Below are 72,089 nucleotides of genomic sequence, written 5' to 3' on the forward strand. Positions count from 1 at the left end.
ACTGTGAATGAAAGGATTCTACACCAAGCACCAATGTAATGAGAGGATTTACACTGACCACCAATGTAACTGAAACATTTAGCCTGTGTTCACATTTGTGTGTGTTGGGAACGCATGCAGAATTGCTTTCCTGACACCACAGAATCGCGCTGCCCTTTAGCAGATACACAGCAGTGCCATCAATTGTTAATTACACCCTCCCGCATCTGCTGACATGTGTCTTGGCAACATGTTATTTTGAAAAAGGGTTTGGGACTTTCTTCCACATTTGTAGTACATAGAGCAGCCCATTGAAATTAATGGGCTGCCCTATACGTGACCTACATCTTTATCCACCCTGTTAGTACACCTTTGCATCCTAAAACCCCTGTTAACCTCTGCACCCCAAAACTCTCCAATCCCCCTCCCCTTTAACTCTACCTGCCTCCTCTGCTCATCTTTGCACCCACCTTCCTTACCTCCATACATCCCCTCTTTGCTCACCTGTGCACACCAAATGTAATTCCTTCTCTGCCTACCTCTGCAAACCCCACACTTCCCCCCTACACTAATATGCTTACCTTTGCAGAACAGGCTGATGGTAGGCTTGATGACCACAGTTGTAGGCAGGACTTTCAAGCATCCCCTTTACCTCCCCAGTGGGCATTCAGTATAGGTGATGTGGATATGACCTTGGGGGGGGGGGCATGATATACATATGAATACTGCCTCTATTTACATATGAATGCAGCCACTATTTACATATGAATTCCGGTATTTACATGTAAACACAGGGTCTGCAGGTGAGTCATCTGTACACAACAATAAGGCAGAGCTGGGCAGCATTAGTAACAGAACTTCACACTGAGATATCAGTACACAGCACGGGACTAAAACCTCAAGGGATGAAGGAATTTAAACTGGGATAGTTGGCACGTATGAGGCAGCTGCTTTTCACCCCATAACAATGACAGAGCCAAGGGCAGCTGTCCCTTTTGCCTTGCCTTAACCACTTCAGCATTTGGCTGCCTAAAGACCAGAGGACTTTTTCCAATTTGGCACTGCGTCGCTTTAACTGCTAATTGCGCGGTCATGCAATGCTGTACCCAAACGAAATTTGCGTCCTTTTCTTCCTACAAATAGAGCTTTCTTTTGATGGTATTTGATCACCTCTGTCGTTTTTATTTTTTGTGCTATAAACGGAAAAAGACCGAAAATTTTGAAAAAAAATGATATTTTCTAATTTTTGTTATAAAAAAAATCCAATAAACTCAATTTTAGTCCTACATTTAGGCCAAAATGTATTCGGCCATATGTCTTTGGTAAAAATAATGTCAATAAGCTTATATTTATTGGTTTGCGCAAAAGTTATAGCGTCTACAAACTAGGGTACATTTTCTGGAATTTACACAGCTTATTTTATGACTGCCTATGTAATTTCTTGAGGTGCTAAAAAGGCAGGGCAGTACAACCCCCCCAAATGACCCCATTTTGGAAAGTAGACACCCCAATAAAATTGCTGAGAGGTATGTTGAGCTCATTTAAATTTTTTTTTTTGTCCCAAGTGATTGAATAATGACAAAAAAAAAAAAATTACAAAAAGTTGTCACTAAATGATATATTGTACTCAGGAGAAGCAACAGAATTTATGTTGGGGTGCAATTTCACATATTCCCATGGCATGTTTGAGCAATATATCATTTAGTGACAACTTTGTGCAAAAAAAAAAAAAATTGTCTTTTTCCCGCAACTTGTGTCACAATATAAAATATTCCATGGACACGACATGCCTCCCAGCAAATAGCTTGGGGTGTCTACTTTCCAAAATGGGGTGATTTGGGGTATTTTGAACTGTTCTGGCATTTTATGCAGAACATTTAGAAGCTTATGTCACACATCACCCACTCTTCTAACCACTTGAAGACAAAGCCCTTTCTGACACTTTTTGTTTGCATGAAAAAAATATTTTTTTTTTGCAAGAAAATTACTTTGAACCCCCAAACATTATATATTTTTTTTAAAGCAAATGCCCTACAGATTAAAATGGTGGGTGTTTCATTTTTTTTTCACACAGTATTTGCGCAGCGATTTTTCAAACGCATTTTTTGGGGAAAAAACACACTTTTTTAATTTTTAATGCACTAAAACACACTATATTGCCCAAATGTTTGATGAAATAAAAAAGATGATCTTAGGCCGAGTACATGGATACCAAACATAACATGCTTTAAAATTGCGCACAAACGTGCAGTGGAAACAAAATATATATTTGTAAAAGCCTTTAAAAGCCTTTACAGGTTACCACTTTAGATTTACAGAGGAGGTCTACTGCTAAAATTACTGCCCTCGATCTGACCTTCGCGGTGATACCTCACATGCATGGTGCAATTGCTGTTTACATTTGACGCCAAACCAATGCTCGCGTTCGCCTTAGCGCGAGAGCAGGGGGGGACAGGGGTGCTTTTCTTTTTTTTCTTTTTTTTTTTCTTTATTATTTTTTTGCTTTTTTATCTTAATTTTAAACTGTTCCTTTCATTTATTTTTTTTTTTAATCATTTTTATTGTTATCTCAGGGAATGTAAATATCCCCTATGATAGCAATAGGTAGTGACAGGTACTCTTTTTTGAAAAAATTGGGGTCTATTAGACCCTAGATCTCTCCTCTGCCCTCAAAGCATCTGACCACACCAAGATCGTTGTGATAAAATGCTTTCCCAATTTCCCAATGGCGCTGTTTACATCCGGCAAAATCTAAGTCATGAAATGCTCGTAGCTTCCGGTTTCATAGGCCATAGAGATGTTTGGAGCCATTCCGGTCTCTGATCAGCTCTATGGTCAGCTGGCTGAATCACCGGATGCATTTTCAGGTTCCCTGTTGGGACAGGAGAACCAGAGAAAAACATGGAAGACTGTGGGGGGGGGATTTCCTCCCACTGCTTGTAAAAGCAGTCTAGAGGCTAATTAGCACTAGGATTGCTTTTACATGAAAGCCGACCGCTGGCTGAAAAGAATGATACCAAGATGATACCTAAACCTGCAGGCATCATTCTGGTATAACCACTCAAAGTCCAGCAACATACCAGTACCTTGCTGGTCCTTGTTGGGCATATATTGTAAACTTTTTTTTTCATGCAGCCTGTGGGCTGAACGAAAAAAAAGATATTGATCGGTGGGTATGCCCACCATTAGAATACCTCCCCTCATCCACCCACTACTAATGATGGGCATACATGCACCGTATATATATGCCGAAGCATGGGGGCATCCTCCCGCAAAAGACAGGAGCAAATCGCTCCCTCACCCACTGCTGCCCCCACGCTTCGGCATATATGCTGAAGTATGTAACTGTGGTAGTGAAATCACCTCCAACAGCGCTGGAGTCACGGCTTTATGTATCGTGGGAGCAAACGCTGTTGCTGTCAAGATAAATAAATCCGCGCTGCAACTGAATGGCGTACCTGCTAAGCAAATGATGGTTAACAAAAAAACAAAGTAACATTACAGTATAATACTTACCATACCTGCAAAGCAAATGCAAAAAAAAACATAGTAAAAAATAAAACATTTAACGCAACCTGTGCCTACCTAAAATATATATATATACCGAAGCATGGGGGCATCCACCCACTGCTGCCCCCACGCTTCGGCATATATGCTGAAGTATGTAACTGTGGTGGTGAAATCACCTCCGACAGCGCTGGAGTCACGGCTTTATGTATCGCGGGAGCAAACGATGTTGCCGTCAAGATAAATAAATCTGCTCTGCAGCTGAATGGCGTACCTGAAAACAAAAAAGTGGTTAACAATAAAAAAACAAAGTATAAAAAAATTGCATACCTATTAGGAAACATGATAAAAACATAACAATAAAACATTGCAGTATAGAATACAATAAAAAAAGAGCAGAACAATAGAGAGAGAATAGAGAGAGAACAATAAAACAACAACTATTTTTTTTTTATTTTATATATTTTTTGTGTTTTTTTCGGGTCTCTCAAAATGCGATGGCATCTTGGGAGACCCTGTTAAAGTGTGTCCTAGTCTGTGCAGTGCTGTACTCTACGCTAATACTCAACTAGTGTATGGTAGCGTTCAAAACATTCACCAATGCAAAGACCAGGATTGTCAGGACAGAAGGGACAATAATACTGGGTGTCACGCCTAAATCCGTGCTTGCTGCAGACACAACATCTTTTTTGGGGGGCTCGTTGGGTAGGGGTACTCGGGAGGACATATTGAAAATGCCTCTCACGCAGCCGGCTTACTGCATTTGGTTGGGGATGGTGAGGTGGAGCACCGTCTGGATACAGAAGGGCTCTGACAATCTCTTCCTGGAATTTAAGGAAGGATCCAGTCTGTCCTGAAGCTCTGTATAGCACATAAGCATTCAGCAAAGCCAATTGAAATAAATAAACAGACACCTTTTTATACCAGCGTCTGGCCTTACGGGCAACTAGGTACGGCGCCAACAACTGGTCGTTGAGGTCCACCCCTCCCATATTTTGGTTATATTCGTGGACACAGAGGGGTTTCTCCACAACACCAGTCGCCGTAGTAATTTGGACCCTCATGTCTGCATGAAGGGAGGTAAGAACGAAAACATTATTATTGTCCCTCCACTTCATAGCGAGCAAATTATTACACTGCAAGCAGGCTCTCTCCCCCAGCCTAAAACGGGAATCTACAAGCCGCTGGGGAAAGCCCCGGCAATTAGGTCGCACGGTGCCACATGCTCCAATCTGATGATCAAAAAGGTGGCTAAAAAGTGGCACGCTCGTGTAATAATTGTCCACGTACAAGTGGTACCCCTTTCCGAATAAGGGTGACACCAAGTCCCACACTATCTTGCCAGCGCTTCCTATGTAGTCGGGGCAGTTTGTCGGCTCTACGTGACTATCTTTGCCCTCGTAAACCATAAAACTGCATGTATAGCCTGTGGCCCTGTCACAGAGCTTATACATCTTGACCCCGTATCTGGCACGCTTGCTGGGAAGGTACTGTTTGAATGACAAGCGGCCAGAAAATTTAATCAGGGACTCATCAACGCAGACAACTTGATGGGAAATAAACAAGTCTGCAAAACGTTGGTTGAAGTGGTTTACGAGGGGCCGAATTTTGTAGAGCCGATCGTATCCAGGGTCTCGACGACGACGATAGAGTTCATTGTTGTTGAAGTGCATGAACCGCAAAATCTGCTCGTATCGTGCCCTGGTCATGGAGGCCGAGAACACGGGCATATGGTAAATTGGGTCAGTGGTCCAATATGACCGCAACTTACTCTTTTTATTTATGCCCATGTTGAGGGAAAGGCCCAGAAAGAGCTTAAATTCGGAAACCGTAATTGGTCTCCAATCTCTGGCAAGGGAGGACTGGGGAATAGTGGCGATGTGTTGACCAGCGTACAAATTGCTTTGGTCCACAATAGATCTATAGAGATCTTCAGTGAAAAACTGCAAATAAAAATCCAGTGGCGTAAAATCAATTGTTTCCACCTGAATTCCGGGTTGGCCAGTGAATGGGGGAAGTATGGGTGCTGCAGAAGTGGTGGGTTCCCAATTCGGATTGGCGAATGCAGCTGGAAGGGCACTATGGGCACGACGGGCCTGTGTTCGTCTTCTTGGTGGCAGCGGGACACTACTTGTGCTTGCCACCTCGCCAGCTTGAACTGCACTTATGGGACTCGCCATGTCACCACGTGATACTGCAGTGCTGGATATACGACCAGGGTGTACTAGGCCGTTGGTGCTTGCCAGTTCACCAGAAGGAACAGCGGCACTAGTACTTCTCTGCTCCATACGAGAGCCCTGCAGTTCTTGCACTTCAAGGACAGAAGAAGATTGGGGTCTGGTACGCCTGACATTAGCAGGGACCACAACTCCATCGTCAGAGCTATCTGTCATGGAGCCGATGTCCTCTACAGGATCGTATTCTGAGCCTGAATCTAATAGATGAGTGACTTCCTCTTCACTATCTGTCATGATCAGAAACGTGTAGGCCTCTTCACTAGTGTACCTTCGATTTGCCATTTTGGGCTCTAAATTTAGGGGTACACTAGTGAGACTCACAGGCAAAAAAGCTCCTGACTGTTAGCGACTGTATCAAAACGCTACCAAAAAACTGTTAGCGATCACAGGGATCAGGCCTGACTCTGCGAACGCTGCAGTTATGTGTGCTTAGTGTTTTGTAAGTGACAGTTATCGATCGATACTGCACTTGGGTGGGCTGGGCTGGGCTGGGCCGAGGGGCAAAACGCAGGTGCTAGCAGGTATCTGGGCTGATCCTGCTAACACTGCGTTTTTGGGGACCCTAAACTGCTGGGGATGCTACTATAGATCTGATCGGATCAGATATCGATCCGTTCAGAAACTATAGCACTAAGGGAGGTGTATGCTGCGTGCGTGGGTGTGCGCTAACCTGATGCTGCCTGGGGCGATGCAGACCTTATCTGATCCTAAAAACGTAACTTATATCACCGCCGGGAAATTAGGGGGTTAAACCTTTATAAGGTAATAAACGACGGGTGCCCTAAAAACTATAATAAACTATAAAAAACAAACTAACTAACCAGCGTCACCCATAACACTTATACGGTGATCGCTGGTGAAAGGGTTAACTAGGGGGCAATCAGGGGGTTAAAACCTTTAGTAGGTAGTATATGGGGGTCCCTGTCGCTATAAAACACTGACAGCGAACCTATATACTTACCTCCCTAACTAGCGTCACCTGTGTCACTAATACAGCGATCAGAAAAAGGATCGCTTAGCGACATGGGGGGGTGATCAAGGAGTTAACCTTTATTAGGGGGGTTAGGGGGGTACCCTGGACCTAAAGGGGGGTACCCTAGACCTAAAGGGGGCTAACCCTAACTGCCCTAACACTTATAACTGTCACAAACTGACACCAATGCAAAAAAAAACTGTCATTGGTGTCACTGTGACAGGGGGTACAGGGGGGTGATCGGGGGGTGACTGGGGGGTGACTGGGGGGTGAAAAGTGTGCCTGCATGTTCTACTGAAAGTGTAGTGTTGGTGCACTTACTTGATGTCTTCTCTCCTCGGCGTCGGAACGAAAAGACCTGCTCGAGGAGGGATGACATCACTTCCTCTCCCTTTGTTTACATTACAGAGGGAGAGGAAGGATTTTCATTCGCCGGGAGCGATCGGGAGGGGGTGACCACGGATGGATGGCCTTGCCCTCACCTCTCATCGCCCGCGAACTAAAGCCGACCGCCTCTGGCACCGGGGGGGGGTCCAACCGGACCACCCGCCCGCGGGAAGGCAATCACGTACCAGGTACGTGATTTTGCCTGCCCGTGCCATTCTGCTGATGTATATCAGCGTGAGGCGGTTGTCAAGTGGTTAAAGACGACCCTGCTCCTGCAGCAGGGCAGCTGCTCAGCACAGGACCCAGAATCTAATGGAGATCACTGGAGTGGAGGTGTCTAGACAGTATGCAGAACAAAAATGTTTTTTGTTTTGTTTTGGTTCGTTATTTACAAAAACGTCTTTAGTTAAATGTGTTAGACTTTTCTGAATTTGATGGAATTGAACTCAATTTGACCAAATTTGGAAAATTCAAATTGATTAAAAATCCATTCAAATTGCATTCAAGTTCGAATCTTATTCCATTCAAATTCCATTGGAAATCAAATTTATTCTATTTGAAATTAGATTTTTGGAATATGGTTACTGTATATCCTTTCTATTCCATTATATTCTAATGTTGTTTTCTATTCTATTCTTTTTTTTTCCATTCTATTCTTTACTTCTTATTTGAATTCAAATTTATTCTATTTGAAATTCAAAATTTGGAAAATGGTTATGTTGTTATATTTATTCTATTCTATTTTATTCCTTTTTAGTCTATTCTCCACTTTTTTATTCTATTATTTTTTTTCCTATCTACTCTTTTCTATTTTATACTATTCTATTCTTTTCTATTCAAATTCAAATTTATTCTATTTGAAATTCGACATTTCAAAAAATGGTTCATATTATCGGAAATGGTTCTATTCTATTCTATTCTATTGTTTTTTTAATTTTATTCAATTCTTTTATTTTTTATTCTATTATTTTCTATTCTATTCTTTTCTATTCTATTCAAATTTGAATTCACTCTATTCAAAATTAGTTTTTTTGAAGAGACTATTCTATTATTTTCTATTCTATTATTTTCTAATCTATTCAAACTTGAATTTATTCTATTCAAAGATCGTTTTTCGGAGGAACGTTATATTGTTTCTATTTTATTCTGTTCTATTCTTTTTTTCTATTCTAATCTATTTTTTTGTCTTCTATTCTTTATTCTCAAATGTATTCTATTTGAAATTCAAATTTCAGAAGATGGTTATCTTCTTTCTATTTTATTATTTTTATTTTATTTATTTTTTATTCTATTCTATTCCATTGTATTATTTTATTTTCTCTTCTATCCCTTTCTTTTCTTTATTTCTTTTGTTTAATTGAATTCAAATCAATTTGAATTTTCCAAATTTGATGAAATTGAACTCAATTGCATTCAAGTTCAAATCAAATTCCATTAAAATTCCATTGGAAATCAAATTTATTTTATTTGAAATTCGATGTTTGGAAGATGGTTACTGTGTATAATTTCTATTCCATTAAATTCTATTGTTTTTTTCTATTCTATTCCTTTATTTTCTATTCTATTCTTTTCTTCTTATTCAAATTCACATTTATTCTATTCAAAATTCAAAATTTGGAAACCTGTTATATTGTTATATTTATTCTATTCTATTTTATTCCTTTTTATTCTATTCTACTCTTTTATATCCTATTATTTTATTTTCCTATCTATTATTTTCTATTTTATTCTATTCTTTTCTATTCTATTCAAATTCAAATTTATTCTATTTAAAAATTTAATTTTGGAAAATGGTTCAAATTTTGGGAAATGGTTCTATTCTATTCAATTCTATTCTATTGTTTTTTTTTTTTTAATTCTATTCAATTCCTTTATTTTACATAGTTACATAGTTCTATTATTTCCTATTCTATTATTTTCTATTCTATTCAAATTTTAATTCATTCTATTCATTTTTTGGAGGATTGTTATTGTTTCCATTTTTTCTATTCTTTTTTTTTCTATTCTAATCTATTTTTTTTCTATTCTATTCTTTTCTCTCAAATGTCTTCTATTTGAAATTCAAATTTCAGAAGATGCTTATATTTCTTCTATTTGATTATTTTTTTTATTTAATTTTTTACTGTATTCTATTCCTTTCTATTTTATTATATTCTGTTATTTTATATTATATCCCTTTCTTTTCTTTTATTTTCGATTCTGTTCTTTTTTATATTCTATTCTTTCACTTTTTATTATTTTTTTCTATTCTATCATATTAGTTTCTTTTCTATTCCTTTATTTGGTATGCTATTTTATTCTCTTTGGTAATTTGAATTTGAATTTGATTCTAAAACTATTCAAATTCAATTAAAAAACAATTCAAATTCAAATTTGGTCCGAAATCTTGTTTCATTATTTGGGATTCATTTAAATTCACTTCTATTTTAATTCAGAAATTCGGATACATCCAAAATCCAAATAACAAAAAATATGTCCGAAATTTAAATTTGGAACAAAACAAACCACACATGTCTAGAGGTGACTACTACCATGATTTCCAGCTTCCAATGGGATCCCACAGGTATGGTCTATGCATAGTTATGTAGAAGACCCCTTGTCTTAAACAGGGACTACCAGCAAATTTAGCTGCACTAGGTTGTAGTTAACCTGCCTGATTTGTAGTCTTTGTGATCCTTTGGGTTTTTTTCTTAAGTCTGGTGTTGCTGTGGTTCCTCCCTTTTGTCAGTAAGTGGCAATGTTACCTTTAGCATTAGTATGATGAACTACAGTAAATCTAGGTTATGAATATGCATATTAAAAATAAAAAAGTGTGGCGCTAGTGAGTGGTGGGACTCCTGTTGCTAAACAGGTGGAAATAGTTGTTGGAGAGGAGTGAAAACACTTTCAGTGTCAGTTAGTGAAGTGAAAGCTAGTTATTATGTAAAGCATCAAAAGGAAATAAAATGAAAATGAAAACTTGTATAAGTATAGTAGTGGGATACTCAGTGATAACCTGTAGGTTAAATAGGAGAAAATCAAGCACTTGACACCTTATTCCAGAGGAAAAAAAACAAAGCAAATATAAATCAATGCAAGATATCTCAATAAGTGGTTTAACACAACTAATATTCAATGGAAATGGGGGCCAAGATGGAGGACATCGAAATCCCTAAGAGAGGACAGACATAGGTGGAAACTCAAAAGTCTCTCAAATGACAAGATGGGACAATCCCATTCAGTCCCACAAACAACAGGGTGTCAACCGTCTTCTCCAGAGGTAATTAAAGGTTATTTAAGAGGGGTCCTGATAAATACGCTGAATCTTGACTCATGTGGATGATTCCCACCAGGAGAAAGGAAAAGCAAAAGGATGCCCTTACCAGATCAGGTGGACTCACAGGCCGTGGCGGTGAGTCAAACGAGCATATACCGTCAGACGGTGTAAGGTGAAGGCTTGTGGGAAGACTCGTGGAACATCTTGTCAGCAGTCCTCAACTGAAGAACCAACTTGGAGATCGAGGTCCCCAAGGTGCGGTTTCGGTCGCCAGATGACCGTTTGCTCAGAGGTCCATCATATGTGCAAATAAGCAAGAAAGAGAGAGAAACCTCCACATAGTGTAAATCCTTAATTTGCAAAAAAAGCATAAGAGCACTTTATTTGAGAAGTGTACTCCAAAAAGAATTTTTACAAACGGGGGGCAGTAAAAACTCGGCTCAATATAAAAAAACGGCATAAAAGAAGGTATAAAAACAGCGCAGTGGATAGTGGTGGGGTATAATCATAAGGACCCGACGCGTTTCGCCTCCAAAGGCTTCTGCTGGGGTATGAGTAAGCCCCCCACACAACTGCGCTTTATATAGTAAAACATAAATGGAATGTAACAGCTGATCGGCGCTGTTACACGGGACGACTTCCGGGTTCGGCAGCGTCATCCATGACACAGTGGTCACATGATGTTTTGTGGCCAATCATATCCACGGGGAGATGGTAATGAACCAAGCCTCACTCCTGATCCCCAATAGGCAGAGCGTCAGTCCCATTCGTTCTAATAGTCATGTGATGATCACATGATGTGGCAGTGACGATGGGACGCTCTGAATCTGTGTGTCAGAGGGAACAGGAAACAGAGGCCAAACAAATTAGGGCGTGGAACGCAAACACAGCGGCGATCCACGCTGCAGATGTCTAATTCTAATGTAATAGTGCGGTCCCGGTCCCGGAAGTCCTCCCAACACAACACCATATACAAATATAGACATATGTGAATGGTACACATTATATGTATATTCACTAAACATTCTTGATGTATAGACCCGCAAAATGCACGGGCGATATGTGAAAAATTATGAAAAGCCTAAAAAATTGGAACCTATAAAGATGAAAGAAAGCAAACAACAGAGATTCATAAAAGGATCTATGAAAGGAGTGACATATATATTTAGTACTAAAAGCACGTGTGGTGTGGTTAGATTAGAGTATTACTAAATGTAATTCAATAGAATTGAGGTATTATTAAATGGAGTCAAGAGTTAGAAAGTTACAGAAACGCAATGTTCTGTATATGAATGATAACTATTAGGAATGTCCATTCAGCTCTGCAAAAGTGGGTGCTCATTAGGAACCCTGCAGGAAATTGAGGTACATAGCATGAGAAAAAAAATATATTGCTCAAAATAAGGTAACGAAAGTCCAGCGACATAAATGGATCTAAATGGTCTAGGGAGGTGTTATGTAGACCCTAGGTATATAATGTCAGAGGAGAGGTGGGGTATCAACGCCTAGGACTGGTTTATGAAGGCGTTGATATCCCACTCCACATTTAGTCCGTGTGGCACATAACATTTCATGAGGTGTATCCAAAAAGTCTCAAGTTTGGAGACACCCCTTGTATTTGGTTCCCCCCTCCAATGTGGAACGAATCTATCAATAATTTGGAACTTCGTTCCAGATGGATTTTGGTTGTGATGGTACAGATAGTGTTTGGGAACACTATGATTGGTGCGTCCTTTTAGTATGGCTGTGATATGTTCATTCACTCGTATAGAGAAATTGCGTATAGTTCTTCCTATGTATTGCTTACCACAAGGGCAGGTGATAAGGTAAACTATAAACTTTGTGGTGCATGTCGCAAATTGTTTCATTCTGAATTCCCTCCCAGTGGTGGATGACATGAAAGTTTCAATTTTACGGGATTTGCATACATTGAGCTTGCATACTGTACATTTCCTACAAGGGTAAAAACCCTTTAGGTCATGGAAAAAGGATGGCTTTACATAATATGATGCTTTACATAATAACTAGCTTTCACTTCACTAACTGACACTGAAAGTGTTTTCACTCCTCTCCAACAACTATTTCCACCTGTTTAGCAACAGGAGTCCCACCACTCACTAGCGCCACACTTTTTTATTTTTAATTTTCATGTGCAACGGTCATATTGCTGTGTCGGCTGCTTTATTCACATCTAGGAGTTGGCGCAATTTCTACACCTTTCTTTTATACGTTTTTTTTGACAGTATTTTTTGCAGCCTCTCCACACACTTTTTATAACCCATCCATTATGGATGTGTTTGACTATCGGACTAGTCGCACCTTTAACACTGAAGGAGTTTTCACAGCTCTTAACACTGACACAGAGATAGGCGGCCTGTTTCTCAGGCTTAAAAACCTGATGGTCTCCGAACTACATTTAGAATGGGACATTGCCTTCCTTGAGCAGTATACCAAGGAACGCATGGTCCCAAGAGGCCTAAGGTGGACAATCCACCCACAACAAGGGGACCTCGATATTGAATCTTGGTACCACTATTTTAATGAAGCAGGAATATCCCTATTGGGGTTCCTTATAGACAGAAAACGTACGAGAAGAACCTTCATAGATAAAGAAATTAAAGAAATTAGAGATAAACTCCTCCCACACAAATCCACTATAGAGTATACCAGCCTCTCTACTAATCTTAAAAATCACCTAGAAAAGGAAGAACGTGAACAAAAAACTAAAAAACAGAAGAAATATAACAGAGACCTTAGTGACTACAAAAATAGCAATGTCTTTAGCTGGCAATCTATTAGCCAAGCCAAGGACTTATCTACCAGCACAAGCCACCCCATGGAGACGGAAAAACTGGATGATTCTAGGGTTGTACACACCCCCCCAGTACTTCCCCCTCCCTCCACTGGCAACAATAGACGTCCCCTCCATCCCCCCCTGCCCCTGCGACCCTCTACAATGGTCCCCCTTCCAACTCTGGGAATAGAGGACGTACCAACAGGGGAAAGGGTAGGGGTAACAGAGACCGGTCTGTCCACTATGAGGACTATAGACAGGACTACTCCCCCCGAAGACGCGATACGAGTCGGAATGAATATCAATACTACCAACCATACCCGCAAAGAACCCCGATAAATACAAGGAATAGATTTTCACCACTTAGAGATGAACGACCTAACGATTATCAAAACTCCCAGTATCGTTATGATCACGGAGACAGAGATTACCCTGACAGGTCTCCTTTCAACTATAACCAAGCCAAACCACAACCTTTATACCCGGGGGGTTTTCACAGAGAACAGGAATACCCCACACGAAACCCAGAACAAAACGCGGCACCCGAGGGGGGAGGCGTACCAATAAAGAGAAAAAGGGTTTAAAAGACTACGGCATTTTCAATCTCAGCAAAGCTGACTTCTCTCCAGCGGAGCTTAACGTTTTAAACAAAGGATTGAAATTTGCCCCCCCTAAAACACTAAGTAAATTCTCTACATTCATAGATGTGCACAAGTTTGTGCGCAAACTCAATGTGCAAAGATATATTGCGTCCAATCCAAGTAGGCCTTCACACCTCCTCACTAATTCTCAGTCAGTTCACTCAGGGTTAGCTAACCCATCTCTTTTTAACCCCCCAGCACCCATAGCTCCATCCATCAAGGTATTCCGTGATCTAGTATTGGAGGACCTAGAGGGACTCCCAAAGAAAAAATACTATTTTGATCCCAATATCAAATTAGGTCTAAGGTCTCTTTGCGAACGCAAAGACCTTGTCATCCGCCCGGCGGATAAGGGCGGAGGTATTGTCGTCCTTGACAGTAAAGATTACCAAGCAGAGATGACAAGAATTCTAAGTGATACAGAAACCTATTTGCCCCTCGGATCCAACCCCACTACAAGCTTTAAAAGAAGACTAGTAGACCTGATCGATACTGGCTTCCAGCTTGGCATACTAGACAAAAAAGAAAAAAATTTCCTGGTCCCGGTAGCTCCACGCATCCCTATAATGTACTACCTGCCTAAGGTACACAAAAATGTCACTCAATCTCCTGGCCGTCCAATTATCAGCGGAATTAACTCCGTTACCTCCCGTATAGGAAAGTACATTGACCACTACTTGCAATCCATAGTAAAAACAATACCATCTTTTCTGAAGGATACTCGAGATACCATCAACAAATTGCAACAGGTTACTTACACCAATGACCTTATATTAGTAACTGCAGACGTTACTTCCCTATACACTATCATTCCCCACGAACTAGGTATAGGAGCGGTTGAACTCTTTCTATCGAGAGAAAAAAACATCCCCATGACCCAAAAGAGGTTTATTGTGGATTTACTTCATTTTGCTACCAAGTCAAATTACTTTTGGTATGACAACCACTATTACCTACAGACGAAGGGGGTAGCCATGGGGGCCAAATTTGCCCCCAGTCTGGCTAACATCTTTATGGCCAAGTGGGAGGAGGATGTCGTCGGAGTTCTGAAACCTTCCCAGCTGGCCTTTTGGGCCAGATACATCGACGACATCCTCCTCCTATGGAGAGGTTCCATGGACTCCCTCAACCATTTTATGACAACCTTAAATGAGAATGAGGTGGGCATCCACTTGTCATATGAAGCCAGCTCGTCTGTTATACATTTCCTCGATTTGGAAATCACAGCTGCCAATGGTCAATTGGAGACGAAAACCTTTTTTAAGGCCACTAACCGCAACGGGTACATCCCAACCGACAGCTGTCACCATACAGCATGGCTGAAATCAGTACCTCGAAGCCAACTGATGAGAATCAGACGCAATTGTTCCCTCTTGCCGGACTTCTATAGACAAGCGGAAACCATTAAATCTAGATTCCAAGAAAAGGGTTATGATGGGGGACTAATCGACCAGGAAATACAGAAAATAGCACACATTGATCGCTCATTACTTCTAGTGGAACAACCAAAAAAGCCCTTGGATGCTAAACACAGATGGGCCTTTCTTACCAACTACTCTATCCAACATAAGCAGATAAAGAGTATCATCTCCAGACATTGGAAAATTTTGAAAAATTACCGAATACTAGGCCCATTACTTCCTGATCAGGCTGGAGTAATCTATAAAGGGGCACCATCAGTAGGTAGTAGAATTGCACCAGGGGTGGTTAATCCTCCGAAGACGCCATCCTTTTTCCATGACCTAAAGGGTTTTTACCCTTGTAGGAAATGTACAGTATGCAAGCTCAATGTATGCAAATCCCGTAAAATTGAAACTTTCATGTCATCCACCACTGGGAGGGAATTCAGAATGAAACAATTTGCGACATGCACCACAAAGTTTATAGTTTACCTTATCACCTGCCCTTGTGGTAAGCAATACATAGGAAGAACTATACGCAATTTCTCTATACGAGTGAATGAACATATCACAGCCATACTAAAAGGACGCACCAATCATAGTGTTCCCAAACACTATCTGTACCATCACAACCAAAATCCATCTGGAACGAAGTTCCAAATTATTGATAGATTCGTTCCACATTGGAGGGGGGAACCAAATACAAGGGGTGTCTCCAAACTTGAGACTTTTTGGATACACCTCATGAAATGTTATGTGCCACACGGACTAAATGTGGAGTGGGATATCAACGCCTTCATAAACCAGTCCTAGGCGTTGATACCCCACCCCTCCTCTGACATTATATACCTAGGGTCTACATAACACCTCCCTAGACCATTTAGATCCATTTATGTCGCTGGACTTTCGTTACCTTATTTTGAGCAATATATTTTTTTTCTCATGCTATGTACCTCAATTTCCTGCAGGGTTCCTAATGAGCACCCACTTTTGCAGAGCTGAATGGACATTCCTAATAGTTATCATTCATATACAGAACATTGCGTTTCTGTAACTTTCTAACTCTTGACTCCATTTAATAATACCTCAATTCTATTGAATTACATTTAGTAATACTCTAATCTAACCACACCACACGTGCTTTTAGTACTAAATATATATGTCACTCCTTTCATAGATCCTTTTATGAATCTCTGTTGTTTGCTTTCTTTCATCTTTATAGGTTCCAATTTTTTAGGCTTTTCATAATTTTTCACATATCGCCCGTGCATTTTGCGGGTCTATACATCAAGAATGTTTAGTGAATATACATATAATGTGTACCATTCACATATGTCTATATTTGTATATGGTGTTGTGTTGGGAGGACTTCCGGGACCGGGACCGCACTATTACATTAGAATTAGACATCTGCAGCGTGGATCGCCGCTGTGTTTGCGTTCCACGCCCTAATTTGTTTGGCCTCTGTTTCCTGTTCCCTCTGACACACAGATTCAGAGCGTCCCATCGTCACTGCCACATCATGTGATCATCACATGACTATTAGAACGAATGGGACTGACGCTCTGCCTATTGGGGATCAGGAGTGAGGCTTGGTTCATTACCATCTCCCCGTGGATATGATTGGCCACAAAACATCATGTGACCGCTGTGTCATGGATGACGCTGCCGAACCCGGAAGTCGTCCCGTGTAACAGCGCCGATCAGCTGTTACATTCCATTTATGTTTTACTATATAAAGCGCAGTTGTGTGGGGGGCTTACTCATACCCCAGCAGAAGCCTTTGGAGGCGAAACGCGTCGGGTCCTTATGATTATACCCCACCACTATCCACTGCGCTGTTTTTATACCTTCTTTTATGCCGTTTTTTTTATATTGAGCCGAGTTTTTACTGCCCCCCGTTTGTAAAAATTCTTTTTGGAGTACACTTCTCAAATAAAGTGCTCTTATGCTTTTTTTGCAAATTAAGGATTTACACTATGTGGAGGTTTCTCTCTCTTTCTTGCTTATTTGCACATATGATGGACCTCTGAGCAAACGGTCATCTGGCGACCGAAACCGCACCTTGGGGACCTCGATCTCCAAGTTGGTTCTTCAGTTGAGGACTGCTGACAAGATGTTCCACGAGTCTTCCCACAAGCCTTCACCTTACACCGTCTGACGGTATATGCTCGTTTGACTCACCGCCACGGCCTGTGAGTCCACCTGATCTGGTAAGGGCATCCTTTTGCTTTTCCTTTCTCCTGGTGGGAATCATCCACATGAGTCAAGATTCAGCGTATTTATCAGGACCCCTCTTAAATAACCTTTAATTACCTCTGGAGAAGACGGTTGACACCCTGTTGTTTGTGGGACTGAATGGGATTGTCCCATCTTGTCATTTGAGAGACTTTTGAGTTTCCACCTATGTCTGTCCTCTCTTAGGGATTTCGATGTCCTCCATCTTGGCCCCCATTTCCATTGAATATTAGTTGTGTTAAACCACTTATTGAGATATCTTGCATTGATTTATATTTGCTTTGTTTTTTTTCCTCTGGAATAAGGTGTCAAGTGCTTGATTTTCTCCTATTTAACCTACAGGTTATCACTGAGTATCCCACTACTATACTTATACAAGTTTTCATTTTCATTTTATTTCCTTTTGATGCTTTACATAATAACTAGCTTTCACTTCACTAACTGACACTGAAAGTGTTTTCACTCCTCTCCAACAACTATTTCCACCTGTTTAGCAACAGGAGTCCCACCACTCACTAGCGCCACACTTTTTTATTTTTAATTTTCATGTGCAACGGTCATATTGCTTTGTCGGCTGCTTTATTCACATCTAGGAGTTGGCGCAATTTCTACACCTTTCTTTTATATGAATATGCATACTTCTCTCTACCAATCAGTAGGAGTTTCATGGTCAGTGACGCATGCTGGGAAAGTGTATATATATACAGTATATGGAGGTCAAGTGATCAGGGTCCTCCCATCCAGACCTTGGTCTGGTGTGGATGTGTGAGAAACAGTTGCATTGGGTAGGCCTAAAGCCTAAGGCCTGGCCATCTGCTCTAGGCTCTGCAAGAGAGAGCCTGTTTGTTGACTGGAGGCATGAGGAAAGGGATGGAGTTCTGAGATGTAGTACCAAAGGTTACTTTTCCATGAGCTGGGGGCTGTGTAGAGCCTGGAAAAGTGTCAAGACAGACTCATCTAAAGAATCTATACATGGTGCTGTGGTTTTTTTGGTTGCTATAGGAGACAGCTGTTGCTATGTAGGTACAGAACATTGAATGCACCCCCAAGGCCCTTGTTCTGTATTGCTGTCTACCTGTCTGTATCTGTCTTTGGAGTCTTCTGGTCTGTTTGCCTATTGTCCTAGGGTGTCCTGTGCCCTAATACTCTCTCCTTACGTGTTGCCATAGTGAGCAAAAAACTCACTTTTGTTCAGTCTAAAAGTGACCGGCACCTATTTTCTGCAACCGTCCATGCACGCAATGCCTAAGAACCAGCACCCTGAGATGAAATGTCAGCTAGAGTTGTGGGGAGAGTGCCCCACAATGCACTGCATGCTGCATAGTGCATTCTAATCTCTGATGCCCAATCGGGGCACAGTGAATAGCTAGTTGTTAGGAGTGGGCTGCCGAATCCTTAACAACGGATAAGTCATCAGCTGTCAACGGGCCTCCTCGCTGACAGCTGAATGGAACAAAAAAACATTGCCGGCAATTGAAAAAAGTGAAAAACTGTGTGGGTGTCCCTCCCAATCCATATCAGGCCCTTCGGGTCTGGTATGGATTTTAAGGGGAACCCCACGCCAAAATTAAAAAAAAAGGCATGGGGTCTCCCGAAAATCTATACCAGACCCTTAGCATGCAGCCTGGCAGTCCAGGAAAGGGGGGATGAGCAAAACCTCCACCTCCTGAACCATACCAGACCACATGTCCTCAACATGAGGGGGTGCTTTGGGGCAGGGGGGCTCTACCCCCAAAGCACCTTGCCCCCATATTGATGGGGACAAGGGCCTCTTCCCCAAAATCCTTGCCAGTGGTTGTGGGAGTGTGCGGGCAAGGGTCTTATCGGAATCTGGAGGCCCCTTTAATGATGGTGGCCCCAGATCCTGGCCCCCCACCAGGGGGAATGAGTATGGGGGTAAAAAAATGAAAAAAAAAATAATAAAAAAACAACATTCCCTGATCTAGATCCATCGCCACCGCATTGCCGGACCCAAAAAAGTTAAAAAAAAGTTCCGACCATGAGGATGGCTAACCCCGAATGCCTGCTCCACCATTTGACAGTTCCTAAATAAGTAAGGGGCGGGGCCACCTGGTGATTTAACAGGATGACCCCGCCCCTTGTGACTTCACTGCCCTTGCATGGCCCCACCCCTTTAAACCTATTTAAGAACTGTCAAGCGGTGGAGCAGGTATCCAGCGGTCAGCTGTCCTTGCGGTGGAACTTTTTTATTTCCTTGTTCACACATTAAATACATATATTAAATAAAATCCCAGTCTTTATCATTTTCTGCCCACGTTTCATACCAAACTTCCTGTGCATTTTTTCCCATTTTTATTTTCCACATATCTATAGAGCATCAACATCCTTTTTAGTATTTTACCACTTGTCATGAGCGGTCACTACATGTAGGAGTCTAACTATATACAGAAGAAAATGCTTTTGGCATCTTGCTATCTAATGCCGCGTACACACGACCGGTCTTTCCATCTGACCGAAGTCTGGCGGTTTTCCGGCAGAGTTCAGACGGACTTCTGCTGAAATGGACTTGCCTACACACGATCACACCAAAGCCCGTTTGTTTAGAACGTGATGACGTACAAAGGGACTAGAAAGAGGAAGTTCAATAGCCAGTAGCCAATAGCTGCCCTTGCGTCGTTCTTGGTTCGTCGGACTAGCATACAGACAGGCGGTTTTCCCGATAGGAACTGAGTCCGTCGGAAAGATTTGAAACTTGTTCTATTTCTAGGTCCGTCGCAATTTTCGAAAAAAAAGGTCCGATGAAGCCCACACACGATCGGAATGTCTGACGAAATGGTTCCGTCCGACCTTTTCTGCCGGAAAGTCCACTCGTGTGTACACAGCATAACTGATCAGCAGACTTGCAAGGAAAGCAGTGCATACAGACAAGTCAAACAGTCCTATTTTTATGCTACTTTGTAGCTATAGAACAAAGAAACAAGTAAAAACTCAAAACGTATGCAATCTATCCAGTCATGTACTGGCCATCGGGACTACCGAGAATTTCCCGGTGGGCCAATGGCTCAGTAGACCGATTTCAGTGACAGCCTGTCAAAGTAATGGCTGTGCGGCTTTCGCAGCCATTAATTTGAGCACCGCTGTACTGCCTATAAGACAGACATCACTAAATGGTGGACCGTGGTCTGGCCCCAGTAGGCATTCTGCCCGAACCACATCCCTCGCCAAGTAGTTTCCTGTGTGTCCTCTCCCCATCGCCGACTCGCTCGCCTGCCTGCCTCTGCCGATGCCACTATGGCAGGTTTGTCTCTTCTGTAATATTGCTGCACTGACCCCTCCCTGCCTGTCTTAGTCACACAAAACATGAAGCGTGGCCGCTCTGGACAAAGGGCGGGACTTTTTAAGTTAAGAAATGTTTTTTTTTTTCCACAGTATTGCTTTTTGTCTATAGCTGTGCTGGCTGCTAGTTTGTGTATTTTTTCACAGCGCAGTATATATTTCCCAATTTTAAGACGTGGGGGATTGGTTGCTAGGCAGCAGGGCGGACCCAGCAATCAATCATCCACCTTTAACGTGAAAAGTCCTGCCCTTTGTCCAAAGCGGCCGTGCTTCATGTTTTGTGTGAACAAGATAGGGCTCTGTGGGGGGGGGGGGCAGTGCTGTGCTGTTATGTTATGAAAAGGACTTGGGGTTTGATATCGAGAGAGGACTGTGATGGTGGTCAGTCTGTGATGGGGGTCTGTGATTGGGGGGGTCAGTCTGTGATAGGAGTCTGTGATTGGGGGTGTCAGTCTGTGATGGGGTCAGTCTGTGATGGGGAGTCTGTCTATGATGGGGGTCAGTCTGTGATGGGGTCTGTGATTGGGGGTGTCAGTCTGTGATGGTGGGGTCAGTCTGTAAATTAGGGGGTCAGTCTGTGATGGAGGTCTGGGATTGGGGGTGTCAGACTGTGATAGGGTCAGTCTGTGATGGGGAGTCTGCCTATGATGGGGGGTCAGTCTGTTATGAGGGTCTGTGATTGGGGGTCAGTTTGTGATGGGGGTCTGTGATTGGTGGGGTCAGTCTGTAAATTGGGGGGTCAGTCTGTGATGGGGGTCTGTGATTTTTGGGGGTCAGTCTGTTATGGGGGGTCTGTGATGGGGATCTGTGATGGGTCAGGTCAGTCTGTGATGGGGGGTCTGTAATGGGGGATCAGTCTGTGATGGGTCAGTCTGTAATGGGGGTCTGTGATTTGGGGGTCAGTCTGTGATGGTGGGGGTCTGTGATGGGGGGTCTGTGATGGGTCAGGTCAGTCTGTGATGGTGTGGGTCTGTGATGGGGGTCAGTCTGTGATGGGTCAGTCTGTAATGGGGGTCAGTCTGTAATGGGGGGTCTGTGATTTGGGGGGGTCAGTCTGTGATGGTGGGGGTCTGTGATTTGGGGGTCTGTGATGGGTCAGGTCAGTCTGTGATGGGGGTCTGTGATGGGTCAAGTCAGTCTGTGATCGGGGTCTGTGATCGGGGTCTGTGATGGGGGGTCAGTCTGTGATGGGTCAGTCTGTAATGGGGGGGCTGTGATGGGGGTTGTGATGAGGCAGCCTATAGTATAAAATAGGGGGAGATGTGATGTGAAGGGAGGGACAGAGGACACTGATGTAAAAGGGGGTCTGTGATTTCTGCACTAGCAAAACACATGTCTCTGCAAGGCCAATAGAAAACAATTGTTTTCTATGTGTCCTGTTCACACTGCAACAGCGCCCCTGAGTGCTGAGCAGTGCGATGTAAAATGCATATTGTTTCTATGCATTGCAACTGAGCTGTGGTGCATAAAAATGAATGAACTGTATTTTGACATTTCAATAAAGTTGAAGGAAAAAAAGCACAAAGTGTGCACAAAGTGTGATTTGTGTGAGCCCTAAAGGTGTGTGCATGTATGTGTGTGTGTGTGGGGGGGGGGGTGCTGTGATGTGCACGGGAGGCTGTGATATCATGTGGAGTCATAGCACCAATATGACACTCGGATGTCCGCTGGAAGAAAATTTTTCCAACCGGACCCCCAGGAATTTTAATTCAGTACCACTGATATAAATGTAGAATGGCTAATGGCCAGTGAAGATGGGGGGTTTGAGTGGCCGGCCGGGGGGGAGACCTGTCATCTGCACTGCCCATCACCTCACTTCATAGTGTGCAACCCGGCTCAGTCTCAGCACCGCTGCATTGCTGAAAGGAAGCCAATGGCTGTGCAGCAATGCCGGTTCCTGAAATTCCAGCCAATGAGGCTGTAGCAATGTTCCTGCATGACGTTAGCCCTCCCACTTCACTTGTTCACTTGTTTTTGTGCGTGTTTACAAAATTAAAGTGGCCAGTCTGGATGAAGTCAAGGGCCAAATTTGAAATACATTTCTACAATATAAGGGCATTAGTATATTTTATTTTACTCTCCCACAATGCACTGATGAAAATCCAGCTGCTAGCGGTAAGGCAAGGATCATTTTTTAACTCAGAAATTTTGGCACAGATGCTCATTGTGTTTGTATTTTCCTTCCTGCAGACAGTGAAAACTGCATGAAATGTCCTGATGATGAATGGCCAAATGAGAAGAAGGATCGATGTGTTCCCAAATTGGTGGAATTTCTCTCCTACACTGCTGATACAATTGTTCCAGTATTTTCATCTGTCTCCATCCTCTGTTGTCTTCCGACTTGTTTAATATTGGGGATATTTATACAATACCAGGACACCCCCATTGTTAAAGCTAATAACCGGAACCTGAGCTATCTTCTCCTGGTCTCCATCATGTTGAGCTTCCTCTGTGTCTTCTTGTTCCTCGGACGTCCAGTAGATGTAACCTGCATGCTGCGTGTGACCTCTTTTGGTGTCATCTTCTCAGTTGCTGTCTCTTCTCTACTTGCCAAAAGTATCATGGTGTGTATTGCTTTTAAAGCCACCAAACCTGGGAGTCCCTGGAGAAAGTGGATGGGAGCCAAGCTGCCCAATTTTATAATTTCCATGTTTTCACTGCTTCAAGTAATAATCTGTGTTTCTTGGTTATCCATTTCTCCTCCATTCCAGGATAAAGACACTCACTCTTACCAGGGAAAGATCATCATTCAGTGTAATGAGGGTTCAGTTATCGGCTTCTACTCTGTCCTGGGATATATGGGGCTTCTGGCAGCTGTGAGTTTCATTATAGCTTTTTTAGCCAAAACATTGCCAGACCGTTTTAATGAGGCCAAGTACATAACCTTCAGCATGCTGGTGTTCTGCAGTGTCTGGATTGCCATGATCCCGGCCTATCTGAGCACTAAAGGGAAAGACATGGTGTCTGTGGAGATTTTTGCTATATTGGCATCAAGTGTTGTACTTCTTGGCTGTATATTTTTCCCAAAATGCTACATAATTCTGTTCAAGCCTGACCTGAATACAAAAACAGGTTTGCTTGAAAATAAAGGATAATTAGTATTATTTTTTATGTATGATGACCCTTGGAAAAAAAAATATTATCTATAATATATAGAGCTAAGTTTATAGTTATATCTATATCATTGTAAATTGTAGTATTTTACTAATGTATTAGGAAGAGAATGAATACTGTTAAAGTGTAAAGTTTAATTATTAATACTTACTCTTCCAATGGGTAGTTAGTATAATTTTTTGCTTTCTTGAAGAGCTTTGGACACCACTGGTATCCAACACTGTGGATTTGTTGCAGACCTTGTCCCCTGTTTGGTGTAATGGTTCCTACCACTGGTCTACTACAGAACAAAGTAATCACTTAGCAGGGAGGAACCACTGTGATCAGAGGGCAGCATAGTTTCCAAATGATCCTAAAGTAGGACACCAGCGCCACCCATATCTTCAAGAGAGAGAAGATTTCACTCACTGCATTCCAGAACCTTCCATTAAACATATTCTTTTATAAACTGTTTGTAAAGTATTTTTGACAGGGTTGCTTCAAATATATTGCATGTAGATGGCTATATTAACAAGTACATTTTGTTTGGTGCATTGTAAAATATTTCTCTAATACTAATTAAACTTGATGAGAGCATGTTTACAGTTTGTTCACATTATAACTGATATGTTTACTTCATTTTAAATAATATTTTCTTTATGGAATAAAAACACATTTTCTCCTTATAAAAATTTCCTTAAAACCTGCTGCTATAAGGGAATATTCAGTTTCTCCATACAATCCGAGAAGGAAGTTTGTATCTAACAATCTGGTACCAACACAAAAAAAATAGGTTCCAGGTACTCACTGTCAATTATAGACTTATTTTCAAGACAGCATATAACAGCAACATTCCATTAACAAAGGACCTTAACATATTTTGAACTAAATGTGCCCATTCATTAATAGAGATGAGCTTTGGGTTAAATACGAGTTCGACCCAAACCCAGCCTGTTGGCTGTTCAGCAAATGGATGAACAAAATTGGCAGATTTGGCCAGAATGCCCACCTGCCCAAATCTCCAACTCATCAAGTCAGTAAGCAATCACTTAGTGGCAGAATCACTACCGCCACTAAATGACAAATCCAAGCAAGCTTGTAAAAATCTGTCTGGGATCCCACGTCTCATCATTAACCATATATGGACATAACCATATTTGGTCAATGATATCATCCAGGTTCCCTGGCACTGCACTTATATTCCAGCTGCACAAAGGAGCTGTCATTTGCAATGGAAGTAGCAGGGGGGAGATCAATTCATTGTGAATGATGTAAATCTAGATCTACATCTCTGGACAACATGATTGTCATTGTGGGACATCATTTTTTAAACGAAGGTTTTATATTAAAAGAAAAAACCTGACACCATCCCTATTACAACGTGAGATCTAAGAGGTCTATGAGATCTAATCAGTCTGCACCTGTCTATGTATTGTATGATCATATCAGACATTTTTATGTCTTTATATTGTTTTTAATGCTCTTTAACCGCTTCAGGACCAGCCACCGCAGTTTTACTGCGGCTGGTTGTCTCCCCTAGGCAAAACGACGTTACCTTATGTCACTTTGCCTTTTGGCCACTAGAGGGACGCACCCTCTGCTGGAGGCACGCCGCCGGAGCCGATGTGAGTGCCGGCGGGCGCGATGACCGCCAGGCACCCGCAATCGCTCGTGACAGAACGAGAACTGGGATCTGTGTGTGTAAACAGATCCTGGTTCTCTCAGGGGAGAGGAGACTTATCGTGTGTTCATACTGATTATGAACACCGATCTGTCATCTCTCCTAGTCAGTCCCATCCCCCACAGTTAGAACACACACCTAGGGAACACAGTTAACCCCTTGATCGCCTCCTAGTGTTAACCCCTTCACTGCCAGTGATATTTATACAGTAATCAGTGCATTTTTATAGCACTGATCACTGTATAATTGTCACTGGTCCCAAAAATGTGTCAAAAGTGTCCGACGTGTCCGCCGCAAAATCGTGGTCCCGATAAAAATCGCTGATTACCGCCATTACTAGTAAAATAAATAATAATAATAATAAAAATCTATCCCTTATTTTGTAGACACTAGAACTTTTGCGCAAACCAATCAATATATGCTTATCGCAATTTTTTTTTTTACCAAAAATATATAGAAGAATACATATCAGCGTAAACTGAGGAAAAAAATATTTTTTTTTTAAATTGGGATATTTATTATAGCAAAAATACCACCAAAAGAATCTGTGGGAAAAAAAGGAGGTCATTTTTTTTTGGGTACAGCATCGCACGACCGCACAATTGTAAGTTAAAGTAACGCAGTGCTGAATCGCAAAAAAAAATTATCTGTTCATTGAGCAGCCAAATCTTCCAGGCTGAAATGGTTAAATAAATTTGTATATATTTTTTTTATACCTTTGTCGTGGTATCTTTGCACCTTTAAAATTCCAAACCCTTTGATCCCTATTACAATGTTATGAACAGAAACCCTTAAGTCTCCAACAAGGGAGCCTGGAGTAGAAGATGTTTGATTGTCACACAATACCCAAAATAGAAATGATGGTTAAAAAGAAACAATAAATGTTGATTATTATATATAAGAGAGAATTGCCAGCAACTCCAAAGTCCTTGTTGCAAAAAATGTATTGGCTACATATGAGCATTAAAAAGCAAACAGCTGATGCGTTTCGGCAAGAGCCTTACTCATAGCAAGTTTACAATGAGATAATAAAAACATTTATAGGAAAACAGATACAAAACTCCACCCTCTTCTGAGGCACAAAGAGGGCTAATTGCCTCACTATCTCTCAGGAGTGTACCCTATGTATGAGAGTACTCCCAGGAGGGAGGGGAGAAGGGAAAGCACTGGGTCCTAAAGGAGTAATGTTAATAGGTAGTGCAATCAGCATGATTACTTAACAAAACAAAAAAAATATTACTACAAAGTGTTTGATAAAGCATTCAATACATGCACATATTTAAGGGTAAACAATATAACACAAATTAGGTAAATTAGTACATGTCTGAGGAAAAATGTATGTGCAGAGATGTTTGAGCACAGTGAAAAACTATACCGATAAAAAAAAAAAAAAAAAACATCTTTATTATTACTTAAAATACAAATGTCCTTATTAAAAATTGATCCGTATTATAAATATATAGATATCCAAAATATTGAGCCTAATGGACCAACACATTTCGCATTAGTCCGGTGCTTCTTCAGGATCCACAAGATCTCTATATCAAAAATATGGGTGCAATATCTACAATGAAAAAACAATAATGACAAGATTGTACATTTTATTATTTTATTTTATATTACAATTTTACCTGAAAATTATACTATGGAGAGATCCAAAGCCACAATTAGAAAAAAAAAAACCTTTCCTTCGCCATATTTACAAATTACCTGATGAGAAATAGGAATAGACAATACACTCTTGGGGGGGGGGGGACAACATAGAAATAAACCAGACGTGTCATCTCACCTAAAAAGCACCAAATATACATCAGCCAGCCGGTGTAAAAAGGATTATCCAGATTGTATATCAGCCAGAGAAACAAAGTATATTATTTTACAGATGTCTCACCCCTAGCATCTTAAAGATGGATATCCCAGGAAATTTACCACATGCCTCAGTATTAAATCAAAACAGGGACCCAAGTTTCCATATGATGAGTTGTAATATAAAGTGCTTCCTTAAGATCAAAGGTAGACACAAATGTCCACAAAGGACGTCATTCCATCAAGCATACAGAGACCCATCCACACTTGGTTTGATAACCTGAATCCCAAAGTATAATATTCCACTCTACACAAAAATCAGACCAACATAAGAAAAGAAAAATCAATTGCAGAACAGTGTGCGTGGTAATCAAAGCTCTTTATAAAGAAGGGAAATGGAATGCCCAGCTGGGTCATGTGTCCCCCACCCTCCACCCACCTGCCCCCACAGTATCCATCCACGAATTTCCGAGAACCGATTGATGCGCGGAAACTGGAAGTCGCACATCCACCATAGATAGATGATGCACATGAGGAAACAAACTGATCAAGGCGAGCGATCATTAATTAAAAATTACCAAATTTCACCACAAACAGCAGGTTGGCGCTGACCACCAACCCCAAGTGCCAAACATGATATATAACATCCTACAAAGAGCCACATAAGAGGTCTCAGAAGACAGAGGGATGTCCAAACCACGGCCCAGGACAATCAGAAACATGGTGGGGGACAAGCAAAAAAAAAACCCAACCCAAAAATGAGCATAAAGGACTAACAAAATAATAATAAAAAAAATAATATACACCGGGCTTCTTGTTCATTAAGGCCTAGCCTATTGCATGATTTTAAATAACAGATCCATCTGCATTCTTTTTGTAAACTAATTTTATGAAATTCCCCCTTCTAGAATGTGGGTGAATCCATTCCAATGCTACAAACTTTAAGACCTCAGATTTATACTTATGAACAAAGGCAAAATGGTGGGCCGCAGAGTTTTCGAAATGACTACCTGTGTGTCACTGACATGATCTTGGATGCTTTTCCAAAATGTACATTTTGTTTTACCCGCATTAAATGCATTAACCACTTAACAACTGCGCTATAGCCGAATGATGGCTACAGCGCGGCTCGATAACTCTGGGAGGGCGTACATTGACCTCCTCCCAGAATCGCACTCCAGCACGCCCCTTGGGGCTCGCACACGGGAGTATCTGTGATGCATAATGGATCACGGTAAATGGCCTCTGACAGCGGCCGTTTACCATGTGATCGCTCTGTCAAATGACAGAGCGATCACTTGTAAACAAACCGGCGTCATGTCCGGTTCCGCTCTCCCCTCTCTGTACTGATCAGTACAGTGTGAGCGGAGAGGGGAGAGATCGGTTGCAGCAGCGCTGTGGGCTGTGCGATGCTCTGTGCCCATTGCAGCCTCATCCATTCATCCATGCTCAGCCATCCCTCTGTCATACTCATTCCTCCATTCAGCAATACTCAGCCATTCCCAGCAATACTCAGCCATTCCCAGCAATACTCAGCCATTCCCAGCAATACTCAGCCATTCCAAGTCATACTCAGGCGTACCCAGCCGTACTCAGCTGTACTCAGCCGTACCCATTCATGCTCAGTCATCCCATCCATACTCAGCCATCCACATTCATGGCTCAACCATGCTCAGCTATCCCCATCCATGACTCATCCATCCCCATTCATGCTCATCCATGCCACATCAGTTCTCATCCATACCACTACAGTGCCTCGCAAAAGTGTAGTCAAATTAGATTTGAGAAATGTATGCCCCTAGAACACCTGATGCCGCTCCCTGTATGTGGCCAGGCTGTAGAAAAGTCTCCCACATGTGGTATCACCATACTCAGGAGTAGGAGAATATATTTTGGGGTGTAATTTTTGGTATGTCCATGCTATGTGTTAAATAAATAAATAAATAAATATTGTATAAATGGACAACTTTGTGTAAAAAAAAAAGTGCGTTTTCATTTTCTTTACACATTTTCCAAAAACTTGTGGAAAAAAATGACATATTCGAAAGACTTGAAAACATCCGGTTCCGGCGCCGTATGTGAGGGACAGGGAGACCGGTGGCTTTCCTCAGACCGCAGAGAAATCAGCATACTAAACCTCAAGGCAGCTCTCAACCAGAAAACCCTCACTCACCCTCCTAGCATTGCTGTGGATGGAGTGGTACCTCACACAGCTGTGATCTCTCTCGAGGGACACTTCTCCTTCTCACTTAGGAGCTCCAGGGAAACCTAAGATGGCCACTGCAGAACGTCCCTCATCTCCCTCACAGAGCAAACACCATTCACAAAACCCAGGTAACCTCAGTGAAGGAGAGACTTCCTATGAGGACATGGAAGCTAGTGGGATCAGAATTCAATTAGACAGCAAAAAGGAGGGTGCACCCACAGAGGGCATGTGGGACGTTAAATGAGGTTACATCTAAGATGTACCTCCATCCCGTATTTGGGTACAGAGAAAGGGCATTGGGACTTTAAATGAAGCGGTGGACTGGTTAGGGTAAAAAAAAAAAATTTTTTTTTGCTTCAATTGAGCAAGTAATTTTGCATATGTGTATTGAGTAATAGATATCATAAATAAGGTAGCATGTACATAGCACATAGCATAACCAAGTAACATACATAAAGAATGTTGATATAATGACACATAGCAATACATGATTAAAATCAAAACAAAATTTTTTGTTTAATACATTTTTATTAAAGAGAAATATAACAAAGATATACATATATCTCAGAATAGATGCATTCTTGGAAGAAGAAAAAAAAAAAAAAAACAGAAGTTTCAGCACTCACAGATTACAATGAGTAGTTATAAGCTAATACTCCAATAATTGGCTCAGAAGCTATACAAAGTGTTAATATAACACCAAAATAAACAAAGGATTAATACTTTGTGAGCACTTGAAACAAAGCAAAAATTAATAAAAAACCTTACTTTGGTATATAGAGACTGAGGAATAAATGAAAGCAGCAAAGATAGAGTTAGGAGAATTAGATGAAAGAAAAGAGTGTAGAAGGGAAAATGGAAAATAGGAAAGGTAAGAAAGCAGAAGATAGGAGGGGGGGTGGGGGGGTGTTGCTGGCATGCATGTCGACATACTGAAAGGGAATGAAATGTTGAGGTGTAATTGGCTAAGCTTAGTCGAAAGATTTAAGGGGTTTGCATTATAAGTTCCTTATAGGAGGATGTGGATTGGAATTTTATCCAAGAATACCAGGTTAGAGAATGTTTCTTGGAAGTACCTCTAATGTGGTGGGTAATGCTCTCCATAAGATGTACTTTATCGACGATTTGTAGCCAAACTTTTGTAGAAGGGATTGTTGGTTGGCCCCATAAAGTAGGAATTAAAGCTTTGGCAGTGTTCAGTAAATGAGGAATAATTGAACGTTTATATATTCTTATGGGAGTTTTAGTAGAATGAAAAAGGATAGTCCACGGGTCATTGGTATAATGACATCCGAAATCTGTACTATTAGATCACGGATGGCATCCCAATAAGGTCGAATGAGTGGGCAAAACCACCAGATGTGTGCGTGAGTAGCTTTGTTCCCACAGTTCCTCCAGCACAATGGGGAACTGGCGGGGAACATTTGTTGTATTCTGGCTGGGGTGTAGTGCCACCTAGTAAGCAATTTATAGTTGACCTCTGACATTTTTGAGGCCAGAGAGGAAGTATGGGCTAATTGAAGGATCTTATCCTTTTGATTATCAGTAAGGGAGGAATCTAAGTCGGGCTCCCATTTAGCCAGGAAAGGTGGGAAGTTGGGAATTTGAAGTGCAATGAGAGCTTTGTAAAATAGAGAAATTCCATGTAAAGGGGAATCTTTTGGGTAAAATATTTCTTCTATGGCATTTAAATCACTTATACCTCTAAACGGGTTAGGAAGGGATCTTAAGAAATGTTGTAATTGGTGATATCTCCATTTATCTAGAAATGTGGTAGGTTTAGGAGCAAGGATCACATGCAATGGTTTAAGTACGTTGTCACGAACGACATGATGTAATAAAAGAGGCTCTTCCGATCCCCATGATTTAAAGGCTGGGTCTAATAAACCCAGTAAGAAATATTTATGGTTGGGGAGAGGTAATAGAGAAGAATCATACTTCCATGAGAATTTTTTGTGTAGTGCGTCCCAGACATCTAAGGAGGATATAGTGAGAGCCGAGGTAGATCGAGCCAGATTCCTACAAGAACGGGGTATCCAGGGGGCTATCGAGAGATCCATTCCACTTAAAAAATATTCAATTTGTACCCATAGTTTCAATTTAAGAGCGTATTTCCAATCAGCCAACCTGGACAGAATAACCGCTTGATAATATGCCTTAAAATTAGGAAGTGCCAGACCGCCTGAGCATTTGGAGCGGAATAATAGCTCTCTCGATATCCTGGAATGACAGTTCTTCCAAATAAATCTGGAAATCAAGGTTTGTAATATAGTGAAGAACCCCACTGGTACTCCCATTGGGAGCATTTGAAAGAGAAAAAGGATGCGGGGTAGTATATTCATTTTGATTATATTCACTTTCCCCAACCATGTGTGTGATAAGTTGCACCATTTTCGTAGATCATCTCTAATCCTATTTAGTAAGGGGATATAATTATGTCAAAAAAGAGAATGGGGATTAGAAGTCAGATAAATACCTAGGTATTTCATGCTTTTCAATTCCCATTTAAAGGGAAAAAGGGGCTTAAGGGAAAGTGCCTCGGACTTGAGGATATTAATGTTTAGAATTTCGGATTTAGATAAATTTATTTTGAAGTTAGAGATAGAGTGAAATGTAGAAAATTCAGACATTAAGTTGGGAATTGAGATGCGTGGTTGCTGAATAAAAAATGGTACGTCATCAGCATAAGCCACGTACTTATGGAATCTTTTGCCTATTTGTATGCCTTTGATATTAACATTATGCCTAATTGTAGCTAGGAAGGGTTCTAAGGTAATAGCGAAGAGGAGAGGGGAGAGAGGGCAGCCCTGCCTGCTTCCATTATGTAAGACGAAGCGGTCACTCAACGTTCCATTAATTCTAATTTGTGCTGAGGGATTAGAATAAAGGGACGAGATTCGATGGAACATTTTAGGTCCCAGCCCAAAGTGTCGTAAGGTCATCATAAGATATTCCCAGTCCACCCTATCAAAAGCTTTTTTAGCATCAGTGGAAAGGAGTAGGGTGGGCTGGGCGCATCGCTGAACATATTGGATTAAGGAGATTGCACAAAGAGAATTGTCTTTTGCTTCTCTATTGGGTCTGAAACCTGATTGTGTGCCCTGTTGAAGACGTCACGTATGACGAAACATGTAGGGCGTGGCTACGCAGTGCTTGCCATCACGCATCCTATGTTTATTTGCACGGGCGTTCAGCCTTTGTTTTATGCTGGCTTTTTAAACATTTTTTATTCTGGAATTTTGTATATGACCTATGGTCAATTGAGGCAATAAACTCCTTATAAAAATACTACACTATTGGAGTTTTTTTTCCCCCTTTTTTTGTCTTATCGTCCACGGATCCTGTGGGAAGCGAGTCTCCCTCCTGACGCTGAAGCAGTGAAAAGATCTCTCAGTGGGTGGCGCTTATGAGCAGGAGCAGAACATCGGTATCCATTTGTCCCCGCAGAGGGTTATATCTGCAGGCCTGTATGACCTCGCTACACAGGAGGTCCAACACGTTCGGTAAGAGTACACCTATAATCACTCCCTCGGAACTTTTGGTGGCTTGGAAGTGTCCCTACATCTTTCACCTTTCCATCTTGATGTGATGCACCAAAGGAACGGCTTATCTTTCTCACAAATTTTTCTTTGCGATTCCGTTTTCCATGAACTGAATTAAGCGCTTTTCATGCGATCTGGATTCCAATTATATTTGTATTTTTGATTGAACTTTTCACACTTTTTATATATTTTCCTTCACGGATATATGTTATAATTTGTAATATCATGTTGCACTGTGGTTTGTCTTAACATATACACTGTGGCTCTCGGTATTGCTCTGAGAAGTCTTATTTACAAATTTAACTCCAATATATATGATATATTTATGCTAGCGCACAATGTTTTGTTTATATGTGTTTTTTACACTTCACTGATATTTAAGGTAATTTGTTGCAGCTGCAATTTTAATTTCATTTACTTTATTTTATTTATCGTTTTTGCTCATTAGCGCAGCTTTCCTTCCAAAATTGTCTATGAAACCTGATTGGTCTGCTGATATCCAGCTGGGTAGAAGAGGGAGCAGATGATTGGCAATTACTTTGGCAAAAAGTTTGATGTCATCGTTAATTAGTGAGATTGGCCTAAAACTGTTACATAGGGTGGGATCCTTATCGGGTTTAGGAATGACAGTGATATGAGTTGATAGAGATTCTGGGCGTAGACCTGAAGAGTGAGAGATAGAGTTTGCATAAGCGGAGAGATGAGGGAGCAGAACGTCGCTGAATGTTTTATAGTATAAAATAGTGAACCCATCCGGTCCAGGAGCTTTGCCGGATGGGGATGATTTCAATGCTGCCTGGAATTCCTCAACCGAGAAATCCTCCTCCATTTCTTTGAGGGCAGATATGGGCAATTTAGGTAAGTTACTGCTCTCAAGTAGGAAAGCATGCGGTTTCTTCTCTCTTTTTGTGGTAGAGAGGACAGGTCATTTTTAACATTATATAGGTCAGTGTAATACTCTCTAAAGGCCTTAGCAATGCCTGGGGTTGCATGAGCCAGCTCCCCTGTTGAGAGTTTGATTTTGGAAATAAATGACTGTGATTGTTTAGTCTTTAGTGATCTAGCTAGTAACTTACTTGGTTTGTTTCCCTATTCATAAAATTTCTGTGATAGACGTTGGAATTTTCTTTTAGTGTCCAAATTGAGAAGGGATTTTAGTTCCTCTCGTTTAAGTGTGAGGGATTGGAGGTGCTCAATATGCAGAGAGAGTTTGTGTTGTTTATCAAGAACCGCTATCTGCTGTAAAACCTGATCAATCTGTTGACCTGCTCCCTTTTCTTCCTAGCACCAAGCTCAATGAGACGACCCCTAATAGTAGCTTTATGAGCTTCCCACACAACAGAGGGAGAGGTGTCAGAGGGTTTGTTTTCCTTAAAATATTGTGATAGATGAGAGGCTAACATGGAAGCTTCAGCTTCATTAGAAAGAAGGGAGTCATTAAGTTTCCAATTGGTAATGCGTCGTGGTAAGGAAGACACGGTCAACGTCATTGATACAGGTGCATGGTCTGATATAGATGCGGTGCCTATGTGAGCAGATTGCAGGAGGGGGAGATGAAAATGATCTAGAAATATATTATCTATTCTGAAATAAGATTGGTGTGTTGTGGAAAAGTGTGAAAAATCCTTCTCCTTAGGGTGGAGAAGGCGCCAAACGTCCATCAATTGAAAAACAAGAAGCTTTTTTTTAACCAATTTCAGTTGTTTGAAAGAAATATTAGAGCGGCCCTGGGACGTATCAATTGTTGGGTCTAGTGGCATATTAATGTCACCCACTAGGATAGTAAGACCCTTGGCGAATTGTGAAAGTTTAGTCAGTGTTTGTGAGAGAAAAGTTGGCTGATTTTGGTTAGAACAATATACATTTGTTACATAGTTACATAGTAGGTGAGGTTGAAAAAAGACACAAGTCCATCAAGTCCAACCTATGTGTGTGATTATGTGTCAGTATTACATTACATATCCCTGTATATTGCGGTCATTCAGGTGATTATCTAATAGTTTCTTGAAGCTATCAATGCTCCCCGCTGAGACCACCGCCTGTGGAAGGGAATTCCACATCCTTACCGCTCTTACAGTAAAGAACCCTCTACGTAGTTTAAGGTTAAACCTCTTTTCTTCTAATTGTAATGAGTGGCCACGAGTCTTATTAAACTCTCTTCTGCGAAAAAGTTTTATCCCTATTGTGGGGTCACCAGTACAGTATTTGTAAATTGAAATCATATCCCCTCTCAAGCGTCTCTTCTCCAGAGAGAATAAGTTCAGTGCTTGCAACCTTTCCTCATAACTAAGATCCTCCAGACCCTTTATTAGCTTTGTTGCCCTTCTTTGTACTCGCTCCATTTCCAGTACGTCCCTCCTGAGGACTGGTGCCCAGAACTGGACAGCATACTCCAGGTGCGGCCGGACCAGAGTCTTGTAGAGCGGGAGAATTATCGTTTTATCTCTGCAGTTGATCCCCCTTTTAATGCATGCCAATATTCTGTTTGCTTTATTAGCAGCAGCTTGGCATTGCATGCCATTGCTGAGCCTATCATCCACTAGGACCCCCAGGTCCTTTTCCATCCTAGATTCCCCCAGAGGTTCTCCCCCCGTGTATAGATTGCATTCATATTTTTGCCACCCAAATGCATTATTTTACATTTTTCTACATTGAACCTCATTTGCCATGTAGTCGCCCACCCCATTAATTTGTTCAGGTCTTTTTGCAAGATTTCCACATCCTGCAGAGAAGTTATTGCCCTGCTTAGCTTAGTATCGTCTGCAAATACAGAGATTGAACTCTTTATCCCATCCTCCAGGTCGTTTATGAAAAAATTAAATAGGATTGGTCCCAGCACAGAACCCTGGGGAACCCCACTACCCACCCCTGACCATTCTGAGTACTCCCCATTTATCACCACCCTCTGAACACGCCCTTGTAGCCAGTTTTCAATCCATGTACTCACCCTATGGTCCATGCCAACGCACCTTATTTTGTACAGTAAACGTTTATGGGGAACTGTGTCAAATGCTTTTGCAAAATCCAGATACACCACGTCTACGGGCCTTCCTTTATCTAGCTGGCAACTCACCTCCTCATAGAAGGTTAATAGATTGGTTTGGCAAGAACGATTCTTCATGAATCCATGCTGATTACTGCTAATGAAATCATTCTTATTACTAAAATCTTGTATATAGTCCCTTATCATCCCCTCCAAGAGTTTACATACTATTGATGTTAGGCTAACTGGTCTGTAATTCCCAGGGATGTTTTTTGGGCCCTCCCTTTTTAAATATTGGTGCTACATTGGCTTTTCTCCAATCAGCTGGTACCATTCCAGTCAATAGACTGTCTGTAAATATTAGGAACAACGGTCTGGCAATCACCTGACTGAGTTCCCTAAGTACCCTCGGATGCAAGCCATCTGGTCCCGGTGATTTATTAATGTTAAGTTTCTCAAGTCTAATTTTAATTCCGTCCTCTGTTAACCATGGAGGTGCTTCCTGTGATGTGTCATGAGGATAAACACTGCAGTTTTGGTTACTGAAGCCCCCCGATTCACTTGTGAAGACTGAGGAGAAGAATAAATTCAATACCTTTGCCATCTCCCCATCCTTTGTAACCAGATGTCCTTCCTCATTCTTTATGGGGCCAATATGGTCTGTCCTCCCTTTTTTACTGTTTACATACTTAAAGAATTTCTTGGGATTTCTTTTGCTCTCCTCCGCTATGTGTCTTTCATGTTCTATCTTAGCCATCCTAATTGCACCCTTACATTTCTTATTGCATTCTTTATAAATTCTGAATGCTGAGGATGATCCCTCAACCTTGTATTTTTTGAAGGCCTTCTCCTTTGCAAGAGTACATTGAGTGTTACCTATGAAGCCCCTAAGGAAAAGGAAGCGACCATGGTCATCCGCTAACATATCAGATAACCTAAAGGACACATTACTGCAGAATCCAATGGCCTCTCCTTTAGCTTTATTAGTGTCTGATAAACTATAGTACCACTGTGGAAAGTGGGGTGAGGTTAACTTAACAGGTGTTGTGTGAGTTAAATGCGTTTCTTGAAGAAAAGCAATAGAACATGCGGCTCTTTTAAGTTCACGGACTATTTGGTGTCTCTTAGCAGCAACATTAAGACCCCTAACATTGTATGATATAAACTTTAGTGTAGCCATTGTTAAAGCAGAGCGCATACCTTCAGCCTATACTTCCATGCATGGCAGCCAGAAGGGGGGAGTGGAGGGGAGGAAGAGAGAGAGGTTTTTTGGAAAGAAAGAGAGAGAAAAGAAGAACAAAAAGAGCATATGTGGAGGTCACATATGTAAATTAACCAACTTGTGGGAAAAACATGGTTATCACGCAGAAATCTGCAGTGTTCCCATTGGGGAGAGAGAGAACTAGAGGCCATCCCAATCCCTAAATAGGGACTGAATAGGACAACTCTAAGGCCAATCATCCTCGCCAACCCCAGAAGGAAAGGGATGGACGGGGTAGCGCTGTAGGAAAGGGGGTAGAAGGGGAAGTGCACCCCCACAGCGCTCGACCTATGAAAAACAAATAACTTATAACTATAAGTAAATAATTAGTTCCATTTAGAGCCGGTTCACACTGGGGCGACTTGTCAGGCGACCTAGCCGCCTGACAAGTCGCCTCCCATTCTGTACAATGGAACCGTTCTAATCAGAGCGACGCAAGTCGCTCCGACTTAGAAGAAAGGTTCCTGTACTACTTTGGGGGCGACTTGCATAGACTTCTATACAGAAGTCGTCTTGCAAGTCGCCCCGCAGTCGTGTGCAGGTCGCCTCGGTGAGGCGACCTGCAAGTCGTGCCGCGTCTAGTGTGAACCGGCACTTAGGAATATGAATAGTACCAATGTGTAGCCAGGATCATTTTGAACAAAACGTAACCTACAAGGTAACAAAGTGCAAACCAATTCGGTACTTTAACTAAATAACCAAAGAAAAAGGAAACAAAGAACATTGGTCAGTTCAATAGTATGACAGTTTCGGCCAAATTTAGTCAGGTACATGTAAAAAAAAATAAAAATTAAAAAAAAAACTGTGGCCAAAACCAAACTTAATAGAGATAACCTGTAAAAAAAAGATCATCTACAATTAGGAAATTAGTACGTGTGGAAAGATACACATTTCAGCCATGCTTTTGTGCAGAGCCTGGAAGGGAGGTACGCCTTTTCTTTGAGGGGGTCTTTCTCCAAGGTGGGTCCATTGAGCTCAGGAAATTAGGGATTGGATCTTGCCAACCTGGGAGCTCCATGGATGGAAGATTAAGATCTTGCAAGAAGGTTGGAAGTTCCTCCAGAAATCTCAGCGTATGTGAACGACCATTTTTTGTGGCAATTAGGCAGGCTGGGAATCCCCATCTGTATGTGATCCCATCTGAACGCAGGTGGTCAAGGAGCGGTTTTGGAGCTCTGCGGCGGTCCAATGTTTCCTTAGAGAGGTCTAGAAATATGGTGATGACTGCTCCGTCAAAGTCTACGTTAGGCAAGCCCCACATCTTCATCATGATAGCATTTTTGTCTTCAAAATAATGCAAGCGGCAGATAACGTCTCTGGGCTGATCTGACTTAGCATTACGGGGTCTTAGGGCACGATGTACGCGGTCAAAGCGTAGCGGTTCAGTGACTGAATTGCCCAAGATGGTATTAAAGATGCCTCTTATAGATGGTTCTAGGTCGTCATCACCCGTTGCTTCTGGCAGACCTCTGACACGAATATTATTTCTACGGTTACGGTTCTCGAGGTCTTCGAGTTTATACAGAGAGGCTCGATGGGCGAAGGCCAGCTGGGTAACAGTGTCCTGTAGTTCTTTAATAGCTAAAGCATGTGTGTCTTGCTGCTGTTCCATTTCCTCAACTCTGACCAAAATATGTGTCATGTCAGATCTGACAGCAGATATTTCTTTTTTTATGGATTTCTCCAAACTGTGAAACATTCCTGCAAGTTCTTTTTTGAGACCACTCATTAGCGTGTTCATTTTGGAACCCGCAGGGGATCCTGGATCATCCATAAGGTCTGAACAGTATTAGGAGACCGGGGAGCTGTCTCGCACAGAAGCAGCGTGAGATGATGGAGAAACGCTTGTCCGTGAGGTTCGGACCTGCTCGTCTCGTGTGTTGGCTAAGTATTGTTTAATGTAACCAGTGGAGACTGGAACAGGCAGTGATCTCTTGCCTGGACGTTTGCCTTTGGCAGACCGGAGTTTAGGCATTTTGGCGGGCATTACTGGAACTATACGGTCGATCGATGTGGGGGTCACCTCCTACTCACATCTATTCAAAGACATGCACCCATCAAAGTATCCTTGTTGCTTGAAAAGATTCTTATGAAGGTAGTATGCAGACAGTATTAGAAGCACTTCAACAACTACAGGGAGAAGCAATGATAGTTATACTGATAAAAGTTTATGGGAGCAGAAGCTGTGTATAAGATGTAGTAGTAGAGAGTTAGCTTAGGGAGTACTTGGAGCACCAAGATGGCTGCCGACTTCCAGAGGTAGGCCGGAGGGCAGACTTTCCTTGCAGTAATAGAGTATGTGGCCTATCACTATATGTAGGGGCCCGCTGATGGGTAGTATGTTTGAAAGTTCATTAGTGATAATGGTAGTTGGGCAGGCTAGCAAGAGAAGTAGTTTGGAGCACCAAGATGGCCACCGGCCTACAGAGGTAGGCCGAAGCCGCGGTCTTTCCTGAAAGCAGTGGCCGGCCGAGTGAGCGACGTTCTCTGAAGGCCCAGTCCGGCGCTGCGAGGCACCAAAATATGGGTCCTGGTGGAATGGCAGTGCGCCGGTTCAGACAAGGAGGGTTCTGCAGAGGAGTGGGTAGGCGCATGCCACTGTACTCACTGTGCCTGTGTGTAGAGGAGGCCGAACCAGCAGGCCGCAAGATGGCGTCCGGTGGAGAGCAGTCCGAGGCAGAGGAGGAGATCCCCAGGCAGTATTACTCAGCCACAGAAGGCCCCCCTGACTGCCGACGGCGACACGACCGGACAGCCAGGTAAAGGCTCCACTTATCTGCGGAGCTGTGGGGGAGATGAGCGGTGTGCACTGAGCCCTCAGCAGGCCTCAAAATGGCGGCAGGCACACAAGGCTCGAGTCCAGCTGGAGGCCAGGGGCCAAAAAAATGCAGCAACAGTAGCCAATTCCTCTCGATAGCAGCAGCGGAGGTAGGCTAAACACTTCTGGAGGTGAAAAGGTGCTCGAGGTGTTAAAGCTGGGCTAGAATGGCGTTGGATGGTTATGTTCAGAGCGGTGCTCAGCTTCCACACGTCCTTCCCCTAGCTTGTCCAGACACGCCCCGATAAAAATCAAAACAAAATAGTGTATATGAACACAAGAGGGTGAGCAGCCCATAACAAATAATATCATGAGTAAAACATTGAAGTGTCATATGAAAGGTATGTCAGATAGGGATCCTATTAGCGCATATAGCTACATCCTTGCTGGCCAACGCGTTTCGTGTGAAAATGCCTCCCTTAGGGGCGGATGCTAAAGGGTATCTGAAACAATAGAATATAGACTAATCAGATGATTAACTTGATACAACCAAAAGAGACAATGGGGGTCATTTACTATAAATCCAGGAAGTACTGGGCACTATGGCAAATAATAGAGCCCATTTTAGCCAAATGGAAACAAAACCGGCGAATTTGCGCATGAAAATTAGCGATATAAGTGGAGAATAAACGTTGTAAATTCTAAATTGCCGCTAATTAGCGCTTCCACGTATATACAAATGCCAATTCTTATCAAGTTGTTATATAGCACTGTACTGTAGCCATGATCCATGTATGTGAAAGAAACATTTTTTTTATCAGAGATGTGCTCTAGTTCCCGTGCATCTATTAATTTATATTGCAATTAGTATTCCTAGTTTTTTTTTTCCTTCTTTTGCTAAGAAATGCAGTTCTGAATGATTATTACATAGTAATGTCTGCTATTCTGTAAAGTTACATGTATTAATCATTTAGGTTACCTATTTGTTGTATGTTGTTTTTTCATGTTTTTGATTTATTATTTATTAATTTAGTTGACTATAAAGCAGTAATTATTTATTTTAATTCTTTAATAATACTACACTATTATGCAGGTCTTGTACTTAGCACAATGGCTTAGTGGTCTGCTTGGATATCTTCACACCACTCATGGTATGAGTTCAAACAACAGCCAACCTACCATCCACCAGCTGTGTTTATTTTTTCAGTGCACAAGTGAATTAAAATAAACAAATAAATGTAAACTGCCCTTTAGCTAGTGTGTGGTGTTTGGAATGTCACATCATAATATAATTGAATACTTACATACCATTGCATGCATTTAAAGAGTTAATACAATAAAAACTTTCACATTAAACTGCATTGGCTACTTGGCAATCACCTATTTTCAGTAAATATATATACATGTATATTTGTGTTGCTTCGGCTAATTGGCTAACTGGCATTCTCCTTTTCCCACCAATGCAATCTTTTAGGATTTTTCTGTGGGATTTGAACCCATGAGTCTTTCAATACCTGAATGTTTGAAGGTAGAGGTGCTAACTGCTAGCCTATTGGGCTGAGCACAATTATACATACAAAATACTTTTACTAGTGTTTGATGTGTTATATACTATACAATATAGTTTATCAAATGTAAACTGCTTGTTAGCTAGTGTGTGGTGTTTGGAGATTCACACCATAATATTAGTGAATACTTACATACCATTGCAAGCATTTGAAGAGTTAATACAATAATATCAACCACATTAAAGTGTATTGGCTACTTGGCATTCACTGTATGCTGCTTTGGCTAACTGGCTAACAGTAATTCTCCTTTTCTCCACCAATAGTAATCTTTTAGGATTCTTCTGTGGGATTTGAACCCATGAGTCTTTCAATACCTGAATTTTTGAAGGTAGAGGTGCTAACTGCTAGCCTATTGGGCTGAGCACAATTATATATACAAAATACTTTTACTAGTGTTTGATGGTTTATATACCATACAATCAAGTTTATCAAATGGAAACTGCTTGTTAGCTAGTGTATGGTGTTTTGGAGATTCACACCATAGTATTAGTGAAGACTTATTTATTTTTATTTAAGGTACTTCTATAGTGCCATCAATTTACGCAGTGCTTTACATATACATTATACACTAATATGGGCCCCTACCCTCAAGAAGCTTACAATCTAAGGTCCCTAACTCACATTCATATACTAGGGCCAATGTAGACAGAAGCCAATTAACCTACCAGCATGTCTTTGGAGTGTGGGAGGAAACCGGAGTATCCGGAGGAAACCCACGCAGGCACAGGGAGAACATGCAAACTCCAGGCAGGTAGTCTTGTGGTGTGGTTGGGAATACGAACCAGCGACCCTTTTTAGTGCTAGGTAGGGATGAGCAGACCCCCCCCGTTCGGTTCGCACCAGAACATGTGAACAGGAAAAAAGTTTGTTCGAGCACGCGAACACCGTTAAAGTCTATGGGGGTCATTTACTATAGCGCCAGGAAGTACTGGGCACTATGGCAAATAATAGCTCCCATTTTAGCCAAATAAAATTTCAACAGGCGAATGTGCGAATGAAAAACTAGCGCTATTAGTGAGAAACACATGTTAGTAAATTCTAAGCTGGCGCTAATTAGGGCTTCCGCGTATATGCAAATGCCAATTCCTACCAAGTTGTTATATAGTACTGCACTGTAATCATGATCCATGTATGTGAAAGAAACATTTTTATGTGAGATGTGCTCTACCTCGTGTGCATCTATTGATGTATGTTGCAATTAGTATTCCTAGTTATTTCCTTCTTTTGCTAACTAATGCAGTTATGAATGATTATTACATAGTAATGTCTGCTATTCTGTAAAGTTACATGTATTAAACATTTAGGTTACCTATTTGTTGTATGTTGTTTTTTATTTTTTAATTTAGGTGACTATAAAGCGGTAATTATTTATATTCATTCTTTAATCATACTACACTATTATGCAGGTCTCATACTTAGCACAATGGCTTAGTAGTCTGCTCAGATGTCTCCACAGCACTCATGGTACAAGTTCAAATACCAGCCAACCTACCATCCCCCAGCTGTGTTTATTTTTTCAGTGCACAAGCGAATTAAAATGAACAAACAAAAAAATGTAATCTGCCCATTAGTTAGTGTGTGGTGTTTGGAATTTCACACCATAATAGTATTGAATACTTACATATCATTGCATGCATTTGAAGAGTTAATATAATAGAATCAGCCAAATTTAAAGTGCATTGGCTAATTGGCATTCACCTATTTCCAGCATATGCTGCTTTGGCTAATTGGCTAATAGTCATTTGCTTTTTTTTCACCAATTCATTCTTTTAGTATTTCTCTGTGGGATTTGAACCCATGAGTTCTTCAAGGTAGAAGTGCTGACCGCTAGCCTATTGGGTGTAGCTCAGTCATACATAGAAAATACATTCACTAGTGTTTGATGTTTCTTCTCCCCGAGCTGTCTCTCCTGCTGCCACCATCTTCTCCCGCTGATGTGTTCTTCAGCGCAGCCGGTTACCCACAAATAAAAAAAAAGCCGCTCTTCTGTGGCCATCCGATAATGTCACCCGGAGAGTCCGCTCCATGACTATGTAAGAGACGCCACACAGCGGGTGACAACACAGCGGAGGAAGACCACCATGGAAGAAGAGCAGCTTTTTTTTTTATTAGCGGGTAACCAGTGGTGCGGAAGAACACAGCAGATGGCGGCGGCAGGAGAGACGGCTCTGGGAGAATACAGCTCGGGGAGAAGATGGAGGAGGGAGAGACAGCGTCTGGAGAAGATGGCTCAGGGAAGAAGACAGCTCGGAGCTATTCTACAATAAAGGACTTGTCAAAAACCGGCTATTAATTTTTTTACATTTCACTGCTTTTTTTGGTGAATGGGTAGGGGTATAATGTACCCCATACCTATTCACATAGGGGGCAGGATCTGGGAGCCCCCTTGTTAAAGGGGGCTTCCAGATTCTGATAAACCCCCTGCCTGCAGACCGACAACCACCGACCAGTGTTGTCGGGAAGAGGCCCTTGTCCCCATCAACATGGGGAAAAGGTGCTTTGGAGCATGTGACCTGGTAAGGTTCAGAAGGGGAGGGTGCTCACTCGTCCCCCCCTATCCAGACCTCCAAGCTGCATGCTCAGATAAGGGTCTGGTATGGATTTTGGGGGCCCCACATCAAATTTATTCTACATTTTGGTGTGGGGTTCCCCTAAAGTCCATACCGAAGGGCCTGATATGTACTGGGGGGACCCTACAACGTTTTTTTCCTTGAATTTTGGAATTCCATACCATATTATTGAATAAGTACATACCATTTCATGCATTTGAAGAGTTAAAATATGGAATAAAGCAAGCTGATGTGCTTTGGATAATTATGCTTCTGAGTACAATGCACACTTCCAGGAGGTGATGCTGTCAGTGGGATTTGAATTCATGGCTTGAACTTTTGGGGGCAGCAGGGTATACCGCTATGCTACAGAGCTGAGCACTTACCTACAGAGAAAATACATTTACTAATGTTTGATTCAATACAATAATGTTTTGCATTTCAGGCATTAACATTATAGTAACAACCATGCTCGTGCCGATGTGGCATTGGCTGATAGGCATTTGCCTCTTTTCAGCATATGCTGCTGAGTACAATGCAAGCTTTCAGTAGGTGATACCATCTGTGTGTGATTTTCAGCCATTTGAGCACAATTATATTGAGAACATATGTTTACTAGTGTTTGATGGTGGGACTACTTTATATTCTAGGTATAAAATAGTACTCAGCACAGTGACTTAGGCACCTTTCACACTTGTGCGACCTGAAAGTTGCGAGATTTTAATGCGACTTTAAGCAATGCCTGTGTAATCTTGAGGTCTATGGACGCAGGAGTTGCAGGGAAAGACACGCAACTTTCCCATGATTTTGCATCAGCAATTTTGCCGCAATTCCAGGGAATGCCTGTGTAAACTTGAGGTCTATGGACCTCAACTCGCATTAAAGTCAGACCAAAGTAGTACAGGGACTACGTTGAAGTCAGCGTTACTTGAAGTCGCAAAGATATGAATGGTACACATTGAAAATCATGGGGTATGACTTGTCATACGACTCTGATGTCCAAAGTCGCACAAGTGTGACGCACACTTTCCTGCACAGATGTCTAGTGAAATCACATAGGTCCCAACTGTTCTCCTTTAAGAAGGTGTCCCATGCCTACCTACTTTTGCTAATAGGTGTCCCTTATACCCATCTCAAAAAGTTGGGAGGTAAGAAATCGCCCCCTGAAGTCACCCAAAGTAGTGCAGGAACTACTTTTGGGAATCGTTGTGGCATCGCACCAATTCGGACAGTTCCATTGCCATCAATAGGTGCCGATTTGGCCTACAATGAACATGGGTGAAGTTGCATAGATATTAGAGCTGCACGGTTCTAGCCAAAATGATTATCACAATTTTTTTGCTTAGAATAAAAAGATCACGATTCTCGCGACGTAAAATCTTTCACATTATCCCACAAAAAATTGTGCTAACTTTTCTTTTTTTTTTTTTAATTCATTAAAGTACTTTTTTCCAAAAAAAAATTGCATTTGAAAGGCGCAAATACAGTGTGACATAAAATATTGTAACAACCACCATTTTATTCTCTAGGGTCTCTACTAAAAAAATATATATAATGTTGGGGGGGTTTAAGTAATTTTCTAGCAAAAAAAAATGATTTTAACCTGAAACCAACAAATGTCAGAAAAATGTTTAGTGTTTAAGTGGTTAAACTTTCCTCACTTACACAGAATTCTATTTAATTGACAAATTGTTACAAGGTTTCTAGTTAAGTTCACTGATAAAGAATGTTCTAATTCTTGGCAGACTTCCTGGTTTTTCAGCTGTGGCTTCAGAAGAGAGCTCAGCGAAGCTGGCCCCCCTACAATCAGCACAAATAAAAACTCAAGTGTTTTTCTTTAGTGCTACGTTTGTGCTGTTTTGTGCCGTAAAAATTTTCATTTGTGCTGCTTTTATTTTTAAGATATTAGCAATTGTTTTTTCCAGACTATGACATCACCTAGCCCCCCTACAACGCCCAAATGACACAAAACTGGTCTCGTTGGTTAGTGCTACGTTTGTGCTGTTTTGTGCTGCTAAAAATTCTGTTCTATCTTTTATCGTTTTTGTGTTATTAATGATTTATTAAAGGTCACCAAAGGTCACTCAGCCCCCCTACAACACCCAAATGACACAAAACTGGTCTCGTTGGTTAGTGCTACGTTTGTGCTGTTTTGTGCTGCTAACATTTCCGTTCTATCACTTATCGTTTTTGCGTTATTAATGATTTATTAAAGGTCACCAAAGGTCACTCAGCCCCCCTACAATGCCCAAATGACACAAAACTGGTCTCGTTGGTTAGTGCTACGTTTGTGCTGTTTTGTGCTGCTAACATTTCCGTTCTATCACTTATCGTTTTTGCGTTATTAATGATTTATTAAAGGTCACCAAAGGTCACTCAGCCCCCCTACAATGCCCAAATGACACAAAACTGGTCTCGTTGGTTAGTGCTACGTTTGTGCTGTTTTGTGCTGATAAAATTTTTATTTGTGCTGTTATGGTTTTTAAGTTATAACAGTTTTTTTTTTTTTCAAACCCCACTCACTTTGCCCACCCTACAATCAGCACAAATAAAAACTCAAGTGTGTTTCTTTAGTGCTACGTTTGTGCTGTTTTGTGCCATAAAAATTTTCATTTGTGCTGCTTTTATTTTTAAGATATTAGCAATTGTTTTTTCCAGACTATGACATCACCTAGCCCCCCTACAACGCCCAAATGACACAAAACTGGTCTCGTTGGTTAGTGCTACGTTTGTGCTGTTTTGTGCTGCTAACATTTCTGTTCTATCACTTATCGTTTTTGCGTTATTAATGATTTATTAAAGGTCACCAAAGGTCACTCAGCCCCCCTACAATGCCCAAATGACACAAAACTGGTCTCGTTGGTTAGTGCTACGTTTGTGCTGTTTTGTGCTGCTAAAAATTCTGTTCTATCTTTTATCGTTTTCGCGTTATTAAAGATTTATTAAAGGTCACCAAAGGTCAGTCAGCCCCCCTACAACGCCCAAATGACACAAAACTGGTCTCGTTGGTTAGTGCTACGTTTGTGCTGGTTTGTGCTGCTAAAATTTTTATTTGTGCTGTTATGGTTTTTAAGTTATAACAGTTTATTTTTTTTTTCAAACCCCACTCACTTTGCCCACCCTACAATCAGCACAAATAAAAACTCAAGTGTGTTTCTTTAGTGCTACGTTTGTGCTGTTTTGTGCCGTAAAAATTTTCATTTGTGCTGCTTTTATTTTTAAGATATTAGCAATTGTTTTTTCCAGACTATGACATCACCTAGCCCCCCTACAACGCCCAAATGACACAAAACTGGTCTCGTTGGTTAGTGCTACATTTGTGCTGTTTTGTGCTGCTAAAAATTCCGTTCTATCTTTTATCGTTTTTGCGTTATTAAAGATTTATTAAAGGTCACCAAAGGTCACTCAGCCCCCCTACAATGCCCAAATGACACAAAACTGGTCTCGTTGGTTAGTGCTACGTTTGTGCTGTTTTGTGCTGCTAACATTTCCGTTCTATCACTTATCGTTTTTGCGTTATTAATGATTTATTAAAGGTCACCAAAGGTCACTCAGCCCCCCTACAATGCCCAAATGACACAAAACTGGTCTCGTTGGTTAGTGCTACGTTTGTGCTGTTTTGTGCTGCTAAAAATTCTGTTCTATCTTTTATCGTTTTCGCGTTATTAATGATTTATTAAAGGTCACCAAAGGTCAGTCAGCCCCCCTACAACGCCCAAATGACACAAAACTGGTCTCGTTGGTTAGTGCTACGTTTGTGCTGGTTTGTGCTGCTAAAATTTTTATTTGTGCTGTTATGGTTTTTAAGTTATAACAGTTTTTTTTTTTCAAACCCCACTCAATTTGCCCACCCTACAATCAGCACAAATAAAAACTCAAGTGTGTTTCTTTAGTGCTACATTTGTGCTGTTTTGTGCTTTTTAAATTTATGTTCTATCTTTTATCGTTTTTGCGTTATTAATGATTTTTTTAAAGGTCACCAAAGGTCACTCAGCCCCCCTACAACACCCAAATGACACAAAACTGGTCTCGTTGGTTAGTGCCTCATTTGTGCTGGTTTGTGCTGTTAAAATTTGTATTTGTGCTGTTATGTTTTTTTAGTTATAACAGCTTGTTTTTATATTTGTGCTTTTTTTGTGTCATAATAGTTAAAATTTGTGCTGCTTTTATTTTTAAGATAATAGCAATTTGTTTTTTCCAGATGATGACATCACCCCGCTCTCCTGTCACGTACCTGGTTAGTGAGCTCCTGGTTAGAAAGCAGCCATGGGAGCACAGTGAGGTATGAGTGCCTGTGATCAGTCCAGTAGACTGTGTGGTGGCAGCAGTCATCAGGTGGATGTGGCGGCAGAACCAGCCGGTGGCAGATGAGCTGGCACTGAGCTTGGCTGGTGGCAGACTGTGGGTAAGTAGCTGGAAGCAGGAGACAGATGAGACCAGGGGCGGATCCAGAGTCTAGTCTCGGGAGAGGCACTGCCAGAAAATGCGTTTTCATTGTGGGCAATTTATTGGGGAAACGGCTGATGTTTGCGCTTCAATCATCCCGGCACCAGTGTCAGGATGATTGTGGCGCATTTTTTCTATAATTACATTGTAATATAAAATGAAATAGTTCAACTCACCATAATGCAGAATCAGTGGGAGACCTGAGTGTGTCTCTTGCCACGTTACCTGCTACACGTTGCAGATTGTCACTTGCCTGCCACCAGATGCAGATTGCCACTTGCCACGTCACCTGCCACACCTTGCGGATTGCCACTTGCCACATCACCTGCCACACCTTGCGGATTGCCACTTGCCACGTCACCTGCCACACCTTGCGGATTGTCGCTTGCCTGCCACGTCACCTGCCACACCTTGCGGATTGCCACTTGCCACTTCACCTGCCACACGTTGCGGATTGCCACTTCACCTGCCACACCTTGCGGATTGCCACTTGCCACGTCACCTGCCACACCTTGCAGATTGCCACGTGCCACCTCACCTGCCACACCTTGCAGATTGCACTTGCCACGTCACCTGCCACACCTTGCGGATTGCCACGTTGCCTGCCAGTGTGCTGTGTGCTGCTGCTGCAGTGCACTTGACTTGTTGTTAGAGACTCCTCGGAGGCGCTGCTCCAGGCTGCCTGTGTCACAGACAGACTCAGCCACACTCACTGAGTTAGGCTGCTGTCTGCTCTCTCTGAGACTCACTCTGCTCAGTCTGCTTTATGTAATGTAGGAGCCTGGAGGCGCCGCTCCAGGCTGTGTCACAGTCACACTCACACCGGCCGCCGGTCGGCTCGGCTGAGAGTGTGACTGACGCTGATGACGTCACTCGTTGCTTACGCCAGGGCCGCCTGGCGTCTAGCAACGAGTGCAGGGGGAAGAGGCTCCACCCACCTCCTTCCTTCAGTGTTATTGACCGCCGCCGCCCGTACCACACGCGAGTCTCTCTCATGAGAGAGAGAGAGAGACTCGGCCCGGCACAGCGGCCGGAGCGGCGCTGCGGCAGGATATATACAATAACATTCAGAGTGTCAGTGAGTGTGTGCTCCCCCCCTACCTACACATGAAACTGGGTTGGTTGGTTAGTGCTGCATTTGTGCTGTTAAAATTATTATGTGTGCTGCTTTGATTGTTTAATTGCAAAAGTTTGTTTTTATTAGATCAAACCCCACCCACCCATCAAACCCCACCCCCTTGGCATCCCATGTTATTAGATACTATAACAATTACACCATTCATTTGTGCTGCATTTGTGATAACTTGTGAAAAAAATAACATTTGTGCTGGTTTGGTTTTGGAGATCTTGTACATTATATTTCATCAAACCCCCTCCACATGTGAGAATCACATGCTAATCATTTCTCTTTCACACAGACACCACTTCTTCAACAGTCTAAAACTATTCTTTCACATACAAAATGAGAGTGCATGTGAAAAAAAATAAAAATGATTTTTATGTATGCTTGCATAAATATAATGGAGAATTCCAAGTTGTACTTATCCATTGGTTTGCTGGATAAAATATATAAAGGGCAACGGACATAATTTGTGTCTTGTTGTTTAACAATGCATGGAAACAGGTGAAAGAGGAGTGCAAGTTACACAAACACTTTTCACTAGTCAGTACATTTTTTTCTAAACTGTAAAATCCATATTGTAATAATAGCAAAAATGTTTACATTGTTCCTTTGCTAGGCCCTATACCCAGCCTGTAGTTTATTTTGTAATGCTCCTCCTCTGTACCTTACTCTGTAAACACTGCACACAGTACCCTGGGGGAAGGCACTAATACAGCTTAAGCAACCTCATGCTTGATGTTTTGACTGCTACCTGAGAGATTACAGGGTAAATTGAAGTTTAACCCACTTATTTTTACAGTTTATGCAACCTCATGCTTGATGTTTTGACTGCTACCTGAGGGCAAATCAAGTAAATGGAAGTGTAGACCACTTATTTTTACTTTTGTTGTGTTTGATAGTGATGTATCCATGTGTATACACTGTGTTCTGTGTTAGCCAGAATTTTAAATCCCTGTAGCAATATACTGAAATCATCATTAAACCCTTGTCTGTCTACACACAAAGGTACATTGCTAACTGTACTCCCAGTTTTTTCTCCAAATTGGGAACCTATTTGTTCTGACTTTGACTGGTCTTTTCACTAAAAGGTAAACTGTAAGGCCCCTTTCACACTGGGGCGGTGGGGGCGTCGGCGGTACAACAGCGCTATTTTTAGCACTGCTGTACCGTCGTTCTTGCAGCGGTATTCGGCCGCTAGCGGTGCGGTTTTACCCCCCGCTGGCGGCCGAAAAAGGGTTAAAATCCCTCGTACAGCGCGGCTATAGCCGCGGTATTGCTGCGGTATAGCCGCGCTGTCCCATTGATTTCAATGGGCAGGAGCGGGAAAGGAGCGGTGAATACACCGCTCCTTCCCCGCTCCAAAAAAGCGGTTTGCAGGACTTTTTTCACCGCCCTGCCTGCGCACCGCTTCAGTGTGAAAGCCCTCGGGCTTTCACACTGAACAAACAGCGGAGGCTGTTTAGGGGCGGTTTTCAGGCGGTATTTTTAGCTCAATACCGCCTGAAAACCGCTCCAGTGTGAAAGGGGCCTTAGGGAATTGCAAATGCTAGGCAAGACTATGGAAATGCTACAATTCAAAACACTTTCTACAAATGTATGTGAGATATATATAAAAAAAAAAAAATATATATATATATATATATATACACACACACACACACACACACACACACACACACACATATATATATTTATATGAGAGTTAAAACCAGATGATGCAAGCAACTCAGACTGTGCTGTGTTTAAGACACTTAAACAGGGAGAATACTTAAGTATAAGCTTGCAATAGCTGTAGCTTTTACTGTTTCATGGGGTGCAAGGTAGGGGGGAGAATATTTTTAAGGCAAAAAAAACACAATTAAACGGTAATAACATGGGGTGCAAAGTTGGCAGGACTTGAGATGACACAATGTAAAATATGTGAAATTTCCCCAAAAACGATACCATTGTTCTGTCAAGATCTCCAACTCATCAAAATCTCAAAGTAGCTGTACTGTGCATGCGCTGGTTGGAAATGTTTAGAGCAGCCTTCGGTAAATGGCAGACCGAGCATTGCCCGTGTCCACAATGTCAGCCCACCAGTCTGGAGTGCGTGACCCTGGCTGCTCAGCAGTCATTAGTTGCTGACATTGCTGATGTCACAGTAACCAGTGATGTCACATGTGCGCCCCACTCCTGTAGCAAGTTGCTCCACCCAGCTACTGCCCCCTGCAGCTCCTCCCTTCTCCCATGTCCCGTGCCTGCCCAGCTACTTAACATGTGCAGGTATGCTGTTCACTTGGATTGGGTTTATAGGTGCACTCTGATAGGCACATATGGTGTAAAGGGACACTATGATGGGTACATATGGTATAAAGGGGCACTCTGATGGGCAAATATAATATAAAGAGGCATTCTGGTGGGCACATATGGTGTAAAGGGGCACTCTGCTGATCACATATGATGTAAAGGGGCACTCTCATGGGGACACCTGAAGTAAAGGGGCACTCTGATGGGGAATTATGATGTCAAGAGCCACTCTGAGGAGCACATAAGATGCAAAGGGGCACTGTGGTGGGCACATATGGTGTAATGGGGCCTTCTGTGGGGCACATATGGTGTGAAGGGGCTCTCTGGTGGGCACATATGGTGTAAAAGGGCACTCTGATGGGCACAAATTATGTAAAGGGGCACTCTGATGGGAAATAGGATGCAAAGGGGCACTCTATGAGCACATATGATGGAAAGGGGCACTCTGATTGGGACAACTAATGTAAGAATGTCGTAACTGAAACTTGACAAAAAATATCGTTGAAATGCTTTGGAAAGTGTAAATTTCTCAGTTTTTGATAGACATACAGTGACTACAAACATTCTAGTTCATAGTACAAAACTTGAGTTTCAGACCTTGGCTGAAAGAGAATTTTAGTGACCTAGAATTTAATGCAATGCTCCTAGTTTAGAGAATATGATGTCTTTGGATGTACCTAAAACCTCTAAAGTTGAGGGAACGAAGATGGGTTAATGGCAGACCATCCCCCTTGCCCCTTTGTATACTTTGCATGCTTGGAGTAGGCTAGAGGCCCCCAAAAGTTGGCAGTGGGGCCCCTAGCATGCCAAGTATACAAAGAGGGAGGGGGGTCTGCCATCACATTGTCTTGGATTCCTAAGTTTGAAGATGCCAGGGGCCTCCCTGGACATCATATTTCCTCATAACCTCCAAAACGCTGTACTGCACATGCACATATTACAGTTAGCCCATTCACACAGGGGCAACTTTGGATCCGACTTCAAGTCACCCCAAGTCGCCCCTAGTCGCCTCAAGTCGCGTTACTTGAAAAAATCAATGTAAGTGAACGGATCCGTCTTAATGCACACTACTGCAGTCGCTTCGACTTCAGAAAAGGTTCCTGTACTACTTCAATCCGACTAGAAGGCGACTTGTACCCATTCATTTCAATGGAAGTTGCCTCCAAGTCGGATCACTGTTCATACTGAGGCAACTTTACAGGAAGCAGAAAGGAAACAGAAAGTAATTTACTCCACTAAACAGCCAGCCCCCTCCTTCTCACACACAGCTGATAAGCTCTGATTGGCCACTTGTAAAGTTCCCTGTCCTGGAGGCGACTTCAAGTTGTGTTGTAAGTTGCCCCAAGTTGTGCTGTGATTCATACACAAGTCATGTCCAAGTTGCCTCCCAAAGTCGTGCTGGAAGTCGTGTTGCCCCTGTGTGAATGGGCTCTTAATTGAAACATTCAAGAAGTTGTCTAACTTGACAGAACACCAGCACAAACATTTATTTTTTCAGCACACACAAAAGACAATGGATTTTTTATTTTTCAAACTTATCCAAGATGTCACATAATTTTATATCCATATTGTTTTACAGATGCCCAGGGTACCAAAGTTTCCAAAGGAAGAGATTGTTAGAATCATTGTAGAAAGAAAATTAGAAATTGTGAAAGATGGCAAAATTGTTATGCCATCAGCCAAGGTATGGGATGACCTAAGTAAACATTTGAATTGGGACATATCTTCCAAGGCTCTTTACACATTAGTTAAATTAAACAGATATAATCTGCACCGGGAGCTTGGTTTGGAATGTTTGCAGACAAAACAGGACCCTGGCCAGAAAATATTAGATGAAACTGATGAGAACACATCTAACTCTGAACAAAACAGTGAGCTACATGAAGATATAGAAAAATTTGATGTAGTCCTGTCACCTGAGAAGTGGCAGCAAATTTTTCCTGAGCCTGTAACTTACTGTTGTAAAGACAGCAGGTATATTGAAGGCCGCAACTATGAGGTCCTAAGACGTGGTGCATGGACTCATATAATCAATGAAGCCATATGGTTTTCTAAAAAATATCCATGTACGTGGGTCTTTAAGAGGGCAAAAGTGTTTCCATCAGGGGAAAGTTACTTAAAAATTAATGGATCCTGTAAAGAGTGTAAAGCAGAACTCTTTATTTACTGTGGAAAAAAACCTAACAATGACCAAGCATTAACACTGAACTGTGAAGTATATAAAAAAAGCGAAAAACTTCATTCTGGCAAATCAAAAAGAATGTTGTCAGGGGATCTACGTGTTCACATTTCCAGTGAATTATGTGAGGGCAAAAAACATCCAAATATTTGGCGTGCTTCTGAAGCGCTACGACTTATGGATGTCGGCGACCCAGAGCCAGGCCATTTACATAATTTGTCTGTTCTACGGAAAGTTAAACAAGAAAAAAGAAATCGGGAAGTTTTTGACAAAGACCTTCTTACATCTGTCCTTCACATGAAATATTCATTTCCCCACTATGGCAGTGTGCATGACATTGGACTTGACAAATTCTTTGTCCACTATTGGTCAACATCACAAATGTATGTATACAAGACACAATCTAAACAACATTCCAGTGTTATTGCCTTTGATGCCACGGGCTCCCTTGTGAAAAAACTGAAACGCCCACAAGGTGTGTCTGGACACATTTTTTTGTATGAAGGTGTACTTATACCTGGAAATACAGAGGAAGCCATGAAGGTCCCAGTAGTTCAAATGCTGTCTGAAAAGCATGACATCAATGCAATAGCATATTGGCTAACAGAATGGAAACGTGCAGATGCTCCTCTGCCAAAAGAAACAGTATGTGATTTTTCCATGGCTTTACTTGGTGCTATTGTGAGGGCTTTTACACCTTACCCAGACCTTGTGACGTATATTAACCAATGCTTTGGAGTATTGATGGAAAAGGAATCTTCCAAACTGCCCCCATGCTTTGTCAGAGTTGATGTTGCACATTGCATCAAGCTAGTCACCAGGTGGGAGTGTCTGAGAAAAAAAGTCAAAAGAGTCAAAGAATTTTACATAAGGGCTGTAGCACAGCTCATCACATCTGTATCCCTGACTGATGCCAAAGATCTCATCAAGGCCATTTTTATAGTTGCTTTAAGTGAAGCCGAAGGCTGTGATGAAATGGGAAAAACACTAATGTCAGAGTCTTCTAAAGTCTTCCTAAAGAAAAGAATCGCGGAAGGATGTGTGGCTTTGCCCGCTGAAGAGTTTGAGGATGAAACTGACATTCCAGAACCCAAAGAAAAACTTGAAGCATGCTCAACAGATTTAAAACAATGGGTAGTCAATTTGCGTGATGAGTGCAAGCTGTTAGCTGCAGACAATGGTGACAGAGACAACTTACATTTTTTACCTGCAATTGTTCCTCATATTACACGGCTTTGTTGTTACCTGCCACTTTGGACTGGAGTACTGGTTCCGTTTTTCAAAACTTTTAATGTCACAGCAAGTTCTGCTAGTGTTGAGGCTGAGTTTAAGAATCTGAAGCACTCTGTTCTCAAACATGAAACCCTGCCAATGCGAGTTGACAAGTTTCTCATCCACCACTTATCATTCATAGAAGGACGTATGAGAATATCAGCTGCAAGAGACAATGTTTCCCAGATGTTCCCACCCACAGTCTGTGATGATACTGTCAAAGCTGAAACTGGTCCAGCAAGTAAAGAGTCAATTTACCCAGCAGATGACAAGGTTGTTGAAAACTGGAGAGGACTTGCTATTCCTCCCAAAAAACGAAGGAGTACATACCTTTCCCCTTGTACAGAGTGGTTGCATGCAGACACATCAGTCTTGACGAAAAAGGCAAAATTAGGTTTAATAAGGAATGGCAACATCAGAGACCTGCAACCTGTAAAGGTGTGTGGACACACAGTGAGAGTTACAAACACCTGTGCATTTGATGCATTTTGCCAGTGCCTTTGTAGTGCCTTTTGTGACAGCACATCCTACAGTAGTTACGTGGCCCAAGAAATAAGCAATGTAGAAATTTTTCACCTTGTGAAAACCATGGCAGAAAAAGGTGTACAAAAAGAAATCTACATGCTGAGAGGTAAAATCCTAAGGGACATATTTGGAGCAGAACAAATTAAAGCAGGACTCCAGATGGTTAAAGCTGAATGCAACATATCAACAATAATTTCAAATGTATTCTCAACAGTGGCAAGCATAGTGACTGAGAGCAAATGTTCTTCAGAAACATGTTCTCGCTATTCTGGAGCTTCAAGAAATATTGCATTTGTATCAGCTGACCAAGACACACTGAAGTCAAGAGGAGTTTCAGCTCTACAAGAAGCAGTCAACAAACAAATGCATTTAAAACCTTCAAAATGCCTCTCACGGATCCACGATGTGCAACACACTCCCAGGGAAATGCAGTTTTTTGACCCTTCAGTTTCTGGAAACATTCTTTGTAATGGTACTGTGGAACATGCCATAACAACAGGACAGCACCTTTGTGTTGATACTGACATAGGATTCTGGGAAGCTGGTGAAACACAAAGCAGAGGTTCAGAAGAGATATTTCTTGAAGAAGAACTCTTTAAATTTCCACAGGACCTTGAATTAAAGGGGAACAAGTTCACTTTAAGAGGTGTTGTTGCATTCTGCCAACCAGCTATCAGAAGCTCTCTAGGCCATTACATAGCCTACTGTAAAAGGTCTGATTTCACCTGGGAAAAATATGATGATTTGTCAAATGGTATGGCAGTGGTGAATTCACACACCAAGATCTGCCCCCACGCTGTTCTATACACAAGAGATAGCTGTTTGTAGTTCCCAGTTTCATAAATGTAGGTAGCTGAGGTTTTGGCTTCTTATGGACATGTGAAGCTGCCGTTTAATGAAGGCTGAGAAAAAGTCAGAACCTTATATGGTTATCTCTATATTTTGGTTTGTTTGTTCTTTTTTGGTTGTAATTTTTCATATAAACTTTATGATCCACAATTCAGAACATGATTTGTGGAATTAAAATGTTTAAGACACATTTTACTATTGTAATTCTTGAGATTTAGTATTTCCTTTTGGCTGTTGCTATAATCATGCTGACCTCAAGTGAAGCCAGTTCATATTACCCTGTCTGCTAGCTGTGTAATGAAGGTATGCTTCAACACTGTTAATGGTATTCATAAAATTAAGTCTCATGCTATTGATGTAAAACTTGAAGAAGAATGAAAAAGAGCTAATAATCCAGTGCTGCGCAAATGAAAATGTGAAATAAGACAACAAGAAGCACATCTTATCGCCTGCTCCATTACAACAATTGTGCTGTTAGCACTCAGTATTTAGAGGGAGAATATGGTGACACATTTCCCATTCAATACAGTCAACCCTTAAGCCCCTTTTACACGGGGCATGTCCATTTTGACTGACTCTGCTTGCTCAGCAGGGATCGATAAGTTGATCCCCGCTGAGCAGGCCGATGACAGATCCTCCTCCACTCACTGTGCTGAGACAGACTGTCAGAGTCCCGCTCTCTTCTATGGGACTCTGTCCATTTTCATCCAATCCCATCTGATCTGATCCGCCAGACATATGTAAAATAGGACCTACATCCATCTGGATTTGGCGGAACGGATTGGATCTGATAACGGCGGATGTCAGCGGACATGTCACAGCTGAAATCCGTTGCTCCATAGAGGTGAATGGAGTGTCCGATCAGGTACGCCTGAAAAACGAACATTTGGACCTGATCGGACAGCATGTGTGAAAGGGGCCTAAAACTAAATTTTGTTATGTTTTTTTGTTATGTGCAGACACATGAACATGGTTACAATGTAACACAAATAAAAGGTCTAAAAGTAACCAATTATAGCATGTAATATATCAATATACTGTACATAAAGTTAGAGTTACATAAGTGACATAGGGAATAACAAAAGTTGCTTATATTTACATACAAATTGTACAAAAACATGGTGGAAAACTATAGTATATACTATATAAAAAAAATAACTTAATATATCAAAACCTGAGAGAATGGATGTTTCACGTCCTTATGCTTTTACAATTAAGAAATCAAAGCAGCACACATAATAATTTTAACAGCACAAATGCAGCACTAACCAACCAACCCAGTTTCATGTGTAGGTAGGGGGGGAGGGGGGCTGAGTGACCTTTGGTGACCTTTAATAAATAGTAAATAGCTGAAAAACAAAATGCAGTAGAACTGATATTTAAACAGCACAAACCAGCACAAAGGAGGCACCAACCAGCCCAGTTTCATGCCCTTTGTCTCTTGTAGGGGGGCTGGGTAACCTTTGGTGACCTTTATTAAATCAACAATAACTAAAAAACAAAAGGAGATAGAATGGAAAGTAAATAGGCACAAACCAACACAAACGTGGCATTAACCAACCAGCCCGTTTTGATTTCGTTTGGCTGTTGTAGGGGGTGTCAGGGAAGGCTTTCCCATAGCACAAATGATGTCTCCCTGTACATACATATGCGCATGCGCAGACTGGCAACTGGCTGGGCAGATGAGCGTGAGCCTGTCACCAATGCTGGCACCAGACAGACTATTTAAACAGGCTGCAATTTGGTGTGCTGCTTCTGTGTGTTCATTCCTGATTCCTGTGTTTGACCTCTGATCCTAACCCAGCTTGCTCCTGACCTCCGTTTGAATGCTACCTGCCCTGACCTTGGCTTGTCTCTGGATTCTGCTTCTGCCTTCTCTTCTTGCCTGACCTACCTCCTGTTGCTGACTTGGCTTGTGACCCGACTATCCTGTTGTGTGCCGTCTATGCCTGATCTGCCTGACCATTATGGACCCGGCTCATCTGACCCTGCATCCTGCTCATCCAGCCTGCTACGGCTCTTCAGCCCAGCAAGGTCTCATCTGTCTCCTGCTTCCAGCTACTTACCCACAGTCTGCCACCAGCCAAGCTCAGTGCCAGCTCATCTGCCACCGGCTGGTTCTGCCGCCACATCCACCTGATGACTGCTGCCACCACACAGTCTACTGGACTGATCACAGGCACTCATACCTCACTGTGCTCCCATGGCTGCTTTCTAACCAGGAGCTCACTAACCAGGTATGTGACAGGAGAGCGGGGTGATGTCATCATCTGGAAAAAACAAATTGCTATTATCTTAAAAATAAAAGCAGCACAAATTTTAACTATTATGACACAAAAAAAGCACAAATATAAAAACAAGCTGTTATAACTAAAAAAACATAACAGCACAAATACAAATTTTAACAGCACAAACCAGCACAAATGAGGCACTAACCAACGAGACCAGTTTTGTGTCATTTGGGTGTTGTAGGGAGGCTGAGTGACCTTTGGTGACCTTTAAAAAAATCATTAATAACGCAAAAACGATAAAAGATAGAACATAAATTTAAAAAGCACAAAACAGCACAAATGTAGCACTAAAGAAACACACTTGAGTTTTTATTTGTGCTGATTGTAGGGTGGGCAAATTGAGTGGGGTTTGAAAAAAAAAAACTGTTATAACTTAAAAACCATAACAGCACAAATAAAAATTTTAGCAGCACAAAACAGCACAAACGTAGCACTAACCAACGAGACCAGTTTTGTGTCATTTGGGCGTTGTAGGGGGGCTGACTGACCTTTGGTGACCTTTAATAAATCATTAATAACGCGAAAACGATAAAAGATAGAACAGAATTTTTAGCAGCACAAAACAGCACAAACGTAGCACGAACCAACGAGACCAGTTTTGTGTCATTTGGGCATTGTAGGGGGGCTGAGTGACCTTTGGTGACCTTTAATAAATCATTAATAACGCAAAAACGATAAGTGATAGAACGGAAATGTTAGCAGCACAAAACAGCACAAACGTAGCACTAACCAACGAGACCAGTTTTGTGTCATTTGGGCGTTGTAGGGGGGCTAGGTGATGTCATAGTCTGGAAAAAACAATTGCTAATATCTTAAAAATAAAAGCAGCACAAATGAAAATTTTTACGGCACAAAACAGCACAAACGTAGCACTAAAGAAACACACTTGAGTTTTTATTTGTGCTGATTGTAGGGTGGGCAAAGTGAGTGGGGTTTGAAAAAAAAATAAACTGTTATAACTTAAAAACCATAACAGCACAAATAAAAATTTTAGCAGCACAAACCAGCACAAACGTAGCACTAACCAACGAGACCAGTTTTGTGTCATTTGGGCGTTGTAGGGGGGCTGACTGACCTTTGGTGACCTTTAATAAATCATTAATAACGCGAAAACGATAAAAGATAGAACAGAATTTTTAGCAGCACAAAACAGCACAAACGTAGCACTAACCAACGAGACCAGTTTTGTGTCATTTGGGCATTGTAGGGGGGCTGAGTGACCTTTGGTGACCTTTAATAAATCATTAATAACGCAAAAACGATAAGTGATAGAACGGAAATGTTAGCAGCACAAAACAGCACAAACGCAGCACTAACCAACGAGATCAGTTTTGTGTCATTTGGGTGTTGTAGGGGGGCTGAGTGACCTTTGGTGACCTTTAATAAATCATTAATAACACAAAAACGATAAAAGATAGAACGGAATTTTTAGCAGCACAAAACAGCACAAACGTAGCACTAACCAACGAGACCAGTTTTGTGTCATTTGGGCGTTGTAGGGGGGCTAGGTGATGTCATAGTCTGGAAAAAACAATTGCTAATATCTTAAAAATAAAAGCAGCACAAATGAAAATTTTTATGGCACAAAACAGCACAAACGTAGCACTAAAGAAACACACTTGAGTTTTTATTTGTGCTGATTGTAGGGTGGGCAAAGTGAGTGGGGTTTGAAAAAAAAAAAAAACTGTTATAACTTAAAAACCATAACAGCACAAATAAAAATTTTATCAGCACAAAACAGCACAAACGTAGCACTAACCAACGAGACCAGTTTTGTGTCATTTGGGCATTGTAGGGGGGCTGAGTGACCTTTGGTGACCTTTAATAAATCATTAATAACGCAAAAACGATAAGTGATAGAACGGAAATGTTAGCAGCACAAAACAGCACAAACGTAGCACTAACCAACGAGACCAGTTTTGTGTCATTTGGGCATTGTAGGGGGGCTGAGTGACCTTTGGTGACCTTTAATAAATCATTAATAACGCAAAAACGATAAGTGATAGAACGGAAATGTTAGCAGCACAAAACAGCACAAACGTAGCACTAACCAACGAGACCAGTTTTGTGTCATTTGGGTGTTGTAGGGGGGCTGAGTGACCTTTGGTGACCTTTAATAAATCATTAATAACACAAAAACGATAAAAGATAGAACGGAATTTTTAGCAGCACAAAACAGCACAAACGTAGCACTAACCAACGAGACCAGTTTTGTGTCATTTGGGCGTTGTAGGGGGGCTAGGTGATGTCATAGTCTGGAAAAAACAATTGCTAATATCTTAAAAATAAAAGCAGCACAAATGAAAATTTTTACGGCACAAAACAGCACAAACGTAGCACTAAAGAAAAACACTTGAGTTTTTATTTGTGCTGATTGTAGGGGGGCCAGCAGAGAGAGTTCTTTGCATAGCAAGAATCATGAAACTCTTTTTTCTCCCTTCGTCTTTCAGGACAGCACCTGGAGAGAGCGCAGCTCCACCCACTTTCCCAGGAAACACTGCAGTCAGTTTCTTCAAAGACCGGACACTTCCACCATGGCCTCAGTTGTAGTGTTTCCTCCGCCATGGTGGAAGCGCTGCAGGGAACCAGGGGTGTGCTGCGCTTTCTCCAGGTGGTGAAAGTAGGGGGCATACCGGATTGATGTTGTTTTTTCTCTCTAGAAGACAGCCCAGCATCCTCCCTGACGTGTGGGGGATTCTCCGGTGCCTCCTCCTCTTCATGCTCGGCGAGAGCCAGGCTGCGAGGGTCCCGCTCCTACAGACCGGTGGCAGGGCTGTGGAATAGAGCAGCGTCTATTCTGCGGACCGCACGCCTTCCGGGTTCGGATGGCAAGCGTGTCATTTCCGACCGGGGGCGGGGCCTCAAGCGGCGCGACGCGGCTTCCGGTTCCGGCCGCTGGAACGCAGGGGGAAGGGGCGGTCTCTACGGCTGATGTCATTTCCGGCCCTCACAGCGATGAGTGGCCCGGGAAAATTAAATAAAAGTGCACGGACGCCGCTGTTTGTCCTGTCAGACAATGGAGGACGATCAGACGGCGGTGGCAGGAGCAGGAGCCACACCAATCAGCCAGGCTCAGGTAAGCAGGGACATTGGTCACTGTTTTTACTCTATGGGCTTTTGTGATATTGATATATAAATTCCCTTCCCTAAAAAAAAAAAAAAAAAAAAAAAAAAAAAAAGGGGGGCCTGCAGATCACTTTGTCCTGAGTACTAAAGGAAGGATAAGTGATTGATTATTTTTTAAGGTGGATCTGTGGGGTGATTCACCGGCTGTGGAACAGGACATAGGGGTTAAAGGGTTAACTTCCTTGGTGGTGTTTTTTCTGTGTTCCTTTTTACAGCATGTAAACTATTTTGGTGAAATATGGTTCAGCAAATGTCTCTTTTTCCCTTGGGATATTGCAGAAGGCTAAAGAAAAGACCAAGCATGTCTCCCCTATTGTTAAAAGGAAATGTCCCTCTTGTAAGGGGTTACTGAGGGATTCCTGGACCAAGATATTATGCAAATCTTGTATTGCGGACATAGTTAAGGAGGAGACAGCTCCTGCTAGTCCTGCAACTCAGCAAAGCGAATTGCTGAGCTCTTTCAGGAAGGAACTGGCAGACACCTTTGAGTCCTTCAGGTCCTACCTGGATAGGCGTCCAACGGCGCATAGCAGTATGGTGCCACATTCTCAATCTTCTGTGTCAGCATCCAGAGGGGGCAGCGACTCAGAGGAGGAAGAAAGTAACATTTTACTAAATTCTGATGAGGAAGCGGAAGAAGTAAATGAAGCTTCTTCTCCTTCTTCTAGGTACAAACTATCCCTTGAGGAGGTAGATGATCTACTAAAGACAATACACACTACCCTTAACATCACAGAGGATAAGACTCAGCTATCCTTACACGATAGGATGTTTCAGGGCCTCGGGGAGGAAAAACACAGGGTTTTTCCTGTACATAAATTCTTATCAGAAACCATTAGGAGAGTGGAAGGATCCAGAGAGAGCCCCTTTCTTTTCTAAATCCCTCAAGCGGAGGTTTCCGTTTGATGAGGATAGCTCGCATATCTGGAACAAAAAACCAAGACTGGACGCAGCGTTTTCCCAGGTATCAAGGAATACTGACCTGGCGTTTGAGGACATGGGTATCCTTAAGGATACCATGGACAAAAAGGCAGACTCCCTATTAAGGAAGGCATGGGATTCATCTTTAGCAAATTTGAAACCTGCCATGGCCTCAACGGTGGTAGCCAGAAATCTGGAACACTGGCTGGAGCAGTTGAAAGCCCACATTGAGGCAGGGATGCCTCGTAAGGATCTGCTAGATACGCTCCCGGTGTTATCAAGGGCGGTAGGGTATATAGCAGATGCCTCAGCGGAGTCAATCAGGATGTCAGCTAGATCCACAGCTCTGATAAACTCAGCTCGCAGGGCTTTATGGGTCAAGACATGGACAGGGGATACTGCTTCAAAAACAAAATTATGTGGTTTACCCTTTGAGGGTGATCTAGTGTTTGGCCCTGGGCTGGAAGCTATACTTGACAGAACAGCTGACAAAAAGAAGGCCTTCCCTATAAAGAAGAAGGTGATTCCGCAAGGCAACAAGAATTTTCGTGCTTTTCGGAAAACCCCAGAGACCAAAGAGTCAGGCTACAAAAGGCCTTGGAAATCTCAAAGAGGGAGGGGCAAGTCAGGAGTACTTTTTCGCCCCCCGACCACAAGCACAAAAACCCAGTGACGGTCATCCAACTGTGGGAGCAAGGCTACAGACCTTCTTTTTACAGTGGAAGACTATAACGAACAGCCAGTTTATCCTCAAGACCATTATGGAGGGTTACAGGCTGGAATTTTCTCAACCTCCTCCTGTGCGTTTTTACATAACCCAGGCTCCCCGAGACTCAGAAAAGTCACTAGCAATGACAGCTATCCTGAAAGCCTTGATGCTACAAAAGGTGATCGTGAACGTGCCCCCCGGGGAATTAGAACAGGGGTGCTATTCACACATATTTCTTGTGAAGAAGCCGTCGGGAAAATTCAGGCTCATCCTGAACCTGAAGATTCTAAACAAGACTATCAGGTACAAAAAATTCAAAATGGACACAATATTCTCAGTGAAGAGTCTCCTGACCCCAGGATGTTTTATGGCGTCCATAGACCTGAGAGATGCATACTTACATGTACCAGTAGCATCAACATCTCAGAAACACCTAAGGTTTGCGATAAAACTGGGGGAAGCTACCCTTCATCTCCAGTTCAGAGCTCTCCCTTTCGGGCTGTCATCCTCTCCGAGGATTTTTACAAAAATCCTGGCAGAGGCCTTAGCCCCACTCAGAGTAGAGGGGGTATCAGTCCTGCCCTATCTAGACGATCTACTAATTTTTGCCAAAACAAGGGACCTATTAGTGAGAGATCTGGAAAAGACAATGAGACACTTAGTAGGTCTAGGATGGATAATAAACGAGGAGAAATCAAACTTGATTCCATCACAGACCATACTATTCCTGGGCTACACGATAGATTCCATCCAGGAGAGAATTTTTCTCCCTGAGGGGAAGAGGGAGAAGCTTCAGGGGGCAGTAAAGAAGACGCAGACAAATATGCCAATCTCCATAAGAGCAGCTATGTCGGTCTTAGGGCTACTCACTGCGACTATTCCAGCAGTGCAGTGGGCACATCTACATACAAGGGAGCTCCAGCAGACAATTTTAACGAGTTGGTCCTATGGAGAGTCCCTGGAAAAATTAATAAGGATACCTGCGCGGGTTCAGAGGAAGCTCTGGTGGTGGAGAAATCGCTCAAACCTGAACAAGGGTCTGCTCTGGGGTTTTCCTTTGGAGAAAAGACTAACAACAGACGCAAGTTCCTGGGGTTGGGGCGCCCACCTGGACAAGCAGATGGCTCAGGGGAGTTGGACAGACTGGGAAGCCAGAAAGTCCTCCAATTGGAGAGAGCTAAGGGCTATTCTCCTGGGTCTATGGGCCTTCGAAAAAACAGTCCGGGGCCATCATGTTCAGGTTCTATCGGACAATGCCACAGCGGTGGCTTATATATCAAGGCAGGGAGGAACAAGGAGCAAGGCTCTGCTATCCTTGGCATTTCATTTAGCCTGGGCAGAAAACAATCTAAACTCCATAACAGCGATACATCTGAAGGGAGATTTGAACCTTCTAGCAGACTTTCTGAGCAGAGAAAGAATACTGGAAGCAGAATGGAGTCTGAATACAGAAACTTTCCAAAAACTAACAGAAAGATGGGGAGTACCCCAGATAGATCTTTTTGCATCCCAAAAGAATGCAAAAGTAGAGGCCTTCTTCTCACTAAACAGACAGGATCAGGCAGAGGGATTGGATGCATTAGCGCAGCCATGGAACTTCCAGTTGTGCTACGCCTTTCCCCCCTTTCAGATGATCCCCTTGGTCTTAAGAAAGCTACAGAAAGAGAACACGAGTATGATTCTAGTGGCCCCTTTCTGGCCCAAACGGGCTTGGTTCGCAACAATACAGGGGATGGCGGTGGAACCTTATTGGGAGCTTCCGCTACGGAAGGACCTCCTAACGCAGGGCCCCCTTCATCACCCAAATACCCAGCATCTCAGGTTGACAGGTTGGTTACTGAGGAGCAGATGTTAAAAAATAAGGGCCTTTCAGATAAGCTGGTCTCTACCCTGCTGAATAGTCGTAAGGAGGTAACCAGGGCCATCTACTTCAAAACGTGGAAGCGATTTAATAGCTGGTGTGCGACTAGGATACTTTCGCCACAGGAAATTGCTCCAGTACTAGAATTTCTCCATGAGGGAATGGAGATGGGGTTGGCAGCTAGCACCCTAAAGGTGCAGGTAGCTGCATTATCGGTTTTCCTTGAGAGACAATTATCTAGGGAGCCGCTTATTATTAGGTTTTTCAAGGCATTGGCCAGAGCTAGGCCAATACCTTTTAAGTTTTTTCCTAGATGGGACCTGTCTGTGGTTCTGCGGGGGCTAATCAAAGGGCCTTTTAAACCTCCAGAGGAAGCATCAATCAGGCTATGGTCGTTAAAAATAGTCCTGTTAGTAGCAGTAACTTCAGCTAGGAGAGTAAGTGAGTTACAAGCTCTTTCCATAAGAGAACCCTTTTGTTATATTTTTCCAGACCGGGTAGTGCTAAAAACTGACCCGGGTTTCTTGCCAAAGGTGGCATCAGCATTTCATACGGCACAAGAGATAATTCTCCCTACTTTTTGTCCTAACCCGTCCAGTGCTAAGGAGAGGTCTTTCCATTCCCTGGACGTAAGAAGGTGTTTATTACACTATATAGAGATAACAAAAGATTTTAGAAGATCAGATTCGCTCTTTGTTCTCTTCTCTGGTCCACGGAAGGGGTATAGAGCATCCAAAAGCACCATAGGTAGATGGCTCAGAATGGCCATCAGTGAAGCTTATAAAGCTTCAGGAGCAGAGCCCCCTAAGGGGGTAGTAGCCCATTCAACAAGGGCAGTAGCAACGTCCTGGGCAGAGAGGGCAGGGGCTTCCCCGGGTCGGATCTGTAAAGCGGCCACGTGGACAAGTTTCTCCACCTTCACCCGCCACTACAGGTTGGACTTGCTATCAGCAGCGGAACAATCGTTTGGCAGGAAGGTCCTGCAGGCGGTGGTCCCACCCTAGAGTAAGTACTCTTTTATCATCTCCAGGTGCTGTTCTGAAAGACGAAGGGAGAAAACCCTAGTTAGACTTACCGGTAACGGTATTTCTACGAGTCTTTCAGGACAGCGCCGATGACCCGCCCTAAATTTTAAGGTTATAAGATGTGTTATTGCTGTGTTCTGCTTATCTAATTTCAGCATGGCTGGAGGTACTCTATGAACAACTGAGGCCATGGTGGAAGTGTCCGGTCTTTAAAGAAACTGACTGCAGTGTTTCCTGGGAAAGTGGGTGGAGCTGCGCCCTCTCCAGGTGCTGTCCTGAAAGACTCGTAGAAATACCGTTACGTCTAACTAGGGTTTTCAAGATCGTAAAGGGGAAAAAAATCACGATGACGATTAATCGTGCAGCTCTAATAAATATGCATGGAAATCAAGGGGGACAATTTTTCATGTGACTTTGAGGTCCAAAGCTCCATGAAAAGTCACCCAAGTGTGAAAGTAACCTAATGCGATTAATTGATAACACCTTTGAATAAGGCCCCATTTGCACTTGTGCGACCTTAAAGTTGCACAGCTTTGTCATGACTTGAAGCAATGTCTGTGTAATCTTGTGGTGTATGGACCTCAAATTGCATCAAAGTCAAACCAAGGTAGTGCAGGGACGAATTTGCTACACCTTCAGTATGCACAAGTGACAATAGGGCCAAATTCAAAGGTGTTATCCTTGAATCTCATTCACACTGCTGCAACCTGAAAGTCACACTATTTTGCTGCCACTTTGCCGCTGCAACTTGACCCAACTTCTGGGAATGCCTGTGTAATATTGTACCCGATATACCTCAAGTCACACCAAAGTAGTACAGGGACTACTTTGAAGTTGGTGCGACTTAAAGTAGCACAGATATGAATGGTTGTCATTGAGAATCATGGGGTACAACTTGTCTTGCAACTTAGAGGTCCAAATTTGCTGGAAAATTCGCCCAGCTGTGAAACAAGTCATATATATTTTAATAAAAGGAGCTCTCATTTATATTTGCATAGTCCTTACTGATTTACATCAGAACAAATGCAGGAAGTGATGTGTGCACATGGGACGGAAGCAAATGTGTGGCGATGCCAAACAAATCAATGAACCCCACCCACACCAAATCTAACTATGACATCCACCCCCACATTGATTAAGTACAAGTACATATCCTACACTTACCCGGCCAATGAGCAGCACCTCCTCTCTGCTAAAGAGACCTCGCCATGTCCACCTAGATGGAGATCCTGACCAGCACAGGAACTTCTGGGTGCATACAATGACTAATTTCCAGGTCAGAAGGTGAAACCACGCTTTTGATTGCAGCTGTGAATATTTGATCTCAACCATGATTAGTATTTTTTATTTTTAGATATGCAAATCTGTATTTCTACATATATTTGAAGGTAAACTTAAGGGAGTTTGATAAGAAATGGTGTCCCTGCAGGTGAAGTACAAAAGGCCCAGTTTGAGCCCTGGTTCACACTGACAGCAGGAGGAAAGCGTTCAGCTGAACTCCCACAATTTCATTCCTGCATGTTAGTCCTGACTGTGGGGGCAACATCAGAGACATCAGTGCAAGTTTCTGCACCAATATCAATACAAATCGTACCAATTAGAACAGTGCAATTGCCACCGATTTGACATGTCAAATCACACCAATGTAAACCAGAGCTGACACATTCAAACACTGCCTATCCACCAGCTGAAATCATTACCTGCAATTCTCCACAACGGTTAATGATAAAGGTGGAATCTTTATATATAACTTACAGTTGTGCAGAAGCCTAGGTTTACATTGGAGCGATTGGTCATGCGATTCGAGAGATCAAATCGCATGACTATTGGCAATGACACTGTTCCAATCGATGCAACATTTTTTTTGTGGCACCGCACCAATTTGCTAAAGTCGTTCCTGCACTACTTTTGCTGATTTCAGGTGCGACTTCAATAGACATTTGTGTATGAAGCCACCTGAAATCACGCTGACCTTGCTACTTTGAAATCGTGCTACTTCAAGTGAAGTAGCGCAATTTCAAAGTAGCATGTGAACCAGGGCGAAAAGATTAATTTTTTGGTGCACAAATACATATTGAAATAAAATCTAAGAGATATTGCACTTTCCCAAAACCACCACCCACAAAAACTAAAGAGAAAGAAAAGTAGAAGGAGCACACACACACACACACACACACACACACACACACACACACACACACACACACACACACCTCGATGATGTACTTTTATTTTAGCAGCAGAAAAAAAATACATTTACATTTACTAGCTTCAAAAAAATTTGGACAGGATATATGGTACTACATTTAGCAACGGAATTTTAAGAGCCCTGCTCATAGGAGCTTACAATCTAAAATTAGACAAAACCTTAGAGTGGACACAGCTTTAATTTCAGTGTATATTGGGCAACACATCACATTACGATCTGCAATATTATAGAAACATACTTAACAGTCATTCTTACAAAGCATTCCAACATAATATTGCAAAAGACTTATTCAAAACACCCACCACCAGTCCACAATCCACACATACATACATTGGTGACCATGTTCTGCTGGAAGCTGCATTTCGGTGTACACGATTAAACGAGATCAAAAAGAGTAGGTCAGCAGATGCTTCCAAACGATGTTTGCATGATCAGACAGGAACAATACACACACAACATTGACAGCATGGCCACATAAACCCACTTTTGATTGAAAAAATGCACAAGAATTTCATCAAATCTCCCAATATCATTCCTTCTCCATCACAACAAAAAACCTGACCTTCTCAGGCCAAATGAACCCCCCTACTGCAGGCCTTTATATAAGAGAGGTTGTATTGTTAGCACACTGACACACCCAATAGAAGTACACGCCCACCAGTATCTTTCAATCTGTCTCTTCATGTATGTCTAAAGTGATTGCACCTGATGGGCAGGAACACATAATAATATTTACAATTGTGTTAGCCCTTGGCTATGTGCATCAAATCTCCAACTACAGGACAAAGATCAAAGTCCATTTGCATCCACATAAACAAAGCAACAGTTTTCTAAGCATATGTACCTGTGCAGTGTAAACCCTAAAATTTGAAATGTCCAAGTCCCTGGGCATGATTAGTGCTAATAAACATTAACATCAGTCCCTGGCTGCAATGAGCTTCCAATATAAAGTCCAAAATTAACTTTCTTACATTAGAACCTATTTCGACAGGAGACAAATAAAATGTTATCATATCTTTGGATTGTGGTGAGAAACCCACACAGGGAGAACATATAAACTTCAACACAAGGATTAGCATGTTGGGGAATTGAACCAACATCCCAGGTGCTGCTAGACAGAACTGCTACCCACTTACCCACCAGGCAGCCCCAAGCATGGTCTCTCTCTGCATCTCTGTGGTGTGAACCAGCCCTAAGTCCATAGCCATGCTCAGTGTCACAAGCAATATACAGTATATTGGCCTAAGTATTGGGATGCCTGCCTTTAAACACACATGAACTGTAATGGCATCCCAGTATTAGTATTGGGTTCAAAACTCATTTGGCCCACCCTTTGCAGCTATAACAGCTTCAACTCTTCTTGTCCACAAGGTTTAGGAGTGTGTCTATGGGAATGTTTGACCATTCTTCCAAGTGCATTTGTGAGGTCAGGCACTGATGTTGGACGAGAAGGCCTGACCTACAGTCTCCTCTCTAATTCATCCCCAAGGTGTTCTGTTGTGTTGAGGTCAGGACTCTGTGCAGGCCAGTCAAGTTCCTCCACCCCAAAATCACTCATCCATGTCTTTATGGACCTTGCTTTGTGCACTGGTCCAAATGATTTGGTGGAGGGGGATTATGGTGCGGGGTTGTTTTTCAGGGGTTGGGCTTGGCCTCTTAGTTTCAGATAAGGGAACTCTTAAGGCGTCACATACCAAGACATTTTGGACAATTTCATGCTCCCAACTTTGTGGGAACAGTTTGGGGAAAGCCCCTTCCTGTTCCAACATGACTGCACACCAGTACACAAAGCAAGGTCCATAAAGACATGGATGAGCAAGTTTGGGGTGGAGAAACTTGACTGGCCTGCACAGAGTCCTGGCCACAACCCGATAGAACACCCTTTGGCTGAATTAGAGTAGAGACTGCGAGCCAGGCCTTCTCATCCAACATCAGTGCCTGGCCTCACAAATGCACTTCTTGAAGAATGATCAAACATTCCCATAGGCAGACTAAACCTTGTGGACAGCCTTCCCAGAAGCTGTTGTAGCGGCAAAGGGTGGGCCAAATCAAATTTTAACCCTACGGACTAAGACTGGGCTGCCATTAAAGTTCATGTGTGTGTAAAGGCAGGCATCCCAATACTTTTGGCTATATAGTGTATCTGGAAAAGACTTGCAATGGTGGTGGAACCCTCCTACACATAGTTATAGGACCTGGGAGATGAGACAACTTCTCTACATGAAGTAACATGGTTGGGATTTAAACCCAGACCCTCAGAGATACTAAGCAGAAGTTCTAACCTCTAAGCCACAGAGCTGCCACATGTGAGACCCTCCTACACATAAATACACATAAATACTGCATTTCTATGGACATACAGGTGATGCAAATTACATTACTCAAGAGTTATTCTTCTTGATTTATTCTGTGATATTTGGTGTTTTTTTGTGGGTGAGAGTAGAAAATTTTTGGGAATTACATTTTGATTTTTGATGTTGGTACACATATCACATTTTTGGGGCTCAAATTATGAATATTTGGAAATAATAAAAAGCACAAAAAATTGTGATTCATTTTAAATTTTCATCAGCAATGGTATTGTTTGTGGATTATAAAGACTCCTGTGTGAGTTTGGGGTAAAGATTGTTGTGAGATGAAGAGTAACAAGTGAAAGTGACAGAGAAAAATATATTTTACCAAAACATCAAAACATTCCACATTGTAGCATTCTTAAAATCAAAATATTTTAAGTAGAAGCAACAATGTTGCAAAGGAAAATTTATTTCACAGAAAGATACATTTCATCTCAACATTAAAAGGTTTTTTTGTGAAAGTTAGAATTGTTCCATTAGAATCAATGACTGAAACTTCATTTGGACTAAATTAGAGCAGATTTTAACTCCCAAAAAATGCTCTCTAATTAGATCTCATTTTGGTATTTACTATAGCTCCAGGTAAAAAAGACACTTGAGTTAAAATGAGAGTTATTTTCAGGTCTGAGCATGCTCAGTTGTTCTGGCACCTAGTTGTCCAAAACAGGGAATTTTTCTCTTTTCAGACTTTTAAAGATATTTCAGTGTAGAAATCACTTTTTCACACAGTTTAAAAGCAGATTATCTTTAAATA

The sequence above is a fragment of the Aquarana catesbeiana genome, linkage group LG01 (genome assembly GCF_042186555.1).
Source record: "Aquarana catesbeiana isolate 2022-GZ linkage group LG01, ASM4218655v1, whole genome shotgun sequence".
NCBI lineage: Eukaryota > Metazoa > Chordata > Amphibia > Anura > Ranidae > Aquarana > Aquarana catesbeiana.